Genomic DNA, 65,950 nt, shown 5'->3' on the forward strand with positions numbered 1-65,950 from the left:
TTATAACTACAATCCTAGCAAGTCAAAGACATTGAGACAAGGTTGCTCAAGGCCAATCTAAGCTACAGACAGCCTGTCTAAACAACAATAATAAAATTAAAACTAAACAATGAGAAAGATTTTCTCTATATATTAACAGGCACATAATATATAAAGTTTCTGACCAATAGGCTTGGTGGCATGCACCTGTAATTCCAGCACTTCTAAGGTTACAAAGTAAACTGTAAGGTAAGTGTGACCACAGGAGGCTAGCCTTGGCAACAGGTCAAGATAGTTTTAAAAAGTTTAATTTGTGGAAATAACTTTGAAGAGGAAGAATGTCTACCCACACAGCCATTGTTGGACTAGCTGAACCACAGACTGTAAGCCATTCTAATAAACCTCCTCTATATATTTTATATAGAATAAATTACAACAAATTCCCTTTATATAATCTATACGTAAAAAGAATGTTATGTTATGTTCCTCTAGGGAACCCTAATAGCCCCCTTGGATGCCATCTCTGAAAGTGATAACTACTTGACCCTCCACCTCCGAAGACTGTGGTAAGGATCCTTATCAGGAGCTCACTGAGCATCTTGTGAAAACCCACAGCAGTCTCAAGTTGGAGAACGCTGATTACGGCTGTGGCTACCACATGGGGTTTTTTAATAAGAAAAATAAAGTGAGTTAAGTCTTATTTTAAAGATAACTAGGAGATAGATACACGGGAATATGTGAATCAATGAGTATTCTAGAAATTAATCAAATAGTATTCTTGGAACAAATCAAGTGAACACAAAGGGAGGAGAAAATGCCCTGTCTTTCCCTGAGTCTGCAGCAGGCACACATACTCTTGCGAATCAACTGTTTATCATAGGGATCATGCGAGCTATGAAGAGTAAGCCCTGAATTCCCAGACAGAAAGGGGAAGGGGAAGATCACAAGTTGCAGTCCAGCTTGGTTTACATAGTGAGTTCATTTCAGGTTACAAGGAGTACACAGCAAGTCTATAGTTTTGGGTGATGACAATGGCATTTCTAGGACATCCCATTTACTCTACAGGTTGTCAGAGTCCTAGAAATACTGGCAGGTGTCAAAATTAACATCAAACACAGTCCACGTATATCTCTGCCTACTATGCTTCTTTAAAAAGGCAAAAGCAGGGGTTGGGGATTTAGCTCAGTGGTAGAGCGCTTGCCTAGCAAGCGCAAGGCCCTGGGTTCGGTCCCCAACTCCGAAAAAAAGAAAAAGAAAAAAAAAAGGCTAAAGCAGCTAGGTTTAGTGGCACATATCATTAATCCCAGCACTTGGGATGGGTAGGCAAATGGATCTCTTGTGTGTTTGAGGCTAGCCTGGTCTACAGAGTTCCAGGACAGCCAGGGCTACAGCGAGACACCCCCCCCCCGACCTTTTTTAAAGGCAGCAAAAACATTTTGCTTTATTCCCGAGTTTAGGGTAGCAGAAGAAAAAAAATAAGTTAATTCCTTGGTTTGGGAGGGAACATTAGATTGGTTGTTCCCTCCCAGAAACTATTTCTTTTCTCATTGTGTGCTGAGTTTATTTGGTTTTCGGGCAGGGCACACAGGCTTGTGTAAACATAGCTAACTGAAAGGCCAGTCAGAAATCTGCATCCTAGCCACTTTCAGCTAGCTATTGACAACAGTAAGTCTCAAAGCTTCTTTCCTTTGGCTATCTTTCGAAGTACCTTGAGAAGTTTTTGCACCCTCTGTGAAGATTCTTCTTGCATTCTGAAATACTGGTTGGTTTATAGTGAGTCAGTTGACAGGCATCTCTAGTTTTTAAAGTTCACTATTAGTAGAAGTACTTTTGTTGGTGGTGTTGCTTTGAGACAGGGTCTCACTTTGCAGCTCAGGTTGGCTTTCACTCCTGAATCTTTGCCTCAATCACATCATTACAGGTGTGACCTACAATGCTTGGCAATTTTGTTCTTTGAGTGCCCCTCTCATAAAATATAGCAAATGAAACCTTCCTCCAGAGTAGGGATCAAGCTCAGGAGCTCATACTTACTACATAAGTACCAGGAAGCTCTGTGCAGCCCCAGCCTCCAAACATGGTTTGAACTACTATAGACCATATGTTCTGCCAACACCCTTTTTAAAAGTCTTGTGGGCACCCTTTTTTAAAGTTATGTCAGACATCAAATGACACCTTCAGGAAACTTGAACTCTCCCCAAATTCAAATTCCCAGGAGAGCTTTTCCTTTACCCTGCTTCTCTTTTTGTAACTTTGGGTCTTCAAATCATCGGAATATCCCTTCTCCATCCCCCTGGTTTCCTAGTCCCAAAACATTTTCCTCCCAGCTGTAACTCCCCAGTCACTTTAACTTTTGACTCTTTTGCTCACAAAAAACTTTGGCACCACTGGAAAGTAATTAACTGAAACTATAAAAAAAGCAAATTAGAACTAGACAACATGCTATCCACAACATGCTATCCACCTGACAGAATTTGAAGATATTCAGACAGCTGTTAGAGCTCCTTGGTCACCCCCCAAAACTCTAGTCTTCATCCTTCAATAAGACTTATGACTGGGGGCTGGAGAGATGGTTCAGTGACTATGAGCACTGACTGCTCTTCCAGAGGTCCTGAGTTCAATTCCCAGCAACCACATAGTGGCTCACAAATAGCTGTAATGAGATCTGATGCCTCTTCTGGTGTGTCTGGAGACAGGTACAGTGTACTCACATACATTAAATAAATCTTTAAAAAATTATGACTGGCAACACATACGACCTCAGATTCCAAACTCCTTGCAGGGAAGAAATAATACTTACCAGAAGGGCTTTAAAAAAAAAAACTGAGACAGTAATTTGTCTTTCTCACAAATGTAGATAAAAGGCATTAAGTATATGAGCTTCTGTATGCCAGAAACAATTTGAAATTCAGCTATTCTTTTCCCAAACTAGTGTGGCTTCTATTATATAGCACCTGACACCTGGCTAAAAGTTTTAGATGAAACCTGCCAGATCTCCACATCTGCATGGGTTGTATGTATATATCTTCTGCCTCTGGTTGGTATTTCCAAAATTAGTTTGTAAATGAATTCTACTTATTTTAAAGCAAAACAGATTAATTATTTTCTCTGAAAATATAGGAAGTAACCCAAAAGTTTTCCAAGTTCACATGGCTTTCTTTTGTAATCCTTATTAAAGGATAGTTAGTTTAACCCAAAAGCTCTAACACTGGCAGTTGGGCAGGCATGCCTTGGTAAATGGCTGTGTTGAGTTTCCCGTGTAAACTGGATTCAAGTTCAAATCTCTTGCCAGTTGTGACTGTGCATCAATCTGTTACCTAGCACACCTGCGCATATGTGCACACACTCACACATCACACTATCAATGGGAATGCCGTAAGAGTTGTCAGCATGAAAAGTGATGCAGATCTTTTCATTCTACCTGGGTTTATATGAGTATGAGTATAAGTCCTCTGAGAACAGAAACACTCATCCAGAAGATAGTCCTGCAGACAATGTTCCCTAATTACAACACTAGGACCATGGAGAGGCATAAGAAAACCATTGAGAACTAACATTATCTTGGATCACCTTCAATTCACAATGCATTGCACACATGCCCACATGCATGTGGAAGCCAGGTCAACCTTGGCTGTCTTTCTTCAGGTGCCACACACATTAATGAGACAGTTTCTCACTAGACTGGAGTTCATCAAATAGGTTAGGGTAGTTGGCCACCAAGTCCCTGGTACCTACCACTTTACCTTCCCAGTGCTGAGAGCACACCATCATACCCAGCTTTCTGAAAGAGTATTAGGGGTCGTGTTTGCAAGGTAAATGCTTTCCCGAGCCATCTCCCCAGCTCTTTTGCCCCTTTAATAGCCATTTACTATCAACCTCCACATCTGACTTAACCACCTGGTAACTAGGCAAGACTCTTGGAAAGTGTCATTAAGCATAGTGACCTCTCATTTCTACCAAGCCTAAAGTTTAAAAACCCGTGACGTCTGAAACCTATTAAAAAGCGACCTCCCCTACCGTATCTATGTAGTTCACCTACAGGATGCTCCACCTGTGCAACTGATTAAGCGGACTGACTTAATATTTTTTTGCTCAGTGACTATAAGGGGTCACATAACCACTCTCTTCCACAGTGGAAAAAGTTCCTTGAGTAACTTGAATTCATATTCCTGGGCCATGGTCATTTGTACTTTGCTAAGAATAAACAATATTCTCATATCCTTTACACGCTGCCTCTAGATGTTTTAAGATTTAAACTATACATTCACCTTAAAAACAGGATGTATAATGTAAAAATTCAGTACTGATTTCTTCATTACTCAGAATCTATTAAATGTCTAAATATGTACACACAGATACACAAACGGCACTACTAATGATGTTAACTAACAAAAGACAGAAAGTGGAAATGTGGCAGAAGTCCTCTTATCAGTAATTTTTTTACACACAAAAAAAGGAATTTAATTCCCTAACTTGAAAAAGTAGAGACTGGGAAACGGATTTTAAAAATATGATCGGGGCTGGAAAGATGGCTAAGTGGTTAAGAGCACCGACTGCTCTTCCTGAGGTCCTGAGTTCAATTCCCAGCAACCACATGATGGCCCACAACCATCTGTAAAGAGATCCGATGCCCTCTTCTGCTGTGTCTGAAGACAGCTACAGTGTACTTATATAAAATAAATGAATAAATCTTAAAAAAAATATGATCTAAGTATAGCCTGTCTATAGACACAAACATAATGAAAAGAGAGGATTGGTGCAGACATATATAAACTATAAAACGATGAGAGCTAGGATATTTGTAGCAACTTCAGATAAAAATATGTGAGCAAAATTCTATACATTATGTGATACAAGGAACAACAGTATTCTGTGGATTCAATCCATCAAAAGGATGGAACTCATGAAGCAAGAAGCACTAGAACTGAAGGCGGAGATGGTGTACAACTGCAGATGAAGCTTTCAAAGGACTTCAATGTACTAGGGATTGAAGATCAATAGGGAGACAGGAAATGTAAATGATTCGAATCTACTTGCCCTCCCAGAGGCAACAGAACTCTCCACCCGAATCAGCATGTATGCTCTCCCCAAGTCTCCTCAGAACATTCTCTAGGCTAGATCACTGGTTAGGCCATACAAGTTTTAAGTTTACAAAGAATGAAATAAAAACAACAACAACAAAACAATACAATACAAAAGAATGAAACCAAATATAATTTCCTTCCATTACAACAAAGTGAACTTAGGAATCAAGGCAAACAGGAGGGCTAAGAAGACAAAGGGGTTAGCCTGCCAAGACTGACAACAGAAGATAGATCCTCAGGATTCACTTGGTGGAGAGAACTGATTCCTGCAAGTCACCCTGTGACCTCCACACACACATGCCACCTATAGTACAAAAAAGAAGATTTCACATCAATAAGATAGCTTTATATAAAAACCAAAACAATCGGGGTGAGATGGGGAGATGATCCAGTCAGTAACCTGCTTAGTGGCCAGGCATGAGCAGCAGTGTTTGAATCCCCCAAACCAATGTAAAAAGCTCAATGTGGTAGAGAATGCATATAAATCCCAGGGCCATACAGTCAGAGTCAGGAGGAGCTCTGAAGCTTGCTGGCTGGCCAATATTGCTAAATTGATGAGCGCCAAGTACAGCAAGATGGAGATCAATAAAAGAAAATACCCAACACCAACTTCTTTTTTCCATGTGTGAGCATGCATGTGCACATGCACACACACACACACAAAAAAAAAACACACATCACATACACATGTACATACACATAAACAACACATATAAACACACACTCACAAAATTGAATTAGAGCAAATTAAACTGATGACAAAGATATAAGAAAATAAATGAAAAATCAATACAATAGAAAATGCAAAGGCTCTTGGTATCAAAACAGATAACCTGAATTCCAGAATCTACATGCTGGAGAAAATTGACTTCCATAAGCTATCTACATGCAAAATGTTGCATGCACATCCATGTGCACACACATATCCAATGAATAAATTTAAAGGTTACTTGTAACTTTTTTTTTCTTTTCTATTTTTCGGAGTTGGGGACCGAACGCAGGGCCTTGCGCTTGCCTCTACCCACTGAGCTAAATCCCCAACCCCATAACTTTTTAATATAAAGATCCACAAGAAGTTGAAGCAAAGAAAAGTAACTCATTTATGTAACCTCACCACTCAGGAGGCAGGCTGAGGCTGGGCAGCCTCAAGTTTAAGATTAGGCTAGGCTACAGAGTGAGTTTCCTGTTAACTCTGTAGAGTCTGTGTAAAAAAAAAACAAACAAACAAAAAGAAAAAAAATGAATTGAATCACTAAGCAAAAGCCTTCACCAAAAGAAACATCCAGAATCAGACAACTTCACAATGAACTCTATTACTATTTAAAGAGTAAGCCATATTATGAAGCTAGTATTACCTGGTAATAAAAATATAGAAAGCACACTAGAGGCTGGTTTGGCGGCTCAGCAGACAAAGGTGCAAAGCTGGTAGAGTTCAATCCCTCGGACCAACATGGTAGAAGAAAACTGACTCCTGCAAGTTGAGCTGTCATCTAAGTTCCACACATGCACCTTGGCATGGACCCACACACACATCCCAAATGTCATGAAATGCTTTAAAAAAGAATACTACAAATATTTCTTATGAACACTTATGTAGAAATCTCTAACACTAATAAGCAAATTTACAACATCAACAATTACATGCCTTATGTGACATTTTACTAAGATTAGAATTGTTCAAATTTATGTAAAGGAATCCAATGTAGTACACACTACAAAGTAGTGGGACAACTTAATATACCTAGACAAAAGAATAAAGAACACTTGTCTCATACCGCACAGAAAATTTAGCTCAAAGGACAACAAAACTAGATTAAATCCTTAAAGTAAATCTAAAACCCAAAGGAATGAGGATTTGCCAAGAATTTCTTCAAAAAACCAAAAGTATAAGCAACAAAAGAAAAAAAAGTTGATTAATTCTACCTGCTTAAATACTTCTGCACTGCTGAGACGGCTTAGCAGGTTAAAGTCACTTGCGAAGCCTGACTACTTGAATCCAATCCCTGGGATCTACAAGGTGAAAGGAGAGAACAAGGTGTCCTCTGACTTCCACATGTGTACAATGGCACATGTACATGCACAAATAAATATGACAAAAGATGAAATACTTTTGTGCAAAGGATACACAGGAAAGACAACTTTTAACTGGATAAATTATTAGCAGACTATTCCGTTGGTAAGACTGCATCTTATTTTCATCTGCATATTTAGAACTCTTATAATTCAGACAAGGAATCCTATGTGAAAATGGCCAGTGTGGAGACATCAAGGAAAAAAGCTACAAATGGCAAACAAGCAGATGATATACAAAATAATTAAGGAAACAAAATCCCAAACTGTCATGAACCTACTTCATACCCATTAGAATAGCCATAACAAAACATTACAAAACACCATACACTGACAAGGATGCAGAAAAACTGGAACTCTTAGATGCTACTGGCAGCAATGGAGTTTGAAGATTCCTTTGTAAGTTTAGCACAAAATCACCATGTAAGTCAGCAGTTTCATTCTGTGTATACTCAAAAGATTTTGAAACAGAAAAAGTGAAAACCATTATGTTTAAGGACTCCTTTGGGTAAACACACACTTATAACCAGTTATAAAAGAAAATGAGGACCTGACATGTACATGAATAAACCTTGAAAAAGATCATGCTAAAGAAAGAAATCCAACAGAAGTTATGGTTCCAGTGATATGAAATATCTAGGATAGGCAAATCCAGGCCAGTGGTTTCCAGGGGCTGGGCAGAGCAGGAACAGGAAATAACTGTTCAATAATAGGTGCTGGAAATGTTCTGAAACTACAAAATGATAACCACACAGCACTACGAACATACTAAAGGTCTCAATTGGACATTTTTACACGGTTAGAATGGTAAATTTTATGTGTATTTTACAATAGAAAATTAAAAATGGAAAGAGATATTATCATAGGAATTAGAGGGTGAAAAGATGATTTTGTAGCTTGTAAAACTAAGTTCTAATATGTCTAACAGTATTCATTCTTATATTCTATAGCAAATAAGAATGTTTTATAAAATAATTTAGGCCTTTTACTGTGCTAGACAATACTTGTAAATATTAACTATAAAAGTGTGTATTATGTCCGTTCAAGAGAATACTTTATTCCAATAGCAGGAAGAAAATAATTGAACAAATATATGATTTGAACCAGAGATCACTATGTCAATGGTAAAACAGGTGTTTTGGGTTTTATTGATGTTTCTCAATAGGGTCTCATTACACAGTTCCTGGCTGGCCTGGAACTGACAGATCCAGGACTAGATTAGTGACATGAGCCACCAAATCTTGCTTGATCTACAGCAAGATTTTTATAAGCAACTGACAAAAAGAAAAAAAATTCCTTATTGAAGCATTATAAAAGGACACTCTAAAAAGTACAGTTATATAAAGTCCCAGTATCCTTCGGTCTTTCTTCTTAATAAATTATCTGTTTTGGTAATTTTATGTGAATGAAAAAATGAAATATGTAACTCTTTGTCATGTGTAACATAAACAGAGTGGTCATTAAAACAGACAAAAATCATATAATTAAATATGTGTAAGACAAGACATGGTGGTACGCAGCTGTAATGTAGAAAAATGATAAGAAATGGCTGCTCAGAAAGAACTGGGAAGTTAATTCTAAATACTGTAAATAGCCAAACAGTTTAAGTCCACAGCACTTCGAGCCCAAGGCACGAAGATCAAATTTACAGACACCTTAGGCTACACTGCAAGACTCTGTACCGAAGAGAAAAAAGACTTATGGATATTAGAAAATCAACTTGTCAATCCTTAGACATTGATGGCTATGTAGAAGAAACGGATTTCCTCTCCTATACAAACACACACATACACACATACACACATGCACACACGAAAGTAAAGATGTCAAGTATATGGCAGAGTCATCGTTCAGCAGACTCAGGAACTGAATTAGGAAAACATTGAGTAACATGGTTAACAGGATTCTGTTCAGAACAGAACTAACAGATATCAAGCACCACAGCGCAACAAGCATATAAGATCTTCTTTTCCTTCCAGCTTCAATCTAAACTATTTCTATAGTGACATGACATTGCTGACTTTGAAAGTTTGAATGAAAAACATTTGCACTTGTCCTTGATTTTTCTAAAGTAGAAATAATTATCTATTTTGAGAACACTGAAAAATTTACTATCGTTTTACCATAACCTCCACAGCATCTCAAAACTACCAGCAAAATAACAAAGTATAAAAATAATCACATATGAACTGTCAAATGTGAATTAAGGAAGTCATTAGGAAGATTTTATGTATTCTACTTTTATATTTTTTTCACGATATTTGGAGTTTAAATATCTTCCCCCGGAAACATTTTTTAAAATAAAAGTTTTATTGGAGAAAAATAGAACCACCACACATACACAGGAAAAAGAGCACAAAAATTCAACCGATACAGAACAACTGAAATCCATAATAACCCAATGTAGTTTGCCATTACTTTTCAGTTTCATAAAGTTTCCCTTAGTAGTCTGGCTAGTTTTTTCAGCTGAAACACCATCAAGTTTTCAAAGAGTTAAGAACTTCAGGACAGGGACCCACTTTCAAGATAACGAAGGTGGTATCAAGAGCATCCTAGTAGGAACGAATAATCTACCTAAAAATTATTTAAAGAGTAACTAGTGAGTGGTGTAATCGTCTCCATATCCCAGAGACCAACAGGGATGAATTAGAACACTGATGTTGATGGTCCAGTAAACATAACAGCCACATTCCTTGTCAGAAAAGCTCCTGTAAGGAAATCAGGGAGGAGCTGGAAAAAATATACGAAATAGCTGCTCAGAAAGAACTGGGAAGTTAATTCTAAATACTATACATAGTCAAACGGTGTGCAAGTTAATGCATTAGAAATAGGCAACTTAAAAAAATACAGATAGCTGGCCACAGGTCTTTGAGAATTCAAGAAAACAATAGTAGACATAAGAGCCCCCAAGTCTTCTAAGCTGAAGGTACCCCTTATTGCTCTGTAATATATGGATCAAATCAAGGATATATGCTAGTGGAGAAAGCCTTGAAGAAGTTCTAATTTAAAAGAAAACACACCAAAACAGTCTGCTTCTCTGCCATAATCAGTTTCCTTCATGGAAAGAGAAACCAGAAAGCAAAGCAAAACCCTCCGGTGATGAACAAAAGTCTTTTACTCACATTTTGAATTTGAAAAACAATACTTTTGTTATTTTCTGTGTGTGACCAATTTGAAGACACTTCGCTGAAAAGCAGGTGTCCAATGGCTATGAGAACTCTTAATTCAAGCAATTAAAAAAAAAGGAATATAGAACTTGAAGTTTTCAAATAGGGAGTGTGCAAGGAAGACAAGGGAGAATCATATGTTGAGTTTCTCCAAGTCAGGAGCATGATAGTAAAAAAACATTTAGTAGAAAAAACTGGAATGCAAATCCTAGGAAACCTCTGACAATCGACAACCCACCCAAATTAAAGACAAAATGATGCAAACATCTAAAGACTGACGCACGATGAAAAGCAGCTGCAAATTTTACTCCTGCAGTTCACAACTTATCTGTTGATTTTGGTCTCCTGTGGTCTTCATACTGTATTCAGTTCTAATAAAAAGAACTGAGTTTTCCCCCCTTACTATGTTCTTATAGTACAAGATCAGCAATTTTTCTATTTGATCTATTTTAGTAAGTTCCTGTTAATTAGCACAGTGAATTTGGAGCTGTCTTCTGTACACATCCCAGAGTCATAATGGGAAACCTTTAGGCTGTGAATATATAAGGTATGATGGAAGGAACTGTTACCCTACGTGAAAAACTTGTTTCCAAATAAGGTTTTTTTTCCCTCTTCAGTGTAACAGAATGCCAACAATGAAAACTTACTTTTCTTTTCAAGGGAAACCACAAAATGGGTGAACAACCAAGTCCAGGGTGGTTTTTCTATTTGATAAATACATCCAGAATTCTGTACAGTAAATAAAATTTGCATGCAGTTTAAGTATCTTTAAATGACTTTTAGGCAAATAAACCTTTTGCTTTATTGATGATGTATAAGAATCACCCTCCCCCTTTTAATGGCCATAGGGATCTCTTCCCCAGTTCCAAAAAGGAATCATGAAGACCCAGGTACTTTCTTAAAGAGTTTTCTGCACATCATACTAAATAACATGCATAGAGTTCAACGACATTCTTCTTAAAGGTTAAGTATTACTCTTTAAAATGGGTATGTTAACCACTGAGAAATGTCCACGCAACTATTCCCATTACACACTGCTTCATTTGGTCATCGGAAGTATAAAAGAAGTCAAATAACATGAGATTCAACAAGTTAGTTTATCCATTGGCTACGGCATGACAACAAATGTTCCAAGGCCAACCAACATTCTATGCAATATAGTTGTACTGATTTGGGTTTTCTTTATCTCTTTCCATGTAGTCCCGGTCAATTAGGGATTCTATTCTCTTCTTAAGATCAGCAGGCTGTAAGAGAAAGCATATTTTCAATACAAAACTCATAAGCATCAACCTAAGTCCATCTACCAACATCCCATTAAAAAAGAGAACAAAGGCCAAAAGTGACTGTACAGAGGCAGGGAGATCCCTAAGTTTGAGGCCAGTCTGGTCTATATAATGAGTTCCGGGACAGCAAGACTGCATGACAAGCCCTGTCTCTAAATTAAATAAACTTAAATTAAATGTAGCAAAAGCATTGTAGCATACTTCTAAAATCCCAGCAAGTAGGAGTCAGAGCCAAGAGGATTCAGAGTAAGACCTGCTTGGGGTACACAATAAAACTCTGTCGGGCTGGAGAGATGGCTCAGTGGTTAAGAGCACTGACTGCTCTTCCAGAGGTCCTGAGTTCAATTCCTGACAACCACATGGTGGCTCACAACCATCTGTAATGAGGTCTGATGTATCTGAAGACAGCTACAATGTTCTTATATACATAAAATAAGTAAATAAAATTAAAAAAGACTTTGTCACAAACTGGAAATTAAGTAAATAAACAATACATGAAATAAATATATGAGAAATTACTACATGAACTATATAAAATACTAGACCTACTAGCATAATCCTTGCTACTTGGGTAGCTTGAGGAATGGCAATAAGTGAGAGTTCAGGAAGTTGCCAAAAACCAAGGGGTTGGGGCAATTAAGGCTTTTACCAGGTGGTATAGTACTTGCCTAGTATATGAAAGGCGCCTAGGTTCTATTCCCCAATACCACACATTCACACAACTACAGGATATTTGAGAAAGTTATCACATTAACTCCCAGTATGTTTCTGGTTTACTATGAATTTTAACTATTTATGTAAGTGATTTGGATCTCTGTTAAATTTTCATTATGACAATTTAGAACTGGGCATGGTAGAGCATGCCTATATTCAGACTCAGCTACAAAGGGAATGAAGGCCAGCCTAAGATGTATTAGACCTTGTCACAAACAACAACAGTCTCAGTGCTGGAGAGAAGGTTCAGGGCTTCTTAGTGTATACTACTCTTGAAGAGGGTGAGTTCGGCTCCAGGTCTGACGCCAGGTGGTTGACAATTCAATGTACCTAAAGCTCCAGGTGAAACTGAATATAATAACTGTCCATATATGGAACGCCCCACAGAGACACAGCATTAGAAATATAATCTTTTATATAGTCTTGCATTAATAATTACACTTATGTCTTGAATTAAATGACCCTGACAAAAACAAGTATCTCCACGTCATTTATGATACCTGAGATAACAAGGAAAAGAAAATGAACATTCAATACAGATGCATTTTTTTGTTAAGATGAGAAGCTCAAGTAATATTGCTGCCTCAGGGGTTGGGGATTTAGCTCAGTGGTAGAGCGCTTGGGCCCTGGGTTCAGCCCCTAGCTCCAGAAAAAAAAAACAATATTGCTGCCTCAGCTGGTAGCTAGGAGTACATGCCCCTACACAGCTAATGCAGCTATTTGGAGTGTGTTTGGAGAGAGTATGTGTGAGTGTGAGAGACAAAGACAGAGAGAGACAGACAGAGAGACAGAGAGAAGGGGGGAGGGGGGCAGGCAGGCAGAGAGTGTGAATGAGTGTGTGTCTGTATCAAAGGTGTGTTTGAGAAAGGGTCTTTCTTTGTAGTCCTGGCTGTCCTGGAATTCACTATGCAGACCAGGTTGACCTACAATTCACAAGGGCTCTGCCTTCCTCTGCTTCCCAACCAGCTACTGCATTCTTTTTTTTTTTTTTTTTTTTACTAACTTGAGTATTTCTTATTTACATTTCGAGTGTTATTCCCTTTCCCGGTTTCCGGGCAAACATCCCCCTCCCCCTCCCCTTCTTTATGGGTGTTCCCCTCCCCATCCTCCCCCTATTGCCACCCTCCCCCCAACAATCACGTTCACTGGGGGTTCAGTCTTCAGCTACTGCATTCTTAAAGGATGTTTTTAACCTTTGGTTTGTTTGATAAAAATGAAGGACTGATTTTAAAGCCGGTCTTGGAACACAGACCCTATCCCAAAACAAAACTAAACCAAAACAAACCAGAAAAAAGGAAGTAAAATTCCATCTAATAACCCCAGGTTAAGTATCATAACTGGTTTCAGTTATGATCAAAGTTATAGTTATTTCCTATGTTCTAGCATTAGTAAGTAATCTTACTGTAGGTGAAATTATTAAGTGAGTAGGTGTGCATGTGTGGTCATGAGGAGGCAGCTACCTCAATATATATTAAACCTCAGTACATACTAAACTCAATATCAAGTGTTTTATACTTTTTATCTCAGTAAGTTTCAAAATAATACTAGGAGGGATGAATGTGGGGGTCTGTGAAGGGGAAACTGGAAAGGGGGATATCATTTAAAATGTAAATGAGTAAAATTATTAATAATAAAAAGTGATACTAGGAGGTTACATATATTTATCAATTCCAAACAAGCTCAGCAAAATTAAGTGACTTATCAAAATCCAAAGTTGCCAGGAATCCAAGAGTCTAGGCAACCTCTACCAAATGTTTATTACAGACTTTAAAAATATCTTAAAGTTTGAACAACAGTCTAGTACAACACCACATTGTCTAAGCACCTTTGCTAGTGGACATTTGTACTGGATCATGCCCATACAGTGACCAATTCAAGTTTACCAGAACCACTGCTAGACATTTTCAACAGACACAGAAAATGCTTGACCACTAGACTAGGATAAAGCCAGAAGCCTCTGTAACAGATTTAACAAATATTTATATAGGTAACCAAGCATAAGGTATAACTCAGTCTAATAACCAAATCTGTCAAATGCCAAGACATCTCCAGAAAAGTAAGATTCAAAAGATATATAGTAACTAACTTCAAAAATTTCAGTCACATTTACTCACTAAACGTTGAAGTACAGAGAGTGGCTTTTGTAAACTGGGTATTTGCTAAACAAAGTTCTTTTGTAAAACACATGTACAAATATAGGAAATGAATGTGTGTTATTCCAAATGACTTTAAGTCTTTGAATATAGAAAAATTATATTTGAAAATTAGTGTCTAAAAATTAAACATATTCCCTTTCACCTATAACACGTTCAGTATGGAGACAAAGAAAAACCTACTTTTACTGGAAATTTTAGCTGATTGTAGACTTCTGAAACAAGAAGGTTGTGGCTAAGTGTTTTTCTCATCTTCATAATTCGGACGATCGCAGCATCAATTTGGTACTGTCTATCTTGAAATACTCTTTCTGTAGTGCTTGCTTGTTCTTCAACCTAAAACAAGTTTTCAAATACAGTCAACTTAATTAGGAACACAAATTGTATATTAGGGACATAATGTTATTGTTCTAAAGAACCTGACTTATTTAAATGAGAGAAAAAAACTTGACATAGTTTTCTTTCTGTTGCCACTACTGCCCTGTACCAATAAATTAATGCAATACAGGAAAAGAGAAAAATACCACCCTTGAGCATTAGGAGGTAGGTTCAGTTGCTTTCCCTGCAAACATAAGGACCTATTTCTTACATTTAGATCTTTGTGAACTCATGTAAAAAGATTCCTAGTGCCTGATGGACAGCCTGCCAGCGTAGCTAATTTGTGAGTTCTAGGCAAGTAAGAAACAATGTCAAGAAACAAGGTAGATAGCTCCAAAGGAATAACTCTGGAGGTTGTCTACTGACCTTCCCTAAAATTTAAAATGTTTATACCAACTGATGCAAAAACTTACTTCCATAAGTTCATGTGCATTGGTCTTTTACTTGCATGCATGCATGTATGCATATATACAGATACATATATATATACAGATATGTGTGTGTGTGTGTGTGTGTGTGTGTGTGTGTGTGTGTGTGTGTGTGTGTGTGTGAGAGCATAATAGATCTTCTAGAACTGAAGTTACAGATAGTTGTGAACTGTCATGTGGGGACCAGGAACCTGGGTTCTCTGGAACAGGAGGCACTGCTCTTAATTTTGCTGAGCCATCTCTCCGTCCCCCATGAAGTCATTTTAAGGAAAAGATCATAGAGATGAAGATTTAGGTATTTCAAGATTATATAACTATTTGGCACTCTGTTGATTTTTTCATGTGTGTTGGGGTATTCCTGTTATATGGGTGTAGTTGGGGACATCAGAGGAAAACCTTGGGCATTAGAGCTCAGGTGCCTTTCATTTCTGTTTGAGACAGGGCTCTTTATCAGCTTGAAACTTTGCCCTATACCCTAAGCTACCTGGTCCATGAGCCTCCAAGGATGTACTTTACTTTGACTTCCATTTCCTATCACTGAGATATGAGACACTTATTTTAAAAAAAAAGAGTAAAGAGACACAACCATTCTAGATATCCATCATCAGATGAATGATTAACACTATAGAAATTTATATAGCCATAAAGAATAAAATGATGTAATCTGTAGGATAATGAATGATAATGGAGATCCTGTTCAGCAAAATAAACCAGACTTAAGGAAAATACATTTTGTTTGACATGTGGAATCCAGATCTAAATACATACACACACACACACACACACACACACACACACACACACACACACACACACGACATTAAAGTAGACATGAGTATTGAAGGAAAAAGGAAAACTCTGGGTTTGATTATATATGCAGTGTGTATGCACTAAAAGATTATATATGCAGTGTGTGAACATGCATGCTCATGCAAAAGACGGACATGTTAAAGCAAAGCGAGACAACTATTTGGGAGAAAGGAGACCAGCAAGTGATGGTGGTCCAGGACAGTGAGGAACTGAATATGAACAAGGAACACTACACATAGGGAAATTAAAGTAATAAGGAGGGGGCTGGAGAGGTGGCTCAGCTGTTAAGAGCACTGACTGCTCTTCCAGAGGTCCTGAGTGCAATTCCCAGCAACCACATGGTGGCTCACAGTCATCTGTAAGGAGATCTGATGCCCTCTTCTGGTGCGTCTGAAGACAGCTATTATGCACTTACATAGAATAAATAAATCTTTCTTTAAAAAAAAAGTAACAAGGAAGAGAAACAAAACAAAATCACATTGATGGGATAAAGAAATAACTCAATGGAAGAACACAAATGGTCATGCATTCCTCATCCCTAGCAATGCAAACCCAAGCAAGCAAAACAAACAAACATATTATCAAATACTGAAATGTATTAGGCCAGATATAGGCACAGAAAATGTTACATGAAATGGTATTGAGAAAATAAACTGTAAATTTTGAAGCTGGAAAGATGGCTTAGCAGCTAAAGAGAACATGAGTTCGATTCCCAACATCCATGTGGCTGTTCACAAACATTTCTAATTTCAGCTCCAATGGATCCAATGTCCCCTTCTTACATGTGGGCCCCAGCCCTGATGCGGTACACAAATGTACATGCAGATAAAACACTCAAGCATATAATATAAATTCTTTAATCTGTAAATTTCTACTATAAACACATTTAATCCAATATACTAGGAGTAGGAGAAAGCAAAAGGTTTACCGTTTCTTTCATCTGGATTTGATTGATCTTTATCCTGAATAGTTTGTGTTTGAAATCATCATTACAAATAAACTTGTCACCATCTTCAATATCTTTGCCCTTTGGATTTTTAGCCAGAACTCTAGCTTTGCCACAGGCTAGTGACTGCAGTGTTCTTCTTAATTCTCCATCCTCTGAAGAAGAAATAATGATTAGTTATTTATTTGTACCTTATTAGCATGAGCACCACATTCAATGTCATTCTATCTCTGACATTCTCTAATAAACTGCTTTGGTTTCCCCACTGTCACCAACTCCTGCTCTTTGTGCTATCCAGTAAAATTTTGTTCTACTTGTCTTGTAAAAGCATCTATTTATCATCCATGCAGACAATTACCAAAACCTCTGATGCAACGTTTCCCTTCTCTCAAGTCAGTTACTAAAAGGACACTCAACTTGGCTGTTTTACTATCACTTGAGTGTGTTGATATTCTCCATTCACCCTCTGCTCCACTGCTAGTGATGGTAATACTAACCTAATCCTATGAAAAGTCTAGACTCACCTTTTAAGTCTTCATTCTCCTTCATTGTACTATAGCTCTAGTAATTCCATTGCTGTTGGAAACATCCTACTACAAGCCTCTTTTAGAACTTTGTCAGAATTATCTTCATAGCTTCTAGACTAGAATTTTCTCATATTCCAGGTGGCTAGTTCTATCAATGCCAAGTAAGTTGTCCAAATAGGTTATTTCTTTTATGTCAGTCAATCGATCTTACCTATTGAATTTTACAGCTCACCAGTGAAAGCTACAACCAAACATTTCATGCTTGCTACCCACACTAGCCCCTCCCATTTTCAAGTCTTTCCTCATACTATTTCCTTTATTTCATATGCCTTCTCTCCAATCAAAATTTTAAGGCCCAAATCAAGTCCTACTTCCTTCCACAATCATTATTCGCTTCACTTCACTCTCAACCACACTTCTTGTTAACACTACATACTGGTACTTACTAATTTGGAAATATTAAGAGCACAGAGGAGGGGGCTGGAGAGACATCTCACCACTGAAGAGTAGTGTCTTGTCTTTCACAGGACCAGAGGTCATTCCTAGAACCTAACAAGATGACTCACAAACAACTAACTCAAGTTCCAGGGGATACAATGCCCCCTTCTTTACCCCACATATTCCTGCACATTGTATGGTATACATATATACACAGGCAACAAACAAAAGAAATAAATGAATCTTTTTAAAAAATGTACAGAGGGGAAGATTATTTCCTTATATGTTTAGAGCTCTAATCACAGTGACTACACAGAATAGAGAACTACAATTTCTTGATACTGGACAGACACAATACAAACCTATTCCAGTGGCTTGCTTTATCTCCTCTAAACTGAACTCCTCTCCTTCATTAAACATTAGTAGCACCAGGGTTTGAAAAAGAGAGACCTGAAGTTCTTTTTTGCCCTGTTGGAGAAAAAGCAGAGGTTTTTTTTTTTTTGCCTGTTTTTTTAAACATGAAAAATTAATCAAAAAGTAGTATCTTATAGGAAAACCATTAATTAGTGAGTTAAGCACAGACGAGTAACATTCTCCAAAGTGCTGCTTTACATGGCAATACGATGTGTACTGCAAGATTTAGGTGTGAGTCTACAGAAAACGGGGTGTAGGGTTAGTTAGCCTATTAGTATGTCTTCTATAGTCCTTATTAAAACAGGACAAAGTAATGAAAATAAGTCAGCCCTATGTGTCATTATAGACATTCACCATAAGCAGCAAGAAATTACTACCCTAAATGCATTTTTCAAGACAGGGTTTAGAAACCCAAGCTAGACTTCCTTTGTAGACAAATATGTACTTGAACTCCAATCTTCCTGCCTCTATCTCCCAAGTGGTAGGATTACAGTCCCATGTTACTATGCTCCACTTTCAAATATACTTTGACTTGATTCAGATCATTCATGAACAGATGCAGATTTTTCCCAATGGATATTGTTTACCTATATCACTCACTCGGTTCTCTAGCTTCTAGCCACATGATTTCTGATAAGACAGTATGAACTCTGAATCCACAGGGAAAAGAGAAAGGGGGGGTCAATTTTAGATGAGGGCTAAGTCAACTGCTGAAAAGGTAACCATCTTAAATATTAAATACAAAGTTGCAATATGCTAAGCAGAGTCAAGGATACACTTATAAAACAGCAGCTTGACCCTGCAAACCAAGGGATAAGCCATATTAAAGATGAAGACAGAACTCAAGATTTAAAAATATCCACTTACCTCTTTAAATTCAGCTTTTAGCACACAGTGTCCCAAGGTTGATTGCCATTGAAGTTTCCTGCCACTGTGCTTGCCTAAGTAAAATGTCTTGAAAATTTCCTGAAGCTTCACCATCTAAAGCAAATGAATTGTTACTTTATGTTGCATATGCAATGCCACCCTTAGCACGGTTTTTTAAAAACTATTTGTTGAATGTATGAAGTGGTGTGTGCATGCCATTCTGGGCTAATAAAGGTCAGAGGACAATTTTTGGGAGTCAGTTACCTCTTTCCACTATGTGGGTTCAGGAAGTTAACTAGGAGGTTAAGCTTGGTGGCAGGTCCTTCACCCCTAGGCCACCTCAATGACCTCCCTTCTCAATACTTTAACATCATCTGGAATAGCTTTTGATAGTTTTCAGGACTATATTCAGTAGTTACCAATCCCTTTAATGTACGGTGAAAATCTAACTAGCCAATGCAACATCGCTTGGTGATCTTCACACTCTTTGATCTTTTCTGCCCTGTTATTTAATCATCCCTTCACTCTGGTGATTTGGGTTTCTACACTATACTGACTCCTTTCTCTTACTGCTGCTTCTGCCCACATTTCTTTAGAGGTTCCTCTTTTTACCATCTGCTAAATGTGAGCCTTTTCTAAAGTTGAAGCTTTGCCCTTTCTCTTCCTCTTCACCATATTCTTCCCTTATTGAGGGAAATCTACTTTCTGGGCACCCATGATTCTTTCCATAGACGCTTAGTACTTTTCTTTATTCAATATTCTAGGTTTTGGTCCTGAGTAGGACAGTTCCCAAGGCATGAAGGGATACTCATGTATCCATTACATCCACCAATCCTGCCTTCAGGTGGAATATATGGGCAAGATTTTTTAACAGCTGGCAAGACTAAGGGGTCATAAGCAATGAAACAGAATAATTGGGGAAAACAGCACTAAATTTAGAAATGTAGTTAAAAAATGAAGTAAAGAATAAAATATTAGCGCTCATACTTTGTTGCTATATTTGTTGACATAAACCTTTAAAAGTCACAGATTTTCAAATGAAAAGCAGAAAAAAATGTAATTTCTATGCATATAGCTTAGTTTTAAAATGGTTTATCTTACCTCTGGTGGCAAATGGACTTCCATAGGCACATATGTTGGCCAATAACCCATTGTCAGGATATTAACAGTTAATTCAATATTGCCAGGTACATTCTGGTTCTGCATATACTGTAAGATCAACACATACACCAAGATTATGAAAGTTTATATACCATACATAATACAAATTTCCTTTATATAAAAATATATGTAGATACTGACCATCCTGAAAATAAAAACAATTATTTAAACTTGAAATGAATACTACACAAAATGCAGTAGAAAAATACACAGGTGGCCATTTTGATAGTGGCATTCAAAAACCCCACGAAAATATCCTAGGTATTAAAAACTCAACTTCTCACACACAATTGGGCTGTTATAGCATCTCGTCTCCATTCTTTTCCCCCAATGCTACCTTTAATCCCCACCTTCAGAGACCCTACATGGATCGGAACATCTTGTAGCAACTCCCATTCCTCACCCCACTAGCCAGCCCAAGTCTCTGGTTTTTCAAAATGCTTCACTCCCTGTTTGAAGGTGGTGACCTGAAGTAGGAAAGGAAAAGGGGAAAGGGCAAGGCAAATAAATCCTATTCTGTGCCTACTGTAAGATCTATGATCCTACTAAGTCTGAACGTCGAGTCTTTTGGTTCTATTTACCACCTTCAATATAGTAGTCAAGAAGTCATTACTGAACCCTTGAGTAAAATCTAATTTGCCATCACTATTGCCTAGTTGGTATTGCTGCTGCTGTTTGAGACAGGATCTCACTATATTGCCCAAATATTATTTCAGCATCCTAAGCAGTTGAGGCCGCAGTTACACAAACTACATCTGGTTGTTTATGTTTTTACAATATTTTAAAACCTTCTATTTATGTCTTCAAAACTATAGATCCAATTCTCATCCCAAATGTCAACAGAGACAGCATATACCACCCTCATCCTTGATCGCCTCACCTCTATCCCCATGACAGGCTCTGAAATAAAAATCCTCCAACTGATTAGAAAATCCCTGCTCTTACCGTGTAAGTATAAGTCTTCTAATACTAACTTTAATCTAATACATTTTACTTATGCTTCTGTCTTATTCTGGATGTTAATTATGACTTAATCCTGAAGTAGGCCAAATATACTTAAAATTCATTGATGACCTTTTCCCTATACTGAACTGTTAATTTAAGTTGCCATGAAGTGTTTGTAAAAAAAATATGGGTTTCTATTTATCTTCTTCAATACAAACTGCCGCAAGGACATAAGTATCCTTAAGTTTAGGGAGTTAAGAGTTTAACCCACTTTTACCTGTTTGAACTGGATCATGATATCTTTAGAAAGCTCCATGTCTTTAAACATGCCTTCAAGCTTGCTGGTAAAAGCGGCTCCACATTCTGTTAAAGAGGTTTACAGATTTATATTCCAAGGTAGTACAACAAACAAAAATTAAAATCAGAAAATAAAATACAAAACTTAACTTGGGCATAAAATATGATCTGTATCCACTTGTAAGAATGAAAAGTCTTACCTCTCAGCGTGCCCTAGCAATTCAGAGGTAAACTCTTTAATCCAGGTATAGGATAGTTGGCAAATTTTATACAAATAAACAAAAGAATAATTCTTTATCTTTAAAACAATACAATAATTGTGGCTATCAGCAAGAGGCTAGGACTCTCATACCTCACTTTGTGTGTGTGTGTGTGTGTATGTGTGTGTGTGTGTGTGTGTGTGTGTGTTGGGGTAAGTGTGTACAGGTATGGACAATATGCATGTCCAAGTCAGAGGTCATTGGCTGTACTCCTCTACCACAGTATACCTTATTCCTTTGAAATAGGGTCTATCTTTGAACCCAGAGCTAGTCTGGTGTCCAGGAATCCCCAAAGATCCTCCTGTTCTCTACTCCTACCCTACCCCTAGCTAGTGGACTTATACATATGATTTTTTACAAGGGTGTTATGGATTCAAACTCATGTCCTCATGTTTGTGCACAAAGACCTCTTACCCTCTGAACCATCCTCCCCATCCTGTCAATTTATATTTTCATCATGTGTATATAAAAGAAAGGAACATAATTAAGCCATTATTTACCTCAAATATTAAAAAAAGAAAAAGCTGATATTAAAAAAGAAGACTGAGAAACATACCGTGTTTCAGTTTGGACAGCATTGATTTTTCAGCATCCACTGATGCACTCTTGCCAACTAATAGGCGTTTGGCTAAGTCTTTCTTATAGAAGGCCTCAAAAACATCTTTGCCTGTATTAAATAGAAAAGATAACATTCATGATATGCCAAGTAAAGCTGTAAGAAAATGGCTTTAAAAAGCTTATTGTAACATGCCAAGTTATTTAATTTTATACATTTTATCCAAGTTTATTAAACTCAGGAACACTGGAGGTCCATGTCTGTGCCAGGTATTTCAAAAGTTTTTTATTATAAAAAATTAAGACTGTATTAACTATTTTTCTGGAAAAAAAAACAACTTTAGTACATTGGTACTGTTAGCACCAAAACTCAGAGATTAAAACAAGCAGTAAAATCCCAGGTTCTTAATAGTGCAAAGGTCAAAACACAGGCAATTTAGTTACATTCCTCAACTCTTCTTAAGGATCCAAAATATGCAATAAGTAAAATATAACCTATAGGTCTCAAAGTCTCCCCGGGTTATATAAGAGTTTTTTAGTTCCTATAGGAGTGCCTTGCTATGTTGCCCTAGCTGGTCTGATTCTATGTGGCCTACACAGCAATAGTGCTTCAGCCTCCTGAATTGTGGATTGCAGGATTGTGGATCACTATGCCTGGCTCAGAGTGCTTTGTTTTAAAAGAAAAACATGAAAGCAGTAATCAACACTTACCATAGATAAATCTAAATATAATCATTATTTTATCCAACATTTTCTCAAGCTCTTCATCTGTAGCTTCTTTGTTGCCTGCACGAAGTTTTGAATCCACATACTTAGCTAAAATAGAGAAAAATTGTAGTTTAGCAACCATGGGTGTCTGAAAGGTACTGACCACTACACAAACCCAAACAGGACTATAAAATACTAACTCTCTTTCAGTATTTCTGCTATATGTACATGCATTTTATGGCCTACAACAAAAGGAAGATCAAGTTAACTTGTCAATGTCACAGGGCTAATAAATACCACAACCTAAATACATTAAATCGGACTCCAGACTGAATATACTTTCTAGTATAATACGGAAGGGCTACATATAGAGCACTGTGGTAGAGTCCCTGGGTTCAAGCCCTCACTTTCACAGTTTAAAAAAAAAGGAAAGAAAAGCAAAATTTAAAATGAGGTAGAGACAGCTCGTGGTGGAGGCTCCAAGTTGCCCTTTGTGGAGTCAAAGTCACCAGAAAACACGGGTACTCTCTAAAGTTTCTATTTTACACAGAGGGTCAGTATTCTTAAACATTACTTTTGTTATTTGAATAAACCAGAAACAGAGCAGAAGGCACAATTTATAAAATGTTTAAATTTAAATAAAATTAGAAAACAAACCAAACTCCATCCTTTCAGAGGACCTCGTTTTCTAGGGCACATATACTCCTAACAATGAGTGCATGTGTAGGAACCTTGCTTGAGAACACTGCAACACACTTGTATACTCAGTAAGCCTGTATCATTAGATTTATTTTCATCCTAGACTTTATTCATTTGCATTGGAATTTCATGCTACCCTTTTCCTGTAGCTATAACTGGAGACCTTTAGACAATATTACTCTGTCCCATGTCTCAATCACTATAGGCTTGCAAAGCACAGAATCATGCTTACTCAGTAAAAGTAAACAGGGTTCTACGTTCTACCTCACATAGAGTTTATATCCTGTTTGACATGAAGACTGAGATGCTGTTCAGCTTGACAGGCTAAGCGACATCAAACAAACCAGGAATGGGTACAATATGATTATCAATATGAGTTTATCAATAAAAGAACATTACACAACCACAAAAGAATATGAAACATACCTATCAGTTCAGCTGGCTTATTTGGTCTTTTATTAATGAAGGTTTCAAATGCTTCTTTCATGGCATTGATAAATTTTTCATTTTTCAGAAAGCAGGTATCAATTATATGGTCAACTTTATCTTTAAAGTCCAATAATTCTTGAACCATAGTTTTATCTTTTTCAGGATTAATAACAATGGTACTTCCAAAAGCCTGAAAATGGAGATGGTGTAATTTTATGGTAATTGATTTTTTTCTACAGTGAAAATATTCACCAAGTCATATTTAAAGTTGGCACATGTACTTAACAGTCACAAAAGGTACAGTTGTCTCTGAAGGAAATGGAAAATCTAAACAGATAATATTTACTTACAAACAAAAATAACAAGTTATTGTTGGGTATACAATATCCTATTAGGGCAGTTTTTCATTGTTAAAGAAGTCAGATCTGTACTTTAAAAAAAATAGCAATGTGGTCAGGGAGGGAGGTAGAGGGAGGGCGAAGAGGAAGAAGGATTTGTGGTTCAAACTTATAAGAACAGATCCTACACTTTACCTTAACCAAATGTCTTCAGAACTCAAACAATCCTTTAATTTCCCATATTTCCTGATTTGTCACACAGCTGCTATTCTCAGGCCACTGTTTTAATTTTTTTTTCTTTTTTTTCGGAGCTGGGGACCGAACCCAGGGCCTTACAAGCGTTCTACCACTGAGCTAAATCCCCAACCCCCACTGTTTCAATTTTTTTATTTAAAAAAAATTCCCATCTAACAAGAAATGATTTCTGATATTCTTGGTACATAGATTACAGAACACTCAAGGGAAAAGTCAACAAGCAAACTATTAATACCTTGATATACTCAATCCAGTGCTGTAGGAGAACCTGAACTCCTCCCCGAACTCTACTGAAGAGCTGATACAGGAGAGACAGATCTTGAATTCGGTTTTCATCAAGGAGGCTATTTAAACCTGGTTAGAAATATTTTGGTATTAAAATATGAGAATCAAAAAGTAAGTAAAATTGCCGTGCATGTCAATAAAATGTTAATTTGAAATTACTATTGGTCTGAACTATTACTAGAATTTATGTGAGTAAAATTCAGAGTATCCTGTAACATCATTAATGTTTAGAAGTTCTTGGCTCTACATGCTAAGAATAAAACAACAACAACGTTGAGTGTATTTCCTGCATGTATGTATTGTGTGCATGCTTGGTGTACAGAGGAAGGAAGAAGAGAATTACATCCCCTGAAACTGCAATTCCTAATGGTTGTGAGTTGCCATGTGGGTGCTGGGAATTAAATAAGTCCTCTGCAAAAGCAACAAGTACCCTTAACTTCTCCAGCCCCACTAACCTCCTATTTAAAATTACAAGTTACCTTTCTGAAGAATTGCTGTTAAGTGTTCACCTAGAAGTTGTTTTTCAACAGAAGCAATCAGTGACTTCCTAAAAGGGGGAAAACAGACTTACTGAGACTTGACCTTGAAAATTTTAAGCTTCTAGAAAAAACAAAGCAAAAATGTCATTTTACATTAAGTTTGCCTTTTCTATGCCCTGTGTCAAAATATTTTATGTTATGCTTAAAGGAAGAAAAATAATGTATTTCAGAATTTGCTCAAAGTAATATCTCCATGGTCTTGCTGAGCCTAGCATTTTTTTCCAACTTTCTTTGCTTTTTACTAAGAAGGTAAAACAACAGTAGTCTATGCTGCTTAACTGAACCACTTGGTTGCTGAGATTTAGAAATACAGAAGCAGTTTCTCTCTGAACACCCACTCCCAGAATTTTAATCAGTCTAAGGATTTTAAAAGCCGGGCATGGTGATGCATGCCTATAATCCCAGAACTTGGGAGGCTGGCATGGAGGACGACGAGTGCCAAGGCAAGTTGGGTTTTAGTGAAACTCTGACTCAAAAACACCAAGTTTTAAAGATCCCATCAACCTCTAATACCATTTTAAAATTACACACTAAACACACACCAAACCAATAATCAAATCCTTGATTAAATCTAATTAGCCAGGAAAGATAACAACTTGAATTTCACATTATGAAAACAACTGTTAAAGACTAAATCATACCTGAAAATTGCTACAAGTTTAAGATGCCTAAAGTACTTATCAACCGTTTTAAGACTATCAGGCTGAGCATACTTACTGGGTGGTCTGATCTAAGTAAGTAATAAGTCTGTCTGCTTCTTCTTCTAGGCGTTTATTAACATGATGAAGATACTCAGGAACCTACAAAAATAGTTTTTTATATTATTGTTTTCCTCCCCTTAAATCATTCAGAAAATGTCATGTCCAAAAGATCCAAGGAAGAGCCCCATCAAATGTGACAGGGTAGAATCATATGTAAAATTAGAGGTAGAGTTTATGATCCAGAATTCTGGCCTTTAAGGAGAGAGAAGAAAAAGGAGCACCTAAGTGAGAAAAGAGCATTCCAATGTTGGGAATATAAATATAAAGGGAAGTTTTGTGTTCTACAACGTAATGTCAATTGTAAGAGCCGTTGGGTTCATCGATCATTTTAAAATACCTCTCTTTCTTGCATTAACTTCTGACCTTCGGCCGCATAAAGCCGATTAGTTTCTTGCAAAAATCGTTGTTCAAAAGAGTCTTGGTAAATCTAGGAAGAGGGAAGAAAAACCAAAAGTATTTGCTTATTCACTAACAATTTACTGAATGACTTCCATCAGAACTCTATTTGAATAACACTCTGGATTCCAGACATCAAACTGCGAACAGTAATCTGATTTGTAGGTAGCACAGTGAGTGTTAAGTGCAACTTACTTGCAAGTCAGACAGCATATTTAAAAGGCTTCGAAGTAAACTTCTATCAATTGCTTCACCATTCCGCTCTCTCTCAATCAAGAGAAGGATGCCATCGATTGTTTTTGTCTGGACTTTTTGATCACTTATAATATGAGCCCTAAATAACTCTAATCCCATGTCCCTAAAATTAAAAACAAAAAAATCATCAGAACTGGTAATACCATATGAACAGGCTGAGTTATGCTTATCATAATGCTTACTGGGGTCTCAGAATTTAAAGCAGTAATTATAAAGAGGATAAAATCCACATTTAATTTTGAATAACATTTTTAGATTAAAGCATATAGGAAACCCATTTTGTCTTAAATGAGAACTGAAGCTGAATTCCTGGCTTCCTCCATAACTAGGTTTTAGTGTCCTATTTCCTCTGATGATAATCTTAGTGAAGTCAGAAATAAAATTAGTTCAAAGACAAAAATACTTTCCACTATACTGGTATTGACTAGCTTATTTGGTCATTCATAAATGGCTTCAAAATCGTAAAATCAGTACATTTCAATCATTACTGTAGGTATATGCTAAGCATCTGCTGAAGGATCAAGACATTATGCTATCTTATTTTCATAAACAACACTTTTTAGTATAAAGTCACAAGAAAAATAAAAGAGCAAAACATTAATGATCAGCAGCAATAATATTCAGGCACAGAAATTCTAGATTAAACTTTAATCTTCACACCTAACATTAAGAAATACTATGAGAGAAAGTTAGCTGTCTGCTGTATTAGCATAGACAAAACAAAAACCCTCAAAATGCTAGAATCCAAACGTGAATTTTTAGGAGAATATTCTGAGTACAGCTTGTTCTCTTAGAATAATTAAGACTATGATATATAACAAAATTTTTCATAATAATCTTCTGGCATCCTTACCAAATAGAGGGCAGCATTGAATTCTGAAGAACATAAGTTCTATCCAGAAACAAAAAAATGCTCCTGATCATTATCTGTCAAATAAAAAGAAAAAAAAATCAAGCAATTTTTGTAAATTTGAAACTACAATATTAGCTCTTAATGAGAATTTGGAAAATTTTATATTAAATAGGCTAATAGGATCCAACTTGCAAACAAATATATCTAGCTGAGAATATGTCCCATATATTTATTTTTAAACTAATCTATTAATCCTTCTTGTGGTTTCTAGAGAACACAGAATTAAGATGGTCCTCTGAGATCTTTGCTACTTAAATAACTAAAAAGAAAAACTGGAGGTAGGCATGGGACATATGCCTATAATCCCAGCAACTCAAGAGCCTAAGACAGAAAGATCTTGAAATTTCGGGCCAGTCTGTACTACACAATGAGATCTTGTCTCAGAAAAAAAAAAGAGGGAATCTAAGGTACACTTAGTCTTTCTTAGCAGCAGTGCTAGGGGGTAAAACTCTCTTAAACTTGTACCCATGGTGTTTAGGAGGTGGGAAGTGGGTTTCAAGATTTCTATTTGCATTAATATAAAGAATAAACACCAGACTTTCCCACCAGCTGTATCCCAATACGTCCAACAAGATATCCAAACATTCTAGCACCTAAATGTTTTTGCAATGAAATAATCAGTCTTGTTTCCAACTCACCATTTGCCTACAATGATTTTGCCAGCATCTATCAATCTTTTTTAGAAAAAGAACACTATCCAATGAATCCATGAGACAGATGTTAAGAATATTTTAAAATGTATCATATAAGTAATATGTGTAATATAAAACGTATTTGTCTTAAAATATAGACTACCCCATAAACTGATAATACAAATTATAAAACACAATTCTAATTTTTAAACTGCAGAAACAAATTTGATCCCCCTTAACGTATCTTTAAAACCAGTCTTAAACCTAACTGAGCATGTTTTTTATTTATGATTTCCCTCAAATAGAAATTTGTCAGGACAGAGGCTAATGACAGGAAATTTTTACTTAAAAACTGTAAGTATAGATCTTAACTATAATTGACACTGAAATGTTTTAAAACTTTGTTCTTTCCTTCAGAGATAAGAGGACAAAAATAAATCTTTCAGCACAGGCATTCCATTTCAAACTGAGCCAAGCAGTGAGAGGTAATGAGTAATGAAAAAACTTAAGATACTTTGTTTTGAGGGGCTCAAGAGATGGCTCAGCAGTTAAGAGTACTGGCTGTTCTTCCAGAGGTCCTTACATTTCTAACAACCACATGGCTGCTTCCATGTACAATAGAGTCTACTACCCTCTTCTCTCTGATGCCCTCTTCTGTCATACAGGCATACATGTTAAGTAGAACATACATAAAATACATACATAAATAAATGTGACATTTTGTTTTAAAAAGGATATTCTCTGAACTGATGAATCTGTGCTTTGATGTGATCTTCACAGATCTGCCTCAGCTGCTTATACAAATTGGCAGAAATCTTGTAAGAACAAAGATTTTCTACAGCCTGTAAGATAAAACAGGTAATTTTGTAGGACAGGAGAGAGTTGGGGTAGGGGTCTCAATTATCACATGAAGTCATGATTTTTTATACATTGTATCAGCTCATTGAAAATAAAGTATTTGTCAATTTTAAAAAGCAAAAGAATGGAATCAACCCAGAATGCCGAAGCGGGAGTATTAGGAGTTTTGTGCTAGCCTAGAAAACTTTACTTACACAGACACACTCAGGATTAAACAAGAAAATTGACCAATGTGGGTGAAAACCAAGATAAGTCCACATTTGTATGTTTATGAGGGCTATACTAAAAGTAAAGGCTGAAGAGAATCATGCAAAGTTTTGTACTACATACAAAAGCATTCTTGTTACAAATAATTTTCATAAGCAGAATGCATTAAATTTAAAAATAATTTTGCCTGTTTTGTATGTATGAGATGGGCCAGAAATGACTACTATAACTCAAGTAAAACTAATAGTTCCTTGGATATTCCTGAATACAATAAAGTGGAAATTATTGCTAGCAGTGTTTAAACCAGTGTGATATAATTAAACACTATGACATTTTCTCCAATTTTCAGTTTATAAATAATTGAAAATAGGGACTGCAAATTGGGCTTAGTGGTAGAATATTTGCCTAACCAGCTTGAATCCCCAGAATTCATACTCTTAACAACAGAATGAATATATTTTTACTTCATTAGAATACTTGAATTTATCCTCAAATCTTAACAAGTTCAGATTTTGTGTTTATTATGTGTATCAAAAGTCTTTCAAAGGGCTGGAGAGATGGCTCAGTGGTTAAGAGCACTCAGTGCTCTTCCAGAGGTCCTGAGTTCAATCCCCAGCCACCATATGGTGACTCAAAACCATCTGGAATGAGATCAGATGCCCTCTTCTGGTGTATCTGAAGACAGCTACAGTGTACTCATATATAATAAATAAATAAACCTTTTAACAAAAAAGTCAAGTTTAAAACAACAGGTGTGGTCACTCTAATGTTAACCACAATTGGTAATGGCTTAAGTGTAACACCAAGATTCCTCTCATGCCACAATGGAAGACAAAAACCCCATTCCATTAAAAAGGACTGGGGAAGTCCAAACTCTGTTGGTCTGAGTGGAATTTTGTAAACAGTGTAGCTAGAAGTCACATTGCTAGAATGCAAGTTCAGTGATCCCATTTTTTTTTAAAAATAAAGCTTAAAAAGGAACTTCCTTATTCCACTGGAGGAAAACCATCAATCCTCAACAGGAGAGAATAGACCCATCAGCTTTAACAGCTATGAACAAATAGGAAAAAGACAGATTCAGTTACAATCCATGTAACCTGGGGTTAGGAAACAAATATCTAAGAGTGAACTTGTTTATTTCATGTGCTCCTCTATTCATACTGATCCTAGATGGGGTGTCCTCCTCCCTTTATGGCACTTTTTACTGTATCTTGTTTTTTGAATGGCTGACTCATTTTCTCAAGCATTTCTCATTTCCTACTTACGTTGTCAATGACATAATACACACTTCATTTTTTACTTTCCCTATTTTTTATTCTTCAATACATTCTATTTATCCTACTTCCTTCTGAGTTCTCCTTTATCTCATAAAACAGTTCTTGACACATCTATTATCTTTTCCCACAAGATACACATTTTCTATTTCTATTAAACTGGGTACCACTTCTTCCAAATAAGGTAACTCCTTTCACTGTCACAGATTTGCCTAATGCTCCCACCACCCACCACACCTCAGTAAATCAATACTCTTGCTTTTTATATGTATATCCTGTCTCCTTGATTTTGCTTAATGGCAGTGATCACACAGTCCTAAGCTATTTTTTAACACTTTGACTTTTACAGTATATGTATGTCAATAATGAATTATACCCTGCATACTAGAATGAAAACCATGATCAGAATACTATAGTGTAAGCTAAGTATGTTTATAGTCAAAGATAAAGCTCCCTATTACAGCCTTTAGGAGAAGGAAGTTAGGAAAAGTATCCAAGTCTACCAAAGACCCAGAGAGAAATATATAGAATACTAATGAGAATAATAAAAAACCAAAAACAAAGCTGAGCTTTACATTCAAAGTGACTAATGATTCATTCAACGAAAAGGAAATATGCAACAGAATAAGTTGGGTAAGTCAGGTGTGGTGGTCATGCCTGTAGTCCTACATTGAAATAAGAATTAAATAAAGTTCTATGTCAGCCTGAGTATCTAAAAAAAAATCAAATTTCAAAAATCAAAACAGGGCTGGAGAGATGTACTTCTTGTTCTTGCAGAGGACCCAGGTTCCATTTGAAGCACTCAGAAGACAGTTAACTACTATCTGTAATTGCAGTTCCAAGGGAATCTAATGCCTGCTTCTGGAGTCTAAGAACGTTGTACACATGTAGTATACAGATAAACATGCAGACAAATACCCAAATAAATTATTTTATAAATATAATTATACATTATATAAATATAAATTTAATATAATTTATATAAATTATAATTAAAACAAAGCTTAACAAAAACACAAACAGGTGACAACAGTTAAATTTTGAGACACTAATAGCTGGGTATCAAAACTGCTAAGAATTTTAACTGTTCTGATATAACCAGACTGCTTAAGTAATTGCATTTTACAATTGATCATCTATGTACTGAGAGAGATGCACAGCCTCACTCTAAAAGATTTCAAGGTTCTTAAGAAGGGAAAATTTAAAACTGAGGAATAATTGTCATTTAAAGTACTGTTTTAAAAAGATGATAGGATAGGCACATGTTAATCCCAGTACTTGGAAGGCAGAGGCAGGTAGAGCTCAGTGACGCCATTCTGGTCAACATGAGTTCGAGGACAACTAGATATATAAAATGAGACCCTATCTCAGAAATAAAATAAAACTAAACTTAAAAAATGAAAAGACAGCTGAGTGTTTTGGTACATACATACCTTTAATACCAGCACTGGGAAGGCAAAAACAGACAAATGTCTGTGAATTTGAGGACAACCTACTCTAATTAATTATAATAGTGAATTCCAGGACAGCCAGGGCTATATACAGGAACCCTGTCTCAAAAAAAATCAAATTAATAAATAAAAACCATATGTGCTTACTGAAAACACAATGGCAACAGTGTGTTCTTTTTTAGAAATTAAACTTATCTCAAAATAATCTTTTTGAGATCAAGAAATATTTAAAAAACAAATTAAAAAACAAAACAACTTTAAAATGTGCTTACAAATTTAATGTAACAAAAGCTCTAAGGTACTATAAAAAACATAGGCACTTTTGGCTTTATCTTTTTGATAGATATATGTTCTTTAAACATGAAAGGCAGTAACACAATCAACAGATCAAGGAAGATATCTTCTAATCAAAAACTCTTAAGGTAAATAGGGCTCCTTAATACCTACAATCAGTATGTTATGAATTTGAAATACACAAATACTGCAATTACACAGGCTGTGCACCAGCACACCCAAATAAAGACTAAACATGCAAATGGAAACACGGAGCAGCTGTTCCCATATTTTTTCCCTAAAGACAGACAATTTAGCTGCTTTGAACACTGCTGTACAATGGGTATTTAAGGTGCTGTGGTGTTATTAATGAAGCAGAATAGCAATGGAAAATCTACTTAAGTAAGAATCAAACATCTTAGTTTGACCTTCCCTGTTCAACCAATAATTTTGGGTGGGTTATTTAAATTCTGAGACTCCCTCTCCTAGTTAGGAGTGGAGATAAGAAACAAATATTTTATAAGAGTTTCAACAGTGGTTAAACGTACTAGAAAATGGATCTGCTTTATAGGTTATCTATCATACACAGCATGCAGACCTCATGGACTCTTTTAAGCCTTTTTTTACTCCAATTTCTTCTTTCTACTTTTGTTATTTTACAATTCAAGAAGTACACCTATACTGTGCCCAAAGAGCAAAATGAGGTGGGCTGACCCAGAACTAACAGCTCAGTATTACTCCCAGCTGACATTTATCCTGCATCACCACCTGAATACTGTTGTGTGCTGCCTACTCTGACTCACGTCATTTTCACAGCAACAGAAACAAGTGATCTCATTTCATGTATTACAGATAAAAAGAACTATACTATGGTTTGTAAAAAAATGTGACTAATGCTAAAATTAGCTTAATTTATGTATTGTAGTGCTTCACTGAGGTGTTTGTTTTGTTTTTACAAACATCTTATTCCATTCTTTATTAGCAACCTAGCAAGGAAGAAATACAGATACTAGTTTGCCTGTTTTACAGGAAACTAAAGCTGTTTATTGTTTGCCAAAAATTAGAATAGCAGCAGTAGACAAAAGTAAATCCCAAATGTATCCTCTAACTCCGATTCCAGAGTTTGGTCATAAACATACCGTACTCACTATACAACTAAAAACACAAAAACTACAAATGCTGATATATCGAACCAACATAATTTCTAATGAGAAGGATTTTTAAATGCCAAATGGCTAATTCTGTAACGAAAACAACTTCTTGAATCAGCTCTGTTAAAACCACAGTGAGGAAACTTGTTAACTATAAGTCTAAACAAGTAACTGCTCTTGGCATTACCCTTAACATTTCAACAGAACACTTTTTTCAATCAGGAAAAACAAACATGAACCTCAGACTAAGGAGTTGGCCCAGAGCTACTGCTTACTTCTGGAGTAAGGTGTATCTTGTAGACCAGGAGACAGAAGCTCAAGAAAAAAGTGAAAAACCTACTATTGAAAATGAGCAGGCTGGAGAGATGACTCAGTGATTAAGAGCACTGACTGCTCTTTCAAAGGTCCTGAGTTCAATCCCCAGCAACCACATGGTGGCTCACAACCATCTGTAGTGGGATCCAATGCCTTCCTCTGGTTGTGTTTGAAGACAGCGACAGTGTACTAATATACATAATTAAATAAATCTTTTTTTTTAAAAAAAGCTTCCTTTGTACTGACACTTTAAATTTAAAAAAAAATCTGTCAGGTGCAGGGCAGTGGAGCACATCTTTAATATCAGCACTTTGGTGGCACATACAGTAAGCTATCTGTTACTTCAAAGCCAGCCTGGTCTACATAGTATGTTCCAGGACAGCCATGACTATACACAGAAACCATATCTCAAGAGGAAAAAGGAAACAAAAAGGAATGAGGCAAGGGCCAACAAGATGACTCATCAGGAAAAAAAATGCTTGGTGCGCACATGTGCGCGTGCGCACGCGCACGTGTTCTCTCTCACACGTGCTTGCTCTCACACGTGCTCGCTCGCTCACTTGCGCGCTCTCTCTCTCTCGAACGTGAGCGCTCTCACATGTGCGCACTCTCACACGTGTGCTCTCTCACACACGTGCTCTCTCTCTCTCTTCTCTTTCATAACCACACGTGCAATTTTTAACAATTAATTTATTTAAAGGAAGGAGATGGTGGTGAGATGAATCAGCACGTAAAGGCACTTACCATGAAGCCTAATAACTTGTGTTCAATCCCTGGGACCCATAAGGTGGAAGGAAAGAACTGACTCCCATGAGCTGTCCTCTGACCTCCACACATGGCTTGCCCACACATATACACACAGAACAAATAAATGTAATTTTTACAAAAATAAGGCAGAAAAAAAGGATGTAAGAATGTAATGAGCTGCATGTCTTGAAGCCTTTCATATAGGTGGGTAACAAGAATTGACACAACAGAAATGACATCCCACAGAAAAAAATTCTAGGAGTTATGATATAGGTCTAGGTCTACCTCTACTATACCAAAATATTAATAAGGCCTTATCAGAACTGTCCAGTTATGTATCCCCAGTTCAAGTAATACCATTATGTGTTATGCTCATAAATAGAAGGCACTATTTAACTAGTAAGTGACCAAAAAGTCTGCTAAAGAATGTATTTCAGGGGTTGCAGAGATAGATCGATTAGCGGTTAAGAGCACTGATTTCTTCCAGAGGTCCTCAGTTCAACTCCCAGCAACCACGTGGTGGCTCACAACCATCTGTAATGGGATGTGATGCCCTCTTCTGGTGTTTCTGAAGACAGCAACAATGTGCTCATACATTAAATGAATAAATAAATCTTTTAAAAAAAGAATATTTTCTGAAAGTTAAAATACAGGGGGTGGAGAAATGGATAAGCAGTTAAGAGAACTCTTTCATGACCCAAATTTGATTCCCAGTACCCATGTCAGACAGCTCACAACTGCCCAGAATTTCAGCTCTTGAGGGAACCTATGGCCTCCAAGGGCACTTGCAGTCACAAACATGTACAAGTGTGTGCATGCATGCAGGCACACAGACAGATACACACAAAATAAATCTGTAAAGAAGGGAAAATAGAAATGCATTCCATCTCGATTTATGTTAGTAAAATGTGGTTTTACATACTAATACATACCTGGTAGAGTTCTTCTAAATTGTACTTAATTGAAGTACTATTCTGAATGGCTTCCACTGCTTCTTTTAGCTTTTGCCATGTCTCATCTGTATAGTTTTCTGGTAATTTAGGCTTATCTAAACAATACGTAAAAATATTAGAAAAACATTAAGTAATAAAATACTGTGAGGAAGATTTAAAATACTGAGTATACACTATGTGAAAAGTATTTTAAAAATTTCATAGAAATTGTCTCAACGATAAAATACCCACAGGAAATATTAGCACCCCTACTTTACAATTGAAGAAACTGAGCCTGGAACTCATTTGGTAAGCTTGCCCAAGGTCACCGTAACTAGTCAATGGCAAAGCTGGGATTCAAATTCAGGTCTGTTTGACTCCCTAATGTATGGAGTAATCACAGAAACAGAGAACCTTCTTAGTTTTAAAGGAACAGAATAAAATTTAAAACAAGACAAAACAAAAATGAACACCTAAATGACTCCAGACCCTATGCAGTATTTTCAGAATGGAAAAAAAATCTTAATCTAGACTTCAAACTTCATTGATTAGCGATAAGTTAAACAAATTAAAGATTTCAAAGGCCTTAATGCCTTCAGGAGAAAGAAAAATAAAGTCTCTGAAATCAATTTGCAAATGAAATTAGGATCACAGCTCATTCCTTGAAAAACCCTTCCCTATTACATTGGTTATCTTTAAATGAAACATTGAATGAACGAATCTGTAAATACAGTTCATCTTCAATTAGAAAGCTCTACTAATAAATCAGAAAGAATACAACACTCTTGAGAGCATGAGGATGGAAAGAGGGTCATATAAAAAAACGGTTAAAAATAAACAATACTATAAACCCCTGCTTGAGACTAGTAACACATAGCTTTTTTTCACGCCAGCATTTCAATTGCAAGCACAGAGTAACCAATTCTCCACATGCTAATACTTAGCTAACAAGGCACTTATATGGTAAGCCTGCCTTAAGTTCATTCATATACTTCCCCATCTTAAATAAAATTCTAGCATCTAATTACCTGCACAAGCTGCGGGTGGAAAAAAATTAATCAGAAAAAAACAAACACATTCAACAGATAAGAACTTAAAATACATTTTAAATGTTAGGATTCTATTTTCACTGATGCATAGGTCAAACTCACAATCAGAAGTCTCAAACACAACAGTATGCACAAATTTTCTAGTATCTGTAGGTCAATACTTAAGACCCATTTTAGTGAGGAGAGATGGAGTTACCTGCTTCTATCTTTGGACTGGTGATAGTCACTACTCCTGTGTATATACACAGTTTTCATTTTCAGACCTTACCTTTGGGAATTGAAGAAACCCAAAAGACGTTTCACCAAACAGCTAGTTTCACAAATACAATACTCTACACTAAGAACTTAACCATAAATCTCATTTAAACATAGAAGGAAATGTCACCCTTGCTACCTGGAATTTTAGCGACTGGAGTATGTGGCCTATAAAAATCTCAGTAGTGCCAAGACTCACTATGCACCTGAAACGGACCTCCTTAGAAGACAAGTTTCTCACCAGTAAAATCTCTATCAACCACGCTGTCAATGTGGTAAGGAACAGATCAGATAGAATGATGGGTCGAGACAGACATCAAAAACATTGCATGGAAACACTCAAAGAGTATGCTTCACAGCAAGGACACAAACACCTCAGGAAATAAAAGAACCTTCCACCAAAAATAGGACCTCCCTTCCACTCATTGATTACACATAAAATATTAGGCGACCTCTATACTGTTCAATATATTAACATAAATAGCATACACGTGACTGCTCAAGTGTCAAAATCTTAGTAGGTGATTATGGATTTGGCCTTGGTTACCTTTAAAGTTCTTGATCACTAACTTCTTAGCTGAGCCAGGCTTGCTGTTAGCAAAGCTAGAGACCGTGGTAGAAGATTTAGCCAGGCCGTTTGCATGGTGCACTGAAGCCACCGAAGAAATTAATATACTCTTATTTTTAAGTTGCTGCTGTTGCTGCTGTGAGGTTGCAGCAGTTGGTGAAGATGAGGAAGATGAGGAGGAAGATTCCTCAGCCATTTTCGTATCAAACCCTACAAACTCCAGGGTGTCTTCAAAACGCAGCTTCTTCTGTATAGGTACGTGGCTGGAAGTGGCCACTGGAACCCCGAGGCAGAAGGATGAGGTTGAAGGGGACGCCGAATCTCTGGGTTGTGGAGGGGTGGAGGAGGAAGAGGTGGAATCAAAGTCTTCTCTCTCGTTACTACTGTTACTGCTGCTACTGCTGCTGCTGCTGTTTAACTTTCTCTTCTTGGCAGAGGTGGGCGGAGTGGTGCTGGTATTACCATCAGTGGCAGATCTGACCTCCTGAGCAGCAGCAGAAGCAGCAGAGGGATTGGGGGAAGAAAAACCTGTTGGAAACATGAAAATAGCGGGGTCAACAGGCAGAGGAGCATCAAAAGCCTACGTTTATGTACCTGCGTGCTTGTAGGAGAGGTGGCAATGCTGGAGGGGGAAGGGAAGAAAGAGGAGAAACACAGAGGACGAGAAGGAAAGTGAGGGGGGGCACACCGGGGAAATGGGAGGGCTTGAGAAGGCGGATAGGCTGACACCGGCAGTGAACAGAACCGGGCGAGGGGGCGAAGGAGGCAGACAGGTAAACAGCCCTGCCGTCCCCCCTCCCCTGTTTTCCGTCCTCTCTTCCCCACTTTCTGCTGGAGCCCACAGGGAGAGGAGCCAGTGAAGCTTGCAGCTCCTCCTCCTTTTCTCCCTCTCTCTCAGGGAGGGGAGCTGCAGGGCTGGAGGGGGAGGGGGAGCGAGCCAAAGCTTGTTATTGTCAATAGCACAAGAGGCGAAAGATGGCGCCACTTCCGGTCACGCGGCGCCCGTGGAGAGGCGGCGTCACCCTCGCGGAGTGGGGGGTGGAGAGGAGGACCCGAGCGGCCTGGGAGGCGGGGGCGCCGACTCACCGTGGGGCGGCTTGAAGTGCCCGGAACGCTCGCTCAGGGCTGCTTGCTAGGGCTCCCGTTCCCGCACCCCTTCCCTGCCGGCACCCTCCCCACCGGGCTCCCTCACCATCAGCCACCCGTTCCTTAAGGGTCCCGCGGTGAGCTTCGCGCCACATCGCTCTTACCGGAAGTGCCTGGGCAGACACTTTTCATAGCTCCCAGATCCTGAAGCCCCCGGGTCCGCCGGACTTGAGGTGGGGGGGTTGGGGGAGGGAACACCGGGGGTAAAAGAGGTGGATAGGGAGGACGGGGCGGGCCTTGGAGACACCTTCGGCGCTCTTGATTGGAGGTTTCTGAACCTGCGGAGGGCGGGCAGATAGGGTTGGGGGGGCGGGAGAAGAAGCGGGAAGCCTCCGGTGAGGCAGAGTAGGTGGTGCGGACTAGGGGCGGGGTAAGCTATCTGGGAAAAGAAGAGGGTGGGAAGAAAAAGTAAGTGGAAGGGAAACTTTTAAAGAGATGAAGGACTAATGAGGCCACGGGAGGAATCCTAAATAAGAGGAAAACCTAGGGATGCCAACTGCTAGAGAGGACTATCACTATGTTCAGGGGGCGGAGAAAGCTTAGCTAGGAGGAAAGTTTTTTACTCAGTGAAGCAATACAATCTCTTAGTTTTGTCTGTAACACAACATCCCACAGGGCCCGCTTTTTTATTTCCTCAATAATAACAGCTATAAATTGTTACCTTTCTACCAAAAGCATTTTTGAGATTACTAGCAAGAGTAGGGGTACATTCGAAGGCCAAGTAGCCTCATCCAGCACAATTTCAGGGCCCACCCCTCCTCCCACCGTATCAGTCAGTAATCTGTAAAACAAACAAAGCTCAGACCCACTTCATTTACCAACTCAGTAGTTTACACACACTATTAGCAAAAGTGTATTTCCTTACAAAAGTGTGTTCCATGAGACCAAGTTGTACATACGATTATTGATAAGAAAAAAATAACTCGGGATTTAGTTAAATTACCAGCAATAAACTCTGTAAAGTCTCGGGTTGCTTTTTTTTTTTTTAATTAACCTGAGGGACGTTTTTTGTGCAGTGGCAAATACCTGTCATTCCAAAGCTCTGGAGGCTAAAGCTGGAGTAGAGCTAGTTTGAGGCTAGGCTGCACACACTCAAAAACAACAAAATTAATCTTAGGGTATTCTCAGCAGGAAAAGACAAACTCAAAACTACTGTGCCAACATTGCTCATCTTAACTGCAGACTAGGTAAGCAGCTTGGGTGGAAAGAGTACACATGCTGGGTGGGATCTACCCCAGATAACCACCTCTGAAAAGTCATCGAGGGATTAAAAACCCTCAACACAAACTTCCCTAATCTTCTTGTTTAAGCCTATAAATGACTGTGGAGAAAAGCACAAATGAGGAAGTCAGGGCAAGAAAAACACAATATATATCCTCAAAACCCAGGAAGAGAGAGTGATGCGAAAGTATAATCCTCAGCTCTGAGAGGTAATTATGTAAAGTGCAATGAACCGGGGTTGGGGATTTAGCTCAGTGGTAGAGCGCTTGCCTAGCAAGCACAAGGCCCTGGGTTCGGTCCCCAGCTCCAAAAAAAAAGAAAAAAAATGAACCAAGAAGATGGGATGTCAAGTTGGAAATATGGAAAATAAAGCTTCACAAGTACCTTGGACTTCAGTGTGGTTCTACATGTTTGCAATCCCAGTATTTCGAAAGGAGAGACAGAAGGATTGCCAGTTTGAGTCAAGACCAGCCTAAGCTATATAACAAGACCCTCTAAAAATGTTTGTTACCCCAAACTTTTAAGTCTAGCATGTAGGAAATGGTAGAGAGCAAGGCTAAGCAAGCTAGGCTTTCATACTCAGAGAACTGACAGGACTGTGGAGAGAATAAGAGCAGTTTTGGATGGTAAATAAGTAAGAACATTGCAAATCACATTTCTAAGGAATACTCCTTTGTGTCCTGAAAAGTCTTTAACATGCAAATTTTCCTGGAAAGTTGCCAGGTTAAACTGGGCACATTGGCTCACACTTGTAATCCCAGCACTTAAGTAGCTGAGTCAGGAGGATTGCCTTCAGTTAAAAGCCAGAGACCCTATCTCAAAAAACAAAAGCGGTTCTGCACCTTTGTGCTAGTTGTTGATGGCATGCCAAAAAGCTCTAAGGAATTTAGGCTGCAGGGCCAGGAAGAAGAAAAACAACCATGAAAGAAGAAAAACTGTAGGCCTGAGAGGTGAAGGAGGGAAAGAATTTGTGTTTCAATACATCCTGCAGTGTTTGTTAAAGGTCACCCTTTCCCCTAGAAAGGATAAACTGCAAGCAGGACCTCCAGGGAGGTGAGGAATCCCGCAAGCCCCACCCCCAGCAGCTGTGGACAGGTCTGAGTAAGTCTCTCAAGGCAGATTTGAACTTATTTGGTAGCTCAGGTAGACTGTATTTCAATTCTGCCTCGGGCTTCCAAGCCAGCTTCCGTGTTGAATGACGTACTTGTGGAAATTCTCCAAGAATGATTCCTGAGTTATATGGAAAAAATAACCTTTTCCTTAAGATGCCTAATAATTATCTTTCTTTTGACATCTTATAAACCTAATTTTGTGCCAGGTTAACCCTCATATATTTAGCATATTTTGATAAGGATATGGAATTTTAATAATTCTCCTTAAATGTACATTTTGTCCAACAACTTAAATAGCATTGTGTCATGAGAGGACTGAATTTTGTTCTTAGACCCTCAGGCCAAAAAGAGAAAAAATATGCTTTATGAAATGTCTCTTGTATCAAAAGTCACTAACTGGGTTAGCTAAAAATATTTTTACACACTCAGAACATTTGCCAACCAGAATTAAACACTTTCTCAACATTAAAATACATTTTTCACTAAGGCACACTCTCAGGAGGCAGAGGCAGTTAGATCTCTATGAAATCAAGATCAGCCTTGTCTACACTGCAAATTCTAGGCTAGCCAGGGAAGTATATATAGAAGGCATTAAAATGAAATCCTACATTTTGTTTTTAGTTATGAGAAGACTAGGAAAATCTACCCTGTGGCCCTCTACAGTCCCTCCCTATTCTCAGGACTCTGAATAACATGGTTTGATACACCCCAAATATGTTTTAAAAGAATATTTATTAGTATGTATGGGCACCTGAGTATGTATGTGTACCACATGTGTGCAAGAGCCTGCTGATACTAGAAGAGGGCATCAAATCCCCTGGGACTGTAGTTACATAGAGCCTTCATATAGGTGCTAGGAATCTAACTTAGGTGCTCTTAATTCTCTAGGACAGCTCTCCATCTCTCTAAAATACATTTTAAGGTTGAATTCACTGAACTCACAGTAGTCAAGATGTGTAACATAGAAAAACATACAAATGCTGGGTGGTGGCAGTGCACTCGTTTAGGCCCAGCACTCAGGAGGCAGAGGCAGGCAATCCCTGAGTTTGAAACCAGCCTGGTTTACAGAGCAAGTTCTAAAAAGACAAACAGAGAGAGGGGGGAGAGAGAGGGGGAGAGGAAGAGGAAGAGGAAGAGGAAGGGGAGGAGGAGAAAAACACAAGTATGGCCAATAATATCAAACAAACCAGATTGGGTACTTGAAAACATGTTCTACATATAGAACCCTGCATCCTGTGAGCTCAACTCATTACCTGAGGAATATCCACTATACTTTACAGTGTTGTCAGATGAGGTGCAGTTATTATTGGTAGTCTTTTAAGCAACCTTCATTTGTAAAAACAAATATATGAATACAGGAAAAATATAAAGAACTAGTTTTTTTCTATCGTTCAATCCGTTATTTCTGTATTAGGTTTGTTGATTTGTTTTTGTGAAATGAGACCGTCTCACTTTGTAACCCAGGCTAGTCTTGAATTCACAGCCATTAGCCAGCCTCAGTCTTCTCAAACTGGGATTATAGATGGGAGCCGCCACACCTGGCTGTCTCCCTTTTTTGACTTTAGAGGTTCTCCAGGGTACTTTCTTTTAGGCCCTCTTCAGACAAATCATAGCAGATTTTGCTATCAGACAGACAGTTCTAGTTTTGTACACAGCATGTTGGAGGTTATGTGTTCTGGAGAAAGCTGAATGTCCCTGAAGCAGGCATTAAGAATATGTGAGATACAGTAAAGTGTTTAAAGTTAGGGATTACTATGGTGAGTTGCGTACCTTATCTTATCCTGTACTTCCAGTTTCAGGCTTAAGAAATCAAGAGTCAAGCTGAATTATAGGGATTGTAACCAAGGTCTCATGCCAAATGTTTATATGCTGTTCCATTGGGTTAGCCAGCTTGATAGACACCTTGTTATCCTACAACATTCAAGGGCTTGTGTGGCAACAACAGACATGCAGCTAACTCCTTCTGTAAGACAGCTGCATAGAAACTCTGTGAGATAGAAGAGGATACATCTTAAAGTTGATGTTTTGCAGTTATAAACATTCAAATACAAATTTCTACCCCAAATCGCAGGAGGATCTTGCAATAAGGCCTGTTTAGGCTAAACAGGCCTCCAGGTCAAGAAACAGAGTGTAGAGATGGAGGAACACTTGGAGATCTAGCATTTGGAAACCAGAGCAGAAGGATCAGGGAGTCCACAGCCAGCCTCAGCAATATAGAAAATTCTAAGCCAGCTTAGACCTTGTGATACCCTGTCCTAGAATAAACCTAGAACCATAAGAATCAAAAGGACAAAGCCAATCATGGTGGTGCATGACTTTCGTTCCAACTCCGGAGGCAGAGGCAGGTGGATCTCTGAGAGTTAGAGGCCAGTCTGGTCTACAAAATGAGTTCTGGAACAGATAAGGCTATTACACAGAGAAACCTTGTCTCAAAAAAAAAATGATTAAGAATAAATAAATAAAAATAACAGATAATTAACAACCACAATCCACTGTTTCGGATAAGCTCTTGGAAAGATAAATGTAATACATAAAATAATAAAACATGCACTTCAAACATTTGAACCCTTAGACACTCAACTCAGAGACTTCATCAGTCATGACTGAAGACCACTGCAAAAGGTAGATTCATGAACTGAAAGAACCAGGCCATTCTCATTGCGGATTAGATGTCAGGGATAAAGCCACAGATTAATTCTCCCTGTGGTAATGCCAAATACGTGTTTACTATGGAGTTGTTGGGTCCCATTTATACTTCTGATCATTTCATCAATGATTCTCACAATTCCCCATCCCCTGCTTTAATAGAACACTTGCCTAGCATGTATGAAGCCCTAGGTTTTGTCCCTAGTAGCACAAAAGAAATACTCTGGCATGATGGACTATACCTCAGACTGAAGCAAGCTGCTGCTTTTTGTCTGTCTGTCTGTCTGTCTGTCTGTCTGTCTCTGTGTGTGTGTGTGTGTGTGTGTGTGTGTGTGTGTGTGTGTTTGCAGCAATGAGAACAGTAACTACTATAAAGACCAAGCTTTCAGGCAGCTCAAGCCCCTGGGAAGAAGAGTCAAATATAGCTAGAAATGGACATAACAGCTATTTGGTTCTAGACAATCACCTGATTCCCTGGCTGGACCTTCAACAGAGGGGGATAGAAATCAGCTCCGGCTCCTCTTCTACCTCCTGGAAAAATCTAGGTAAATGCTAAACAAACAAACCTTGCCTGAGAACCCATTAGGATATGGTCACAGAGTACACAAAACCAACCCTTGCTCTCAAACTGTTCTCCATTGGCCTAGTGGGTGAGGGAGCCAATCACTTCCAGGTAGTCATGAAAGTTGCTGTGCTAGACACAACCCTCCATGTCTGACACAGACATGGAGACTGGTGAGAGGAAGTGGAGAAAGGAGTCAAAGACAGAAATTGAAAGCCTACCAGCTAGACAGCAAGAATGAAAAGAAGCCAAAACTGTCAAGGAATAATATAGGGAACACATTTAAATCCTGCAGAACACAGGATATGGCAGGGCCAAAATGACAGGAGAACTTACTGGGACACAGTTATCCAACCTAACTAGATTCTGGAGAGCTAAAGAGGAGGGGAAGCAAGGCATGATCTCTGTCACCAGTCTGCTAAGCAATTCGTGGGCCCATCAGCACTAACTCTTAGTCATAAATCCTACTTGCTGATGAAGCTGTAGCCTTACCCGAGTCCAGTGGTTTAGGAATCAAGCTAAGATCCACAAAGCAGGAAAAGGATAAAACATCGAAAATAAGAGCAATGGTGGACCTGGTAAAACTAGAACGCTGTGCTATTAATGTATCAGGAATTCAGATCAACAAAACCAACTTTTGGAAAACTATGACCAATAGGCCCATTCCAGCTCTTTGCCTGTCTGTGTAAATAAAATTTTGTAGGATCATGGCCATACTCATTCCTTTACATATTCTCTGTGGCTGTATTTGTGCTAAAACAGGGTTCAGAGTTGTGACAGAGTCCATATGGCATAGAGAGCCTAAATTATATCTAGTAACTTGAGATTAAAAATACTGATCCTTGCACTTGAATATACTAACGGCTAAAAATAGATTTGAAAACTATTTGGTTGTACTACAAAAAAAGGTGATTTGAAGCATGCTGAGGATTTTTTTCCATTAAGGAGGATCAGTTTAAGGGTTGCGTATATCCACAATAAACACCTAAATCTTTAGGAGAGTAAACACAGTATTTGAGAAGCGGAGGTAGGAAGATAATGAGTGTTAAGGCCAGCCTGAGATGTAGTGCAAGCCCCTGTCTCAAAACAAATGTTATACTGTATTTAACCTAGAGAAGAGCAGAGCTTATCTAAGCACATATTGTTTTCAACATTTCATAACAACTAAAACAGTCTATAATGAACATTCCACAGGATATATTTGCAGTTATATCTGGTCAAGTGAAAGGTATATTTGAATTTGTGAAATATTATCATATAACCCTTCAGATTTATGTTGGTCTAGGACTCCATCTTCTGAGAACTGCTGATTTGCCCACACCTTTACCAATGCAAAATTTCATTGAATTTGAAAGTTCCAAAATGTGAGTTAGTTCTCAGTATAAAATAACTAGGGCAGAAGTGTCCTCTTGACTGCCCTCCCATGATCCCAGGTCCCGCTGGGAAAATGCTCTTTTGTTTGCTTAATCATTCACTCACTGTTTAGACACATGGGTACGTAGGTGGCTATGACTGGGTACATAGGTAGCTATGACTAGGTTTTGCTAGTTCACTCACTGTTATCTTCTGAGTTGGCATCATTCTCTCTTCTTTCTCTAGACTTAGTTGAACGTGACATCCTCTTTTTGCCGGCTGTAAAAAAATAGAAAACTCACTTGTAAGTCAGTTTTAAGAAAATCCTCAAAGTTTGGATGGACTAATCGCATCCTCCCTTTTATTGCCTTTACTTAAATGTTGGGGATGAACCCCAGGGGCTCCTATATTACTATTCATATATTTAAATTTCTTTGTCCATTTAAAGCTAATTTGAAGAATAAAACATGCTTGATTTTTAGCTATCTGAAATTGGAAGTTCAAATCTAGCATGTAATCTTAAATTGCAGCGTTTTGAACACCTCCTGACTGGAATGCTAAAAATAAATAAACTAACTTAAATTAAATGACACCCCTCAAATCATCTATCTCTAGGATCTTCATACTTGACAGTCTGATCATTATGTTTCCCTGTGATAGAATGAGGAACAAGGATAGGAAGGAGATGAAGAGAAGAAGGGGAAGATATAGTGAAAATATAGAGGATATGGGACTACTGAGAAGACAAGGGACAGAGGAGGGGACACAGAGTAGGAAGAAGAGGGATGAGTAAGGAAGAAGAAACCTATGGGAGAGAGGGAGGAGGGAAACTAAGGAGGGAAAGGAAAGGGAGACGGAAAAAAAGAAGGCTGGGAGAAAGGAGGGGGAAGTGAGTGAGGGAGGATGATAAGAGGAGAGGGAAGGGTATGGAAAGAGTGAGGGAGGGTGAGGAACAATGATGATAGGAGTGTGAGGAAAGGAGGAGGGAAGGAAGGATGGGGACTAGGGAGGAGGGGATTGAGGGAGGGTGGGGAGGAGGGTAAAGGAGAAGGGAGACTGAGGGAGGAAGGGAATTAAGGAGGAGGGTGATGAAGGAGGGAATATTGAGGGAGAAGGGTAGGGATGAGAAGTATTAAGAAGTGTGACAAAAGAGGGAGATTTAGGGTGGAAGGAGGTGTATTAGGAAAGGAGATGGGGAGGAGGGTAAATGAGGAGATGGACTTGGGGGAGTAAAAAGAGAGGGTGTTGAGGGAGGAGGTGGATAAGAGAAGGGCAGGCCGGAAAATAAGGATGAGCATAATGGAGCCCGAGGATTGAGGAATAGGCAGAGAGGATAATGGGCAGTGGAAGAGGATGACAATAAAGGAGGGGCAAGGAGGGCTGGAGAGACGGCTCAGCAGTTAGGAGCACTGACTGCTCTTCCGGAGGTCCTGGGTTCAAATCCCAGCCACCACCATCTGTAATGGGATCTGATGCCCTCTTCTGGTGTGTCTGAAGATAGCTGCAGTGTACTCATATACATAAATAAATCTTTTTTAAAAAGGAAGGGCAAGGAGAAAGTTGGGAGGAGGCGATTGAGGGTAGGGAGTAAGAAGATGGGGGTGAAGGTTGGCAGTGGGGATGAAGGGAGAACAGGGAGGAGGGTATGGAGATGAGAGTGAGGGGGATGGAGGATTGAGGTAGGGGTAGGGAAAAGGGCTATGGGAGGAGGATTGAAGGAGGGGATTGGAAGGAATAGTAAGGGATAAGATAAAGAGGGGAAAGAGAGATGAAAAAAGGAGGAGGGAGGAAAGGGAAGGAAGAGATAGAGAGTAGCAGTGTGACAGGGGAGTAGACAGAGAGGAGGGGCCACGACAGGGATGGGCAGTGGGTAAGAAGCATTGATGAGGGAATATGAAGAGAGGAGAGGAGGAAGTTTAAACCAGGGGCCGGTGTAGGTGTGCAGGTGATGAGGTAGAGGGGTCAAAAGACGGTGAGGGAGGGAAAGGGTTGAGGTGGAAGGGTGGGGAGGATGAAGTTCTAAGAAATGGTGGGAGAAATGAGGGAAGGGGAGGAGGCCATGGAAATTAGGGTGGGTTGGGATTAAATGGAGAGCACTGAGAGAAATTCAGGGAGGCCCCAGTGTATTCTTCTCTACTATTCTAACAGGGTCTCTCACAAGCAGCTGGCTAGGAAGCTCCAGGTATCCTCTTGTCTCCACCTTCCCAAAGGAGAGTTTGGGGAATGAGAATCCAAACTCAAGATCCTCCCATTTGAGTTTATGGAAACTGAAACCAAAACTACTTTCCAGATGGTGGCCTTTTCCCAGTCCCTCAAGATTCCTTTGACTGTACCAAGACACTGCTGTACTTGAGGGTCTTTTGTGTTAATCAATAAGTTTTGCCCTAACTTCTCCACATCATCGATCGATAAGACTATGACTTCTAACATACCCCTTTTAAACATTTGATGGCATTTAGTACAAAGTGAGAATAAAGAGTTACCTCAAAATAAGGATCGGCTTAAGAGGCCCTAAATCTGGCCCACCTTTCTAAAGAGGCCCTAAATCTGGCCCACCTTTCTAAAGAGGCCCTAAATCTGGCCCACCATTCTAAAGAGGCCTGAAACCTGGCCCTCCTTTCTAAAGAGGCTCTAAATCTGGCCCACCTTTCTAAAGAGGCCTGAAATCTGGCCCACCTTTCTAAAGAGACCCTAAACCTGGCCCACCTTCCTAATTTCTAAAGGAAATATTTTTCACTCTTTTAGGTTTTTTAACTTACAGTCACTGGAGGATCAACAAAAGTTTTGTTCTAATATTCATGCGACGAAGCTCTCAAACCTCGAGGATCACAAAGACCTTCTCGAAGATGTCTGCCATCAACTGTAACCAGGACCTCACTGATAACACCAGAGTCTCTATTTCTAACTCCACCCACCAACTGCAATGACTTTGAAATAACTGACATCAGATCTGACCAATCCTACAGGACCACATTGCTGAACCACAAAGGGCTTGGGTGATGTCACAGCCAATCAAAGTGAAGCTGGTCGCCTTGCTGAATGCTCTAGGCTTTATCCCAGCACTCATGGGGAAGCTGATGCCCAAGGCAGTCTCCTGAGGCTGTCACCCAGGCTGTTGAGTTTGAGGCCAGACTATATATATTACATCAGCTACATATACTCCTTGTCTCAAACACCAAACCAAACCAAGAAAAAAAAAACTAGCAAACATAAACACTCTCAGCACAATGTGATAATTTGAGATATTCCCCAAATCACTCCAACAGGAGAGGTCACTAAGCTGTTCTGTGATTTTGCAAAGTTCCTAAACTGACAGATGAGAGGAGGGGTGACCTTTGTTACCTTTGGAAGAGTAATGGAAGTTTTTACTTCCTGCTAGGTCTCTATTGAGACAGCACTAGGCCAGAGGTTGGAACTGGAAATCAGACTCCTTACGGGGTCTACAAAGAGAAGTAAAATGGAGGAAGACATAGTTGAGAGTCTCAGACTTCTACAAATGGGAGTCTAGGGACCGCCAGCTCATTTACTACTGGAGCATGTAAAAATTTCCCATGGCATTTGGCTAGAGTATATCAGCTCTGAATTTCTCAGTGTTACTAGCATACTTCTTGTCTAGTCCTTTGTCTACAAAAAGTAGAATTTTCTCAAAGTTTTATCTGTGCCTTTAGAAGTTCATAACCACCCTTTTAATGCTTGAGAATGTGATACATGATCTCATTGCTTGAATAATGGAAACCAATTGCAATACAGTAACAGAATTGTAAGCAGAAGTGGTGGTGGTTATATCAATGTGCTCACCCTAATTGAATCTTTTCAGCATGTTTGAAATGCTTTATAATAAATGTTAGAAGAGAAAACAAAAGGAAGATTAATGCCTTAACATTGTCAGGCATCAGACTTGATACCTCAACTTGAACCATAGTAAAGAACAAAAAATAAGGCTGGGCATGTTGGTGCATCTTTAATCCCAGCACCCAGGAGGAAGAGGCAGGTAGATCTCTGAGTCTGAGGCCAGCCTGCTCTACAGAGCAAGTTCCAGGACAGCCAAGGCTATACAGAGAATCCTGTCTTGAAAATCCAAAAAATAAAAAGCATAAATGTTTTCCTTATAACTTAAAAAATAAAGTGGAGGGGGATAAGGAAAGGATTGCGGGAGGGGGTGACGGGGGGGGCAGTGAGTGGGATGTAAAGTGAATGAGTAAAAAATAAAATAAAAATTTAAAAATGGGAGATATTTTATAAAAGTCAAACATACACACACACACGATTTATATTTATTTATTTTATACTTTAAAGTGGGGGGGAGAAAGTCATGAGAGCCTGTTGATCTCATGTCTAACTTGTAGCTCACATCTAACTTGTTGAGACTTTTTCAAGTGTCAGGGCCCCAATTTGAATAAGCTTAAGTAAAAAATGAAGTTGACTGGTTTCTATATCAGACAGGGCAAACCTCAATCCCAGCTAGAGCCAGGAACTCAAGTACTGTCTTATTTCTCACCTTCTCTCTTTCTCTCATCTCAGTTTCTTTCTCTACAGCTTTATTCTCTAGGAGTCCTTTATGGTAGCTGCAACTGAGTTTCTAGCAGCCTTTAAGTCTCAACTTTACAGATCAGAAGCTGAAGAAAAAAGCTGGTGCGGTTATGTATGCCGGAGTGTGGGGAGCAAACAAAGGAGGAGCTGCAGTTCAAGGACAGCCTTGGCTACACAGGGGAACTACACAATACCTCCTTTCAAAAACGAACAAAAGAAAATCAAACACGGGAAAAGGACTTCTCTGTTCTGATTTAGAAAAATACAAAGTTGTATCTCTAGTCTGGGTCTCATCTCCATCCCTTGAAGTTGCTACTAGATCTAACAGCATTTTGTTTGTTCATTTTTTGGTTTGGTTTGGTTTGGTTAGGTTTGGTTTTTGGTTTTTAGAGACTCAGTTTCTCTGTGTGGCCCTGGATGTCCTGCAACTAGCTCCGTAGACCAGGCTAGTCTCAAACTCGGAGATCTACCTACCTCTGCCTCCGGTGTACTGGGACTAATGGTATGTACCGCCATGCCATTACAGCCCAGCGTGCCTAGCAGCATTTAATATTGTGTTTAATACTGTGCCTAGTCCATCCTGGGATAGCTGCCTTGCTGTGAGGTGTAGGGTGAGGAAATTAACTACCTGACCAGATTTTGAACTATAACTTTAAAAAAAATTAAAATGCACTTATTAAGATTTTGAATGCAGACTGGAGAGATGGCTCAGTGGTTAAGAGCACTGACTGCTCTTCCAGAGGTCCTGAGTTCAAATCCCAGCAACCACATGGTGGCTCACAACCATCTGTAATGGGATCTGATGCCCTCTTCTGGTGTGTCTGAAGACAGCTACAGTGTATTTAAAAAAGATTATGAATGCATATAATATCACTGCAAATAAGTACCTGTTCCTTTCTTATCCTTTTATTATTATTGTTGCTGTTTATTTATAGACCTGTTCTATGTAGCTTTAGCTGTCCTGGACTGTGAATCATAGGACCAGGCTGGATTTGAATTCACATGGATTTACCTGCCTCTGCCTTCTGAGTGCTGGCATCAAAGTGTGCACCACTGTGCCTGGATTCTTCATTCTTTTTTTAAAAGATTTATTTATTTATTATATATAAGTACACTGTAACTCACTCTATAGACCAAGCTGGCCTCAAACTCACTGAGATCTACTGGGCTCTACATCCCAAGTTCTAGGCCCCCTGAGTATTTTATGTATATTTTTCCAGCAAAAGAAGTTTATTACTTATAAAAACTGAGCCAGAGACATTTGAATGCTCATCATACAGCTGGTCTTGTTCAAATTAATTGAACAGTATTATCATTTGTTCATTTCTTCGTGTTATTTATCAAAAGTTTGAAAATAGACTAAAAAACAAATAAGTGAATATTAGAGAAGGGTTCATGAAGTTTCTTTCATCTTTCCCTGTGTAGCCATTGACATTCAATGTGTACTGGAAGGGAGATGTTCTTCAGTGCTATAGCCATTTGGAAGTAGCTCATGCTCCTGTGAATAACCTATCACCCATGCCCTTGTAAGCAATCCTAATTAAACTTCTTAGGTCTGAGTCATAAAAAAGACATAAGGCTGGGCATAGTTGCACATATCTTTAATCCCACCATCTAGGAGAAAGAGGACAAGTCAGGCAGATCTCTCTGAGTTTGAGGACACCCTGATCTATATTGTGAGTTCCAGGACAGCCAAAGCTACATAGTGAGATCCTGTCTCAAAAACAAAACAAAACAAAGCCAACCAGCCAAACAAACAAAAAAAAGACATGAATATGGAAGAGGGAATGGTTAGTTGAAAAGACAAAGGGGATCAGTAGGAATGGGAAGGAAAGAAGAGATAAGGAAGTGAACACAAAGTAATATATATATATATATTATTAATGTATGAAGATACCATAGAAACTATTAATATTTTATTATCAATTACTTTTCATTCTTGTGGTAGAATACCATGAATAAAAGTGCCTATGGGCAGGGTGATGGTGGTGTAGGCCTTTAATCCCAATAGAATTTCTATTGCTGTGATGAAGACTATGACCAAAAGTGACTTGGGGAATAAAGTGTTTATTTCACCTTACACTTGCAGGTAACAGTCTGTCACTGAGGGAAGTCAGAGCAGGAACTCAAGGCAGGAACCTGAAGTGGGAACTAAAGCAGAAGCCATGAAGGAGTGCTGCTTACTGGCTTGCTCCTCAATGGCTTGCTTAACTTGCTCAGCTTGCTTTTTTATACAACCCAGGATCAAGTACAAGTGGTACTGAGTTGCAGCACCCCTAACCACTCCCCTGGAATGGGCCAACCAACATCAATCATTAATCAAGAAAATGCCCTGCAGACTTTACTATGGGAAGTCTGGATGGAGGCATTTTCCCACTTAAGGTTCCTTTTTACAGATAACTCTGGCTCATGCCATGTTGACAGAAAACTAGACAGCATATAGACTCTTGGCTTATACATGCACACACATGTGTACCTACATACATACACACGAATACACACAGATACACACACTAAATATTTTCCCTGAATTACAGCACTATTTCAGAAAAACAACTACTGATAACTAAATTAAAAAAAAAAAACTTGGGGTTGGGGATTTAGCTTAGCGGTAGAGCGCTTGCCTAGCGAGCGCAAGGCCCTGGGTTCGGTCCCCAGCTCTGAAAAAAAGAAAAAAGAAAAAAAAAAAACTTGCCCATGCCCATGGTTGAACTAGTAGCACAGTTGTTATGACAATAACCAAGTCCTTTCTGATTGGACTTAAGAGCACTCCATAAGGAAACACATTTGTGGTACTGTAAATCTAGTCAAGAATCCATGATTAGGAAGCTCACAAGATCCTGGAGGAGAACTTACTATTATTATTCTGCAAAATGGACATAGTTTTAAACTTTCTCTAAATTCCTATGTATCTACCTATAGATTAATTTTCCTCTCAGATTTCAATGAGAAACACTCTGTTCATAAAGCATGAAACACTTCCATAAAGTCACAACACTGTTAAATTTCAGGATTAATAGAGTTAAATAACAGACCTTAAAATGCTTCTAAAGGGGTAAAGGGGTAAGACGTTTCATAGAAAAGATCAGGTGGGAGTAAGATCAGCATTGAAGTTGTACAAAACAAAAGTCAGTAAAGAGGAAAGACAATGGATCCATAATAACTAATTTCCAACATAGAATTCTGTATTCAGCCAATATATCAATTGAATGTTAGGGTAGAATAAACTAATGTTTTCTCTAACACACATTCTCAGGAAGTAACCAGAGGACATACTCTACTAAACTTAGAGACTAAAACAAGAAAGAGGAAGATATGCAATCCAGGAAGCAGACAATCTGACTCAGTGTATGCAAGTAGAAGGACAGAGGGCTCTAGGGGAAAGAACAGTAACATCTAATTAGTTTAACTGTGTGAAAATGATGACGGTGGCACACACCTTTACTTCCAGCACTTCGGAGCAGAGGTAGGTTGATCTCTGTGAGTTTGAGTCCAGCCTGGGCTACATACTAAGTTCTAGGAAGCCTGGGGTAAAGGATACTTTGTTTTAATGATTTGAGGAGAGAGAAAGAGAGAGAGAGAGAGAGAGAGAGAGAGACAGAGACAGAGACAGAGACAGAGACAGAGACAGAGAGACAGAGAGAGAAAACTCAGAAATATCAGTAACATTGATAAGAGAGAATGAAGAACCCAATCTAAAACTGGAAAGAAGACTGGAAAATCCAGTACTAGAGAAGTAGAGGCAGGTGAATCTGTATGAGTTCAAGGCCAGCCTGGTCTACATATTGAGTTCCAGGACAAGTAGAGTTACATCATGAGATTCTGTTTCAAAAACCCAATAAGTAAATAAAAACCTACCAGAGGAGATTACTTGAATAATTTGAGATAAAATAAAATCTTGGAATGAAAAACCACAAAGAGTAAAAGATGCTTGCATGTAATTAAGTAATTTCTTTTACTAAATGAGACAGCTATTCTGTCCTCCAAGGCTTTAGAACTATCTCAGAAGGAAGAAACAATTTAAGAACCAGAAAGAGAAAGGGCTGGGAAGCTGTGGATCTCTACCTTCTGCCTAGGACATGACCACCACACTCTTTATCTCTAAGCCAATATGATGACCTGAATAAGACCTACATAAGATTGGATCTGTCACCGTTCCTTTATGGGGGTGGGGAACTCATAAAGCTCCATCCCTTTCTAAGGATTTATAGATAGTTAACAGTTGCCTGTGGGAGGGGCTCACTAGGCCCAATCCTCCCTGAGGATCTATAAGCAGTTAATAGTTGCTCAAGAATAGGGAGAGACTGTCTTTACTGGGTAAGAACACCTTACCCATGGTCTTGATCTTATAAATAAGATTATTTAAAGTCATTGGTTCACCAAACAGAAAAGTAAAAACCAAACCTGGAAGTAGAGGGATCAGCTGAGAAGAGGATGGGGTTCAGCAGAAGTGGAAGAAGAGAGGTTAGTGGAGGATAAATATGCTCAAAATACATTGTATACCCAAATAAAAATAGTATAATGGTATCTATTATTATGCATACAGAACGTTAAAAAACCGAATTCCATTCAGACAAGAAAGTCAGTTGGTGACCTATGTCATCACCTGACCTGTCCTTCTTCCCCTCAAGCTTCTCTAAAGTTAAAACCTAAAGTTAACAGTAACAAAAGGGAAGTGCTTGCTTCCAAATGTGGCTAGTATGAGTATAGCAGCCTAGAAGGACAAAAACAGGGGCTAGTCAGTCAGCTCAGTTGATAAGGTGGTTGCCTTCACATACATGAATTCTGGAGTTTGAACCTCAGAACTGACCTAAGAATGCTTATGTGTGTGGCGATGCATGAGCCCATAATCTCAGTGCCAGGAGTGGAGACAGGAGGATCCTTGGACTCTCTGGCCATCGACTTGAGCAGAATTGGTAAGCTTCAGTTCAATGAAAGGACTGGTCTCAAAGGAGGTGAATGATATTTTTGAGGATGACATTTAAAGTTGTCCTTTGGCCTCCAGACACATATGCATACATGTGTACATGCCACCCATACCCCAATACCAACATGTGAGCACATGCATTAAAAACCAAAAGCAAAAAAACAAAAACAGAACTATGGGCATGAAAGGTAGTACATGTCTTGAATTCCAGTGCTCCAGAAGCTGAGGCAGGCAGACCTCTGTGAATTCAGCATAGGGAGTCCCGGGATGGTCAGAGTAAGTCCCAGGCTGCACAGTAAGGCTTTTTTAAAAAATGCATTTAAAAAAATAGAACTTGTAGGCTGAGGGTCCTAACTCATTATTGATAAGTTCCCAGTGACTTAGTGATCTTTATAGGAATTTTGTTCCTGGCTCTTTCCCTTTTGTGGTCTGATCCGGATCGTCCTTGGGAACAGCCTCCACTACACGTTTCTGCCACCATAACTGAGCTGCTCACTCATTCTGTAATAGGCAGCCAAAATAGAGACTTCTTCCCTTTAAGAACAGCAATAAAGGGGGAGGGAGTAAAAAAAAAAAAAAAAAAAAAAAGAACGGCAATAAAGAATCTGTTAATACAGAGGGAAGACCAGGAAGTAGGCCAGAAAGGGGAGTTCAGGTGTCCTTCAGAGCTTGGGACCCAGCAACCCCTGTCCTGGAGCCTTTGACTTTTACCATGCTGAGATGATCTAGAAGAAACTTCAGGGAGAAGCGGTGAAATGCCAACAGCTACAGGATGACTTGAGTAAAGCAGTATCAGGGAGGCCGAAGCTTGAGACACAGTTAATAGAAAAGAATATCATGAAGGAGGAAGTGGCCTTGCTACATGGATCCCACGTGTTCTTTAAACTTCTGGGCCCCATGCTCGTCAAGGAGGAGCCAGGGGAGATTCCAGTCATGTGGGGAAAGGGCTAGGCAATATCACAGCACAAATTAAGTGCTATGAATCCCAGCTGTGGTACATCAAATGACAGTTAGAGCAATGGAGGGAACACAGTTCTCCATTGCAGTAGGACCTCTGGGTGGTCCAGGCAGTAAAGGCAGTGGCTTCTGGGCAGCTTTGACCCCATGATAGGAGGAAGGGAGGGGAGGGAATGAGGCAGTTCCAGGATCTATAATATAGTAGCTAATAAAATGTAAAGAAAATTAGGGGGGGTAGGGTGCACAAAACAAAACAGAACTCTATAATATGGTCCTAAAAAGGTGTAGGACAAAATATTTTGATCAGACAGAAGAAAAATACATCAAAGTACTCTACAGTTGGTGTCCAAAAAATAAAGGAAAGGCCCACCTAGACTTTCTGTCTCTTCTGTGCTTACTCACCTTAACCTAAGGTGAAGCCAGACAGGTCAGTAAATGAGTAAAGGCTGACTGGAATAGTACAGGTTAGATGATGGTGGGTTTTGACAGTTTTACTGAGTCTGCTGAGGTATTTGTAGAACTTGCTTTTGTCTATATGTTTCCATAAAGAGAAAGGGGTGGCCAGCAAAGTGTGTATCTGTGTGAGGCAAGAAGGAAGCACGACTCAGCAGCTGATGTTGCTTCAGACCTGAGAGTCTGATACCTGGCATTTTATTTCAGACATTTTTAAGCACAGCCCATTTTGGAAACAAGTTTCCTGGTGATAATGAGCTCAATCCCATGTGTACAACAAAGCTTAAGGCATGATTACATATTTCTGTTTTGTTTTGTTTTGTTTTTGAGACAGGGTTTCTTTGTGTATCCCTGGCTATCCTGGAATTCAAATTCACACTGTAGACCAGGCTGGCCTCGAAATCAGAGATCCTCCTGCCTCTGCCTGTCAAGTGCTGGAATTAAAGGTGTGCACCACTAGCGCCCAGCTCCATCAAAAGTCTTGAAAAGTACAAGGGATATCCTCCTGAAAGGTAGATTCTATAAAGTAACTAAGGAAGCAGGTTTAAGGCAAACAGTGTTCATAAGGGTCTTGAGTAGAATAGCACTATAGACTGACGGAGACAAATGTTAAGGGTCTGGGGAAACCAGTGTGGCCTGGATGTATAGATAGCACAGAGGTCACCAGGCTATTAACCGCCTCTGTCCCCAGACTTCTGGGCAGAAAACCGGTTATACTTCTTTCCTTCTGTAGAGAGAACCCTGGTGCATGTTTAACATTCCTAGTTTCCCTAGGTATCTGTGAGCACGAGACCCTCCGTGTATCCTACAAGATGGTTCATCCCTATAAATGTCAGCACTTGGGAGGTTGAGACAGGAGGACAGTAACCTGGGCTACAAGGGGAGACTGTCTCTTGTCATGTGATAACCTACAGTACTTTGGCCTTCACCAGACACATCCTATTGTCCTTGGACATTTAAGACTGTGAATCAGATTAAGCCTCTTTTCTTTAAAACTTACCAGTTTGTGGAATTATTAGCTCAAACAAATGGACTTCCACTTACTAACAATAAACAAACCATCAATGATAAATACAAGAGAAGTGAGTTCCTCTCATGCAAAAACTATCATGCCTCAGATATTAGGTTATAATAGTACAAATGGACAAAGACAGATATCAGCCTTATGGATATTCTGTGATCCTCAGATCACACATTGAGAACCACTGATGTGTGTGTGTCTACATACATACATATGATACTCATACACACACATATATCAACAAGAGAATAAACAGAGCTTATGGGTACAAATGCTTGTCTAGGATACATTGTCTAATCACATTGCCACTAGCCACATGTGACTTTAAGCTTGAAATGTGGCTAATATTACTAAGAAATTAATTTCAAAGATCCATTTAATTGTTTGAATGTAAATATAAGTAGTTTTATTTTCTCATGGCTACTGTTTTGGGTGGTGCAAATTATAGAACATTTCCATCACTGCAGAAATTGATATTGGATAGCACTAGTCTAGTGATATATAATACCATTGCCAGGAAGCATTAGGAGACCACTTAAGATTTGCATTTATGAATTTAAAATGAAGTAAGTCGGCATGGTTCTGTTTTTCTCTAGGCACTTTGTGCTACTTGGACCTAAACAAAATGGGTAGATATTAAGTTTGGATATGTCTTAGTCCATTGTCTCTTGCCATAACTAAATACCATAAACTGTGTACTTTATGACAAAAGGAGGTTTATTTATTAGCCCATGGTCCAGGAAGTGCAAGAGGAGGATGCAAGCATCTGGTGTGAGACTTTCTGTTGGGAGATGATCTGGCAGAAAGCATTTCACTGTGAGACACTAACCTTGCTACCTTGGCTCTTCCTTTCCTGTTTATGTAAAGCCACTAATACATCATGAGGGACCAACTCTAAAGACCACAGCTGACCCTTAATATCTTCTAAGTGTCCCATATCCAAATGCCATTAGCATATGTGACACCGAGGGATGTTATGTAAGTTTTAGTAAGGAACAGGGTGAAACCTATGCCGCAAGTCCTATCCCCAGAGAGAGAAAAAAACAACCATAATTTGAAAGCTGCAGGGAAAGCCTTGACTTAAGGAAGGATGCAGGGGCTTTGAAGACTAAGATGAAGGGGGTTCAGGGAAAGGAAACTGAGAATATGGGTTTTGTACATGATGGATATGAATTCCAGAAGATATGTTGAAATAATTTCAGCTATTAGGGAATCATGGGAGATGGGGACTGAGTGGAGGATGTATAGAGCCAAATGGAAATGACTGTGGGTTACATGTTGGGTTGATTTGCAGTCTGGCGCTTCTTATGGTGACTAACTTAAATGGAGCCAGCTATTCTTTTTACTCATTCTTTATTTACTCTCTACTTCTTTTATTCAGTGTATAAAGGGACGGGTTCCTGATGACATCTTGTATATGTATAACACAGCCCTCATGCTCACTCCACATTACCCTCTCCTGTTCCCATCCCTCTCTGGCTGCCTCCTTTCTCTCTACAAATAGTCCCTCTTCCACTTCCATAAGACTGATGTTCTAAGGAGAATGGTCCCTGACAGAGTCAAGGCAGACAGTGATAGTGAGGCTACAGGGAGCAGAGAATGTTTGGGACGACACCCTGACTCCTGTTGTTCAGGGGGAAAATGGTTGATGAGGTTGTTCTGCTCTGACACAATACTTGAGCTGCATGGGTCCCCTCTTGGCTGATGTTAACACAAAGGAGAACTTCAGGGAAGTGTGGGGATTTTTTTCTTTGAGAATTTCACATATGTGTGTATACCAAAGCATTCGGATCATGTTTGACTCCCATTATCTCTTTCTCTCCCCCCAGACTGTCCCCTATGTGTTTCCATCCCAACTCGATGTCTTCTTTCTTTGAAATCTCCCAGTGAATCCAATTAGTGCTTCTCCACCATGGGTGCTAAATATTTATGTTTACACTCATGGACCTAGGCTGCTTTCAAACTTGATCAGCAAAGCTTCTTTTTAAAAGAAATATTTAATATTCATATGTGCATATAATATTTTTGGATCTCATCCATTCCCCCTCCTTTCTTCACCCTACCCCAACTGTCCCCTCTGAAACTTATGAGCTCTTTCTCTCTCTCTCTCTCTCTCTCTCTCTCTCATTCTCTCTCTCTCTTTTTAAAGGCCTGAGAGTAAGTGACGATGTATGCTCAGTCTTTTTTTTTTTTTTTTTTTGAGCTGGGGACCGAACCCAGGGCTTTGCGCTTCCTAGGTAAGCGCTCTACCACTGAGCTAAATCCCCAGCCCCTATGCTCAGTCTTAATGAGAAGACTTTATCATCATTGTCATCCCTTCTCCATAAGGCTCAGAAGAAATCCTGGAAGAAGGAGCAAGAACAATCTAAGAGTTGGAGAATGGAGAAAACTGCTGTGAAACAAGTCTACTTTTGGCTTCCACACACAAGTTTCTTCTTGACTTTCCCTTTCTATGGATAGGATTGGCTGTGCTGTATACACTGATGATGCTCCAGATGATATAGCTGAAGACTTATAAAGTAATGTGGGTGTCAGCATAAGGCTATGACCCCAGAACTTGAAAGGCTAATCCAGGAGTGCTAGAGTTGTGTGGCTTCATTGCACCTACCAGTCTTGGAGGGACTTGAACAACTGCTTATATAAGGGCACTGGGTATGGTTGGGGGTTGGCACAGTTGGCAGAGTGCTCAACCAGCTCCAAACCTTTGGCTCAATCTCTAACTGCCTATAAACTGAGTATGGCAGTACATGCCCACCATCTCAGCAGTGGGAATGTGGAGGCAAGAAGATATCAAGAGCTCAAGGTCTTCATTGGCAACATTGTAAATTCAAGGCCAGCCTGAGATACATTAGACCCTATCTCAAAACAACCAAGCAAATAAATCAAAATAAGATAAGGAAGAGGGGGAGGAGGGGGAAGAAGAAGGAGGGGTGAAATGGGAGGAGGAGGAGGAATAAGAGGAGGAGGATGGGGAGACAACAGTGAAGGTGGGAGAACTGGTTAAATAGTGTCTCACATATATTATGGAATGCTTTCTAGCCACCCAAAGCAATGAAATCTTATCCATTTATATTCTCTATCTTTCTCTTATCTGACATGAAAAGAAATCTCTAAGATGAATTTTACCTATGGAGTGAAAAAAGCAAAATAACAATAACCTATAATGTTTAGGAAGTCTGACAACCCTGACCAACAACTCAAAAGAAGCCTTCTCATACCTGCTGTTGGGGTTTTTGTTAGAAGGTCTTTATTTAAGCTACATATGCATATTTATACACAGATTCATGTGTATTGTGTTTTTTAAGGTAGACAGTTTTTGGGTTTGTTTTTCCTTCAACTTTGCCTTTTATTTAGTGCATTCTTTTTTTTATTATTGGATATTTTTCATTTACATTTCAAATGTTATTCCCTTTCCCGGTTTCCTGGCCATAAGCCCCCTATCCCATCCCCTTCCCATTCTTCTATAAGGGCATTCCCTTCCCCATTCACCCCACTAGCCCCCTCCACATTCCCCTACACTGGGGGTCCAGCCTTGACAGGACCAAGGGCTTCTCCATCCATGGGTGCCCAACAAGGTTATCGTCTGCTACATATGCAGCTGGAGCCATGGGTCAGTCCATGTATAGTCTTTGGGTAGTGGTTTAGTCCCTGGGAGCTCTGGTTGGTTGGCATTGTTGTTCTTATGGTTGCAAGCCCCTTCAGCTTTAAGGTAGATAGTTAATTATATGGTTCCTTACGGCTTTTTTTATCACCTTTCTTCTGTGTTTATTTTCCTCTTCCTCCTTAATTAGCACCTCCCATACTCCATTTCCCCTATTCAAATCACTTGCATCCTGCTATTTCCCTCTCTACTGCCACCACCCTCACGATCCCATTTTACTTTCCTGTTTCCTGCAGGTTCGTTTTTTAATTTGTACAGGCTGTATCCTCACATCTGACGATTAGGAGCTAGGAACCTGAGAGGAGAGAAAACAAATAATGTTTGTTTTTCTAGGTCTGGGTTACCTCACTCAGTGATCTTTTCTAGTTTCTTCATTTACCTGAAAACTTCATTTTTTTTAATGAGTTGTAGAATCCAATCCCAGCTGATAAATCTATAACATAACTCCTACACCTAAGGCTCAGGAATCACTGGGGAAGAGGGGAAAGAAAGATTCTAAGAGCCAGAGGAGCAGAGAGTTTGCTGTGAGATTGTGTTTCTTACAGTTATCAGAAGCTACACTCATGAAGTCTTAACAAAATGGCTGCTTAAACCTGAGCTGGACAAGGACAACAAAGGACATGCTAATGTGGATGGGAATAAATCTTATGAGGTCAAAACCCTATACAAAGGATAACAGGCAACTAAGGAATGCTGAGACCAGAAGTAGTCTCCAGGACCAAGGGCACCTATTAGTTAACCAATACTAAATGGCCAGCCCTGAAAACACATACATACAAGTGATCTTATACAGCCTGAGCAGTTTGTACATTATATATTTAGGAAAAATATATACAAAGACATATGTGTAATTAAAGCAAAAGAAAGGGTACATGGGAGAATTTGGAAGGAGTAAATAAATGTAAGGGGGAATGGTATAATTATATTATAATCTCAAAACTTGAAAGAAAATTTCAAAGAAGGAAAATAACATGTATGACATGATATCATTTATGTGTTTTTGTCTGTTTCTCTTTCTTTTTGAGACAGAGTCTCATTATATAAGCCAGTTTGGCCTTGAATTTACAACCCTCCTGCTTCAGCCTCTGGACTGGTAGGATTATAGCCATGGTTTACAACTCAGGGCATGGGTAGAATGGAGACATGCTTCAATATGATTTAGATAGGATTGAGTTATAACTACTTGTGTTCAAAGCCAGGTTCTGGAAATTCCTTGCTGGAGAAAATTGAGCTAAGCCTGTTAACTGCCATTTCTTCTTTTCTTTACCCACAAAGTGAAAATGATAATACACGAAATAACTTGGAACAAATATTGCCTCACTTAGGGCAGCTCCTACAAAAATACTACCTCTTTGGTTTGGTTTGTTTCTTGGTTTGGAGCATGGAGCCTACAGCTCAGGGCTTTGTATGTTGTAAGCAAGTGCTGTATTACCAAGTCACATCTCCAGCCAGAGATATGAGCTATTATTATTGTCATTATACCTTCCTGTCTGTAATGTAGAAATAGCTACAATTTTCTTTGAAAAATGCAAAAGAAAAAATCCAGTAGACGGATTTAAAAACAAACAATCGGTATAGCCAGTCTGATGGCTCAGTCTGTAAAGGTGCCTGTGGCCTAGCCTGGTCACCTGAGTGAGTCTGATCCCAGGGCCTCATGTGTAGGAAGAAATGACTCCTACATGTCCTCTGAGCCCCACTCACACACCATGGCAGTGTGTGCCCACAGACATACACTTCCACATATCCATACACCCACAAAAGAATAGTTTTAGAGTATAAAATAATGAAAAAAGGAAGAAAATACGAAAGAGAGACAGGGTGCAGTGGCACATGTATAGTGGTAGTTGCATGTAACCCAGTTCTTGGAAGATAGAGGCAGGAGGATTTCTGTGAGTTTGAAGTCGGCCAGGGTTATAAGGACAGACCCTACTTCAAAAAGGGCAAAGAAAAATCAAATCCGAAAGAGAGCTGAAGAATGCTACTGGGGAGACCGGACCCTGACTGGTATTTGGAATGCAGATAGTCAACCCAGTCGGCAAGGGGGATAGTTTTCAATTCAGCAGTAGGGGCAGGTGGCTGTGCGTATATGTATATTTCTAGCTTTATAGAAGAAATTGAATTTTCCATCTCAGTTTCAAGGCATAAGTTATTTGGGGCAGTTGAAGAGGCAGAGTCTTGGAGAGTAAGGAGAAGTATAGGGCAAGAACCATTAGGGAGGAGAGAAATGGGGGTGTGTTGAAGTGTATGTCTGTGGGCACACACTGCCATGGTGTGTGAGTGGGGCTCAGAGGACAACTTCTAGGAGTCAGATCTTCCTTCCCTGAGGCCCTGGGATCAAACTGGGCTCACATTTTGTTTGTTTGTTTGTTTGTTTTGAAACCAGGTTTCATATAGCCTAGGCTGGCCTAGAACTTGTATAGTTGAGAATGTGTGATTTTTTTTTTAAGTTCATGAGGTAACCAAGTTTTAGAATTCATTTAAAGGAGATTGGCAAATAAAAATGCCATTAGTTTGGGCTGGAGAGATGGCTCAGCGGTTAAGAGCACCCGACTGCTCTTCCAGAGGTCATGAGTTCAATTCCCAGCAACCACATGGTGGCTCACAACCATCTGTAAAGAGATCCGATGCACTCTTCTGGTGTATCTGAAGACAGCTACAGTGTACTTATATATAATAAATAAATAAATCCTTAAAAAAAATGCCATTAGTTCTTGAGGCAGTCTCTTTTTTTCAGTTATAAAGGTTTGATGGGATTTTGTTGTTTTGGGGTATATATGTATGCATGTATGTATGTATTTTGTATTTGGAACACTAGTGACATCTTTTTGTTGGCATCAATCCTGTAATTCCCCTGCCTCTACGTCTCAAGTGCTAATACATTACAGGAATACATCAGCATGTACCTTTAAAAATAATGTACTGAACATTGAACATGGGACTTTCTGTGTGCTAGCCAAATGCTCTAATACGGAATTTCCTTTGCAGTCTAACAGAAGCTTCTGGCAGTAAAGTTAGAAGTGGGAGTCAAGTACAAGAAAGGGAAGCACGGAGCGATGAAGTAATGGGGAAGAGAGAACAAGAAAGAAGAGGGAAAAATAAAATGTCTTAACTAACACGGCATCATATTGAAGTGTCTTCTTTAGTCCTCTAGAGGCATGGAGGTCCTTTTGCTCACAGACCACTAGGGAACCAGGAATGTTAAGCACGCAGGGTCATCTCTTCAGAGAGAGCTGTAAAACCTGTTTTCTTCCCAGAAGCCTGGTGACCTTTTCGCTATCTGTGTGGCCAGGCCTCATTGGATCCCCAGGGCCTTTATCTCGAGTTTGTTTGTCTCAGTCAATCTAAAGCAGTAGCCTCCCCCAGACCCTAATCATGTGCTTGTTTATCTTGAGCCTGCTTTCTCGGTTAATCTGTGGAACCAATCTTTATGAAATATGTCACATGTACTTTACTAAGAGTTTCAAGGTAGTCTTGTTTTAAGCTTTGTTGTGCACATGGGATTGAGTTAATTATCACTGTGCTTAAATATTCCTAAAATAACAGGGTAGTAGTGGTACATGCTTTTAATCCCAGCTTTCCACAGGCAGAGGAAGGCAGATCTCTGTAAGTTTGAGAAAGGCCAGCCTGGTCTACAGAATGAATTCCAGGACAGCTAGGACTACACAGAAAAACCCTGTCTTGAAAAAATACCTAAAATGAACTACTCGTGGTCAGACTCTTGAAGTCTGAATTAACATCAGCTACTGTCATGTTGAACCAAATTTCCTTCTTTTTTTAAATTATTTTCATTTTATGTGCATTGGTGGTTTACCTGAATGTGAGTCTATGTGAGGGTGTCAGGTCCCCTGGAACTGAAGTTACAGACAGTTGTGAGCTGCCATATGGGTGGTGAGAATTGAACCCAAGTCCTCTGGGAGTAGCCATGGCTCTTAACCACTTGAGCCATCTTTGAGTTGCATTCAATTGAATTATTGACTGGCGGGGGTCAGGGCGGGGTGGGGGTGCCTACATAGAACATTCACTCCTATGTTCTAGTGTCTTTGGTGCAGGCTACCAAAAAAGAAACGTAAACAGCAACCCAGCCCAAAACTTTTGACCTATAATCTGTCCTGACTGCAAGATATGCTAGAGAAATGATGGCAGAACTTGTGGGAGAAACCAAGCAATAACTGACTTCACCTAAGGCACATGAGATGGAACCCAATCCTGACACTTGAGTGACCAAGAACCTGAGACTAGATAGCCAGAGACCTGGGGGAAAACCAAATAATTCTGCTCTAAAAAGGAGAAAAAGATGTGATAAAGTGACTCCTAATGATATTCTGCTATACTCACAGACCAGTGCCTTATTCAGTCATCCTCAAAGAAGCTTCCTCCTGCAGCAGATGGAAATAGATACGGAGACCCAGAGCCAGACGTGGAGGGTGTTTACCTTATCTGATGTGCTGGCTAGTTTTACGTCAATGTGACATAAGCTACAGTCATGTGAGAGGAGAGACTCTCAACTGAGAAAATACCTCATTGAGACTGACCGACCATAGGCAAGCCTATGGGGCATTTTCTTGACTAGTGACTGATGTGGGAGAGGCTACCCCATT

At 39.0% G+C, this 65,950-nt stretch overlaps 1 protein-coding gene and 1 long non-coding RNA gene across 3 annotated transcripts; one reads left to right on the plus strand and one right to left on the minus strand.

Annotated features, from left to right (window-relative positions):
- Positions 1-10,658: 10,658 nt before the first annotated feature.
- On the minus strand, positions 10,659-48,666 carry Cul4b (cullin 4B). Of its 2 annotated transcripts, NM_001106951.1 has the most exon segments (23): positions 10,659-11,541; positions 14,631-14,783; positions 16,992-17,164; positions 18,337-18,442; positions 19,256-19,369; positions 20,357-20,464; positions 21,639-21,724; positions 22,475-22,585; positions 23,185-23,289; positions 24,307-24,499; positions 25,138-25,256; positions 25,667-25,734; positions 26,444-26,526; positions 26,825-26,914; positions 27,079-27,241; positions 27,992-28,065; positions 28,690-28,759; positions 29,422-29,525; positions 35,892-36,007; positions 37,743-38,291; positions 39,014-39,187; positions 46,008-46,082; positions 48,563-48,666. In NM_001106951.1, coding segments are annotated over 22 exon segments (2,916 nt in total). In that variant the 5' UTR covers positions 46,069-46,082; positions 48,563-48,666; the 3' UTR covers positions 10,659-11,445.
- LOC134484034 (uncharacterized) lies at positions 38,500-49,665 on the plus strand. The gene is made up of 2 exons (XR_015646710.1): positions 38,500-38,536; positions 48,549-49,665. It is a non-coding gene; the product is annotated as an uncharacterized LOC134484034 (long non-coding RNA).
- Positions 49,666-65,950: the final 16,285 nt, after the last annotated feature.

This window comes from Rattus norvegicus, chromosome X (genome assembly GCF_021556685.1).
Source record: "Rattus norvegicus strain SHRSP/BbbUtx chromosome X, alternate assembly SHRSP_T2T, whole genome shotgun sequence".
NCBI classification, from domain to species: Eukaryota; Metazoa; Chordata; class Mammalia; order Rodentia; family Muridae; genus Rattus; species Rattus norvegicus.

What these genes read in the sequence shown, in the direction of transcription:
- Cul4b (XM_087599491.1), bottom strand. Translation starts at nt 39,004, where the DNA reads ATGTGGCGCGAAGCTCACCGCGGGACCCTTAAGGAACGGGTGGCTGAT. An exon ending in AGTGATCAAGAACTTTAAAG is followed by an intron (nt 36,008 to 37,742) that starts GTAACCAAGGCC and finishes CGTATTGTTTAG; the next exon opens with ATAAGCCTAAATTACCAGAA. An exon ending in ATATGCTGTCTGACTTGCAA is followed by an intron (nt 26,915 to 27,078) that starts GTAAGTTGCACT and finishes CCCTCTTCCTAG; the next exon opens with ATTTACCAAGACTCTTTTGA.